Raw genomic sequence first — 72,089 nt, forward strand, 5'->3', positions numbered from 1 at the left:
ATCAGTTGCCATGGGCGACTGCACCACCGTGTTAATGTCTCTTTACTCACAGCTTTACACAGTACACGATATCCTTCAGTTTACAGTCACTAAACACGCCAGTCCTCCTCTGACCATGACCGTGGGTGACTACACCACTGCACACGCTGTGGGTTCCAAGCATCTCAGCTCCCCTGGCTGCTTGGCTCCGTTTGCCTGTGTTGCCTCAAACAAGAGCTCTGCAGAGCCGACTGCTCTGCCCTCTAGCACAAACCAGACTGACACTAAACCTGACCCTGGCACACCCAAAACCCTTTACTGCAGGGATTTTAACTGGTATCTGTGACCTTCAGCCACATGTAAAACTCGGGTCTGGAGTGAAACAGATTGCACGACTACCATCCTACAGTCTGTTTCAAAATACAAAAACCCCAGAGCTGGTTTTCCCTAAATCTGCCTTGGACACTAACATGCCCAAGACTAACACTTATTTTTAGTCTGCATTGCAATCTCAGCTACGTCTGTGACCGCAGTGCACTCTCATGGCCTCCATACCCCTCCATTGACATCATGGGGAGAACACACAGCGACCTCTACCTGTGACATGGTCACTGCCTAACAGTTGCAATCACAGCTATGCCTGCGATTGCAATGCACACCCATGGCCTCAATACACCTCCGTGAGCATCCTGGGGGGAACATACAGTGACCTCTACCTGTGATACCAGTCACTGCTTCACATATCCCCCCACTGTTCAAACCTGTGGGGTTGAACACTTTTCACCCCACATGGGCGCGTGACAGGGCATCTGCATGACCCTGTGAAATCCCCGCCTGACACTGTACTGAGAAACCAAAGTAGGGACCGGAACCATCGGTTGACGCATGCATCCCTCCCCTTTGTCTTTCTCCTCCATACTTCGTTACAGGACCACCCACCACCCCGTTGTCCGTTGCAGACAACACGCCCACTTTCCTGATTAACCATAGATTTGGGACAATTTTGGGTGGTCTCGACCTTGTTTATTTTGGGTTCACTAACCCTGCAGCTCATTCTGTCACCTAAGTATCTGCCTTCGAGCCCTTGGCACCGTTTCCTCTGTACCCTTACCCATGCCTCGGATGACTATGTCATGCTGAAACGCCGCGGTCCGCCCCGGCAACTTCGGGCATACATACGTATTATGTCACACCTGAACCTGAGCCTTCCAACGCTTCTGATTAGCAAGAGCTCTATCCATTTTACCCTGACCCCCAGCCACATCCTTGGCCGGTGCCAGAGGATTCCTCATGGGCACGAACCTAGTCGCTTCTGCGACCACACACTCCCTGTTACTCCAGGCTTTCTAATTGCGCTTTTCTTATACCTGTGTCTCTGTGTGGGAGTCTGAAACTGGGCTGTCCCAAACTTACCTGACCCTGACACACCCAAAACTCTTTACTGCAGGGACTTTAACTGGGATCTGTTGCCTTCAGCCACATGTAAAATCTGGGCCTGGAATGAAATGGACTGCACGACTACCATCCTGCAGTCTGTTTCCAAAAAATACAAAAACCCTAGAGTAGGTTTTCCCTAAATTTGCCTTGGACACTAACATGCCCAAGACTAACATTTATTTTTAGTTTGCATTGCAATCACAGCTACGCCTGTGACCAAAATGCACTCTCAAGGCCTCCATATGCCTCTGTGCACATCCTGGGGCGAACACACAGTGACCTCTACCTGTGACATCTGTCACTGCCTCACAATTGCAATGACAGCTATGCCTGTGACTGCAATGCACCCCCATGGCCTCCATACGCCTCCGTGCACATACTGGGGAGAACATACAGTGACCCCTACGTGTGACACCAGTCACTCCCTCACATCTTGTACATAGGAGTAGTATTATTGTAGTTATATTCTTGTACATAGGAGGCAGTACTATAGTAGATATATTTTTGTACATAGGGGACAGTCTTATAGTAATTCTATTCCAGTACATAGAGGGCAGTATCTACTATATAATTGTCTAAGGGTCACGTCCGTCTTTCTCTCTGTCTGTCCTTCTGTCACGGATATTCATTGGTCGCGGCTTCTGTCTGTCATGGAATCCAAGTTGCTGATTGATCTCGCCAGCTGCCTGTCATGGCTGCCGCGACCAATCAGCGAAGGCCACAGTCCGATTAGTCCCTCCCTACTCACCTGCAGTCAGTGCCCGGCTCCCGCTCCATACTCCCCGCAGTCACCGCTCACACAGGGTTAATGCCAGTGGTAACGGACCACGTTATGCCGTGGGTAACTTACTCCGTTACCGCCGCTATTAACCCTGTGTGACCAAGTTTTTACTATTGACGCTGCCTATGCAGCCTCAATAGTAAAAGGATCTAATGTTAACAATAATAAAAAAAATAAAAAATCATTATATACTCTCCTTCCACCGCCTTTCCCGCTCCTCGCGACGCTCCGGTAACCGCTCCATGCAAGTGGCAGGTTCCGGTGGCAAGGATAGTATGTGACAAGGACCTGCCATGACGTCACGGTCATGTGACCGCGACCTCATCACAGGTCCTGCGCGCCTGCGCAAGAAGGACCTGCCATGACGTCGCGGTCACATGACCGCGACGTCATCACGGGTCCTGCACTACCAATCCTGGGACTGGAAGCTGCCAAGTGCACCGCACACAGGCAACATGACTACAAGGGCTCCCTCGGAAGGTGAGTATATGTTTATTTTTTAAACTGTGACATACGTGGCTGGGCAATATACTACGTAGCTGGGCAATATACTACGTGACTGGCCAATATACTACGTGGCTGGGCAATATACTATGTGGCTCTGTGCTGTATACTACATTGCTGTGCAATATACTACGTAGCTCTGTGCTGTATACTACATTGCTGTGCAATATACTACATGGCTCTGTGCTGTATACTACGTAACTGGGCAATATACTACGTGGCTGGGCAATATACTACCTCACTGGGCAATATACTACGTGACTGGGCAATATAGTACGTGGCTGGGCAATATACTATGTGGCTGGGCAATATACTACGTGGCTGGGCAATATACTACGTCACTGGGCAATATACTACGTGACTGGGCAATATACTTCGTCGCTGTGCAATATACTACGTCGCTGTGCAATATACTACGTCACTGGGCAATATACTACGTGACTGGGCAATATACTATGTGGCTGGGCAATTACTACGTGACTGGGCAATATACTACGTGGCTGGGCAATATACTATGTGGCTAGGCAATATACTACGTGGCTGGGCAATATACTACGTGGCTGGGCAATATACTACGGGGCTGGGCAATATACTATGTGGCTGGGCAATATACTACATGGTTGGGCAATATACTACGTGGCTGGGCAATATACTACGTGGCTGAGCAATATACTACGTGGCTGGGCAATATACTACGTGGCTGGGTAATATACTACGTGGCTGGGCAGTATACTACGTGGCTGGGCAATATACTACGTGGCTGGGCAATATACTACGTGGACATGCATATTCTAGAATACCCGATGCGTTCGAATTGGGCCACCATCTAGTTATAGTATATTTTTGTGCATATGGGCAGTATTATAGTAGCTATATTCTTGAGCATAGGAGCAGTATGATAATAGTCAAATTCTTGTGCATAGGGGCCGTATTATAGTAGTTATACACTTGTAAATAGGAGGATGTTGTCAGTGTTATTACTAATATTCGGTAAGTTGTCAGTGATCTTGCAGGTTAATACAAAATGCTCTATATTTAGGGGAGGTGCTGAATTTGGTCTTTGAGACTTAGTTGATAAACATTAGACTGAAGCACTGGGCACGTTGTGTAATAGCGGTAATAGTATGGGAAGGTAATTACGACTGAGGTGTTCTCCTGGGTGTATTTCCCTTTTAAAGTCCCAGGTTTCGTTAGATGAAGATGAGGCGATGTAGAATTCGGTGTTGTTGAAGCCGAGCACCTGTATTCTGCCATTACTGAGATGTATTGTGAGGAAGTGGCCAAGAAAGAAGGGTTTTTTTTTCTGAAGTCAGTAATTTATTTAGAATCTGTGGCTAATTAATGCAGACTCTTTTTGGATACTAGTCTGATTGCAGCTGTCAAAACATTAATAAAAGGAGCTTGAAAGGTGTTTAATATTGAACAACAGTGAAGGAGAAAATAAGGCTGCCGGGATCTCAGAAAACCATGGAGCTGTATAAATATACAGAAGGATTACAGAACCACAAATATCTACAGTGGCAGAGATGGGAAACAATGTATCATGCCTACACGCAGTGTACATAGATTATAGGATGATGAAGTCATCAAAGCCTCAGCCACAGGGTCCTCTTCTGTATATTTATATATCTATTAATCTATTATTTCTCATCTACTGTATATACTCGAGTACCAGCCGACCCGAGTATAAGCTGACCCCCTAATTTTGCCATAAAAAACTTAATGACTCGAGTATAAGCCTAGGGTAGGAAATGCAGCAGCTACAGGTAAATGTCAAAAATAAAAATAGGTACCAATAAAAGTAAAATTAATTGAGACATGAGTAGGTTAAGTGTTTTTGAATATCCATATTGAATCAGAAGCCCCATATAATGCTCCATAAAGTTTATGATGGGCCCCATAAAATGCTCCATATTAAAATATGCCCCATATAATACTGCATAAAGGTTAATAATTGCCCCATAAGATGCTCCATAGACACATTTGCCCAATATAATGCTGCACAAACCTTGATTATGGCCCCATAAGATGCTCCATACAGACACTTGCCCCATATAATGCTTCATAAACGTTAATTATGGCCCCATAAGATGCTCCATAAGGATATTTGCCCCATATAATGCTGCACAAATGTTATGGCCCCATAAGATACTCCATACAGATATTTGCCCCATATAATGCTGCAAAAACATTAATTATGGCCCCATAAGATTCTCCATAAAGATATTTGCCCCATATAGTGCTGCACAAACGTTTATTATAGCCCCATAAGATGCTCCATACAGACACTTGCCCCATATAGTGCTGCACAAACGTTGATTATGGCCCCATAAGATGCTCCACACAGACACTTGCCCCGTATAGTGCTGCACAAATGTTGATTATGGCCCCATACAGACATTTGCCCCATATAGTACTGCACAAATGTTGATTATGGCCCCATACAGACACTTGCCCTATATAGTGCTGCACAAACGTTGATTATGGCCCCATACAGACACTTGCCCCATATAGTGCTACACAAACGTTATGGCCCATAAGATGCTCCATACAGACACTTGCCCCATTTGCTGTTGATGCGATAAAAAAAATCACATACTCACCTCTCCGTCGCTCAGGCCCCCGGCACTTTCAATATTCACCTGACTTCGTTCCGGCGCCGCTCCATCTTCAGCGTCTTCTGCACTAACGTTCAGTCAGAGGGCACGCATTAACCACGTCACCGCGCCCTCTGACCTGAGCGTCACTGCAGGAGACGCTGAAGACGGAGTGGCGCCAGAACGGGGAGCAGGTGAATATCACGCAGTGCTCCCCCTCCCCATTATACTGACCTGCTCCTGTCGCTGTGCAGTCCCTGCTTCCCCGGCGCCGTAGCTTCTTCCTGTACGGAGCGGTCACCATTACCACTCATTACAGTAATGAATATGCGGCTCCACCCCTATCGGAGGTGGAGCAGCATATTCATTACTGTAATGAGCGGTACCATGTGACCGCTCAGGAAAGGAAAAAGCTGGGGCGCCGGGGAAGCCAGGGATGTGCAGGGACCGCACCAGGAGCAGGTGAGTATAATTAGACAGCCCCCGCTTCCCCTCCCCTGCTGACCCCCGGGTATGACTCGAGTATAAGCCGAGAGGGGGACTTTCAGCCCCAAAAATGGGCTGATAATCTCGGCTTATACTCGAGTATATACGGTATTTATAAATGTATTATATACAGTAGTGTTCAAAAGAATCGCAGTGTGTTCAAAAACATGAGTTAATCACAAAACCTTTATACTAGTTTTTACTTCCAGCATTGGGAACATTGCACACTGTTTTCTAAATCAAAACGTGAAGAGAAATGTAAATAATTTTTAACTACTTTACAGAAAATAACAAAAAAGGAACATTGGGCTGTTCTAATAAATAGCAGTGCCTGCATTTGCCTTTACAAACTCACAATATGTATTTTTTGAGGATTTCTCATTCCTGTGAATCACTGACCTAATATTTAGTTGTTACCCACAGTATTTTACAACTGCTTCACATCTATGTTGCACAGAGTCACCAACTTCTGCCCCAGTCACCTGTTATTCCAGCCCAGGACGCTTGGACGACATCCCACAATTTTTTGGCATTTGTTGGCTTTGCCTCAGAAATGACATTTTTGATGTCAACCCACAAGTGTCTTATCGGATTAAGGTCTGGGGATTGGGCTGGAAACTCCATAACCTCAATTTTGTTGGACTGGAAACCAGATTTTGCTCATTTACTGGTGTGTTTAGGGTCGTTTCAAGGGCATATCCTCTTCAGTGTAAGGCAACATGACCTCTTCCAGTATTGTAATATGTGCAAACTGGTCCACGGTCCCTGGTGTGCGGTAAATAGGTCCGGCACCATAGTAAGAGAAACCTGCCCATCTCACGATGCTGGCACCTCCATGCTTCAGTGTCTGCAGTGTACAGCGGCTGAATGCAGAGTCTGGGGGTCGTCTGATGAACTGTCTGCGGCCCTTGGACCCAAAAAGAACAATTTTACTTCCATCAGTCCATAAAATATTTCTCCATTTATCTTTAGGCCAGTTGATGTGTTCTTTGGCAGATTGTATCCTCTTCAGTACAATTCTTTTTTATAACCGTGGGACTTTGTGGGGACTTCTTCCTAATAGATTAGCATCACACAGACGTGTAACTGTCCCAGTCCTCACAGGTAACATGAGACGGTCTGTGATCACCCTGGAGCCGATCATTGGCTGAGCCTTTGCCATTCTGGCTATTCTTCCATCCATTAGAATGGTCGTCTTCCATTTTCTTCCACGTCTCTCTGGTTTGATTTTCCATTGTAAAGCATTGGAGACTTTAGCTGAACAGCCGATCATTGTCTGCACTTCTTTACAAGTTTTACCCTCTCCAATCAACTTTTTAACCAAAGTGCGCTGCTCTTCTGTACAATGTCTGGAGTGACCCATATTTCTCAGGCTTTCAAGGAGAAATGCATGTACAACATGTCCTGGCTTCACCCTATGATAAGGGCCACCTGATTCACACCTGTATCTTCACAGATTGATTGACCGCACTAATTGATCTCACTGCTATTATTGTGAACACTTTCCCCTTCAATTCATTATTCGAATACACAGACTTAGAAACCTGCAGATCATAAATGTGGAGTCTGGTGGTTTTCTTAGAATCTGCTGCACCAACTGGTAAATTGTGTAACATGTCGGATTATAATTTATACCAAAAGCAACGATTAATCTATTTAGCCATATTGGACAGCTAGTATTTTGAACACTACTGTATCAATTGATCCATCTTGCATCAGGTTTTGTTTCGTCACCTGGTTGTTGAGATCTTAGCTTTCTTTCTACCACTATATTATAAAGATATTGGAACAGATTTACTGATCCTAATTATTTTAGCAAACTTAGACTGGATAGCAAAAAAGAAGAGGTTATCTTTAGCCTGTCTCATGTAAGCTTTCAGCTTAGTTTACTTTTGCGCATTGTTTTACATTTAGCCTGTATTTTGGCAAGCGAAATAAAAGTGCATTATAAATTTGGCACATGGCATGTATACATTTTTTGAGCACAGTATTCCAGAAAAAATCCTGTTTTCTTTCTTAAAGGGAACCTGCCAGCAGGATTGTGTACAGTAACTACACACAGTGTCAGGTCGGCGCCGTTATACTGATTACAATAATACCTGGGTGATGAAATCCGTCTTGTGCTTGTTGTTTAATTTTTATTTTCAGTTTTGAGTTAATGATATGCTTGTGCCCCGGGGCAGCCTGTGGGGGGCTTCATGTGGTCCTCTGTTAGGTATTCATCAGTATGGCTACTGACAGGTCACTGATCCCTCATTGACCTGCCCCCTAGTTTATATAGTGATTATATATATATATATATATATATATATATATATATATATATATATATATATCTTGGAGAGAAAAAAATCCCCTCCTGCAGACAGGCCACAGCCTGCAGCCTAATCGCATATGTAATGTGTATATTATTCATTTGTTTGAGGTTATTCTGAAATTCATAAAAAAAATAAATAAAATCAATTTGAAAATGGTGTTGTCCACGCCTGCGCAGTAGTAGCTATCGGTGATCCGATAGCTGCTACTGTGCAGGCGGCACCATCTTTGTAGAAGATGCAGAAGGTTTTTTTTTTCCAAGATATGTATAAAACATGCATTATTTAAACTAGGGGGCAGGTCAGTGAGAGATCAGTGACCTGTCAGAAATCTGCATTATGAATACCTATCAGAGCACCACATGAAGACCCCCCACAGGCCGCCCCGGAGCACGAACATATCATTAACTCAAAACTGAAAATAAAGATTGCAAAACAACCACAAGATGGATTTCATCACCAGGTATCATTGTAATCCGTATAACAGCACCGACCTGACACTGTCTGTAGTTACTGTGCCCAATCCTGCTGACAGGCTCCCTTTAATATGCTTTTTGCCATTTCTGTCATTCTCCATTGTAGTTTACAGTAAGTTAAGTCTTCTGTTTGTAAACCTAAAGGCACAGAAAGCTATTAAAATAATCCAGTATGCAGTTTAACCCCTTAGTGACGGAGCCAAATTTTTGAAATCTGACCAGTGCCTTTTTATGTGGTAATAACTCTGCAACGCTTCAACAAATCCCAGTGATTTTGAGATTGTTTTTTCGTGACACATTATACTTTATGATAACGGTAAATTTAGGTCAATATGTTTTGTGTTTATTTATAGAAAATATCAAAAATTTGAGAAAAATGTAAAAAAATTGGCAATTTTTAAAGTTTGAATGATTATCCCTTTAACAGATGGTCATACCACAGCAAACCATTAATAAATAATATTTCCCACATGCCTGCTTTACATCAGCACCATTTGTAAAATGTTCTTTTATTTTGTTAGCATTTTTAGGGTATGTTCACACGTTCAGGATTTCCATCCTTTTTTTTCCTGACTGTTATTTAAAAAACTGCAGCTCTTGGCAGAAAACGCAGGTCCTTTTTTTGGTCCTTTTTTGGTCCGTTTTTGATGCGTTTTTTGATGCGTTTTTTTGATGCAGTTTTCTAGCCAGAGTCTGTGTGTTTTCTAGGAATTTTTTTAGGGTTAAAATGGCTGAAAATACCCTAACCCTACCCCTAACCCTAACCCTACCCCTAACCCTACCCCTAACCCTAACCCTAACCCTACCCCTAACCCTAACCCTACCCCTAACCCTACCCCTACCCCTATTCTAACCTTAGTGAAAAAAAAAAAAAAAAATTCTTTATTTTTTTTATTGTCCCTACCTATGGGGGTGACAAAGGGGGGGGGGGGTGTCATTTACTATTTTTTTATTTTGATCACTGAGATAGGTTATATCTCAGTGATCAAAATGCACTTTGGAACGAATCTGCCGGCCGGCAGATTCGGCGGGCGCACTGCGCATGCGCCCGCCATTTTGCAAGATGGCGGCGCCCAGGGAGAAGACGGCCGGACGGACACCGGGACGCCGGGTGAGTATAAGGGGGGGAGATTAGGGCACGGGGGGGGCATCAGAGCACTGGGGGGGGGCATCGGAGCACTGGGGGGGGGCATCGGAGCACGGGGGGGCGGGATCGGAACACGGGGGGGCAGCCACACTCCGCCCACGCACTTCCGCCCGCTCCCCGCACTTCCTGCTGCAGCGGTTCTGCACATCAAACCGCAGTAAAACCCGCAGATATATTTTTGATCTGCGGGTTTTACTGCGGTTTGGACCTCACAATGGAGGTCTATGGGTGCAGAACCGCTGCGGCTCCGGAAAAAGAATTGACATGCTCCTTCTTTTTTCCGGGAGCTATTCAGCGCGTCTTTTTTTTTACAATTTCCGGACCATGTGCACAGTGTGTCCTGTTTTCCATAGGGTACAGTGTACTGTACCCTGCATGGAAAACAGCTGCGGAACCGCAGCGGCAAAACCGCCGCGGTTCCGCGGTAAAAAACGCACTGTGTGAACATGGCCTAAGAGGTTTAAAAATGTAGCAGCAATTTTTCATTTTTTTAAAGGAAATTTACAACATTTATTTTTTTAGGGAACTATCCATGTTTGAATTGACTTTAGGGGTCTCATATATTGGGAAACCCCCAAACGTGATACCATTTTAAAAACAACACCCCCTGACATATTGAAAACTGCTGTCAGGTAGTTTATTAACCCTTCAGGTGCTCTACAGGAATTAATGCAAAGTGGTATGACAGAAATGAAAATGTGTATTTTTACCACCTAAATGCTGGTAACTTCTGAACAGGTTGCAACAGCCGGCAGACTCTAAGGCCGCTATTTGGTCGTGAATTGCCATCGCAAACATCAGGACCATACAATCATGATCTGAGGGCACCAATTGGGATAAAGAGGAAGCCCCCACACTCTGTTAACCATTTATAATGATGTAGTCACTATTGACAGCAGCATCTAAGGGGTTAAACAGATATGTACGGTGCCAACACTGATCATGGCTGATACAGCAAGTTGTCAGCTATAGTGTACAGCCGACAGCTGCTGGATTGTCACCTGTATAGGGAGGCTATTCTCTTATATCTCAGGTCAGTTAAAAGACGTATTGGCGGTCATTAAGGGGTTAATTTATCAGTTCCCCCTAGAGGTGACTGCAGACAGGATCTTGTCATATATTTCTGTATACAGGGAGCTCCCCCTAGAGGTGACTGCAGACAAGATCTTATCATGTATCTCTGTATACAGGGAGCTCCCCCTAGAGGTGACTGCAGACAGGATCTTATCATGTATTTCTGTATACAGGGCACTCCCCTTAGTGGTGACTGCAGACAGAATCTTATCATGTATTTCTGTATACAGGGAGCTCCCCTTAGTGGTGACTGCAGACAGGATCTTTTGATGTATCTGGAGCGCCCACTAGGGCCGTGGGGTACTCGGGCTGGGTCCGACGGTTCTTCAGGGGGTTTTCGTGGCAGCAGTGACCGTGGCCCTGGGCGTCCAAAAAAATTAATGAAATGTAGGGGAAATAAAGTCTTTAGGAAGTTAGTTTGTGACGCCACCTGTGGTGTTCAGCAATGGATGGCCGACGCTGCTTAAGGGGACTGCTGGGGCGCAGCTGTGATGGTTCTGCTCCCTACAGGTGGGGCCAAAGGGCTGCTGGTATAGTTGGTAAGGGATCGTAGACGATGGTGTGCAGGACTGAGGGTGCGGGAAATGACTGGAGGACACAAGGGTTACAGTTTCCTTTACCTTTACTTGTTAGATGCAGGTGCAATCCGGAGCACGGGTAACAGAAGATGATGGGGTCCGGGCAGCCGGGAAGCAACTCAGGATCCACCTAGCCAGGTGGGTTTGGAAGCCATCCTACTGCATTGCGCTCTTAGGTCCTTGCTGCTTTAAGCTCTGCTCAAGTTCCTCTCCTGCATGTTGCTTCTAACCTGTATGGCAGACAGCGTGAGCCTATCACGAGCACTGCCTTTTCACTGGCAGCCCCAGTTCTCGGTCTGCTGTGGTGCCTCCGGGTGTTCAGTGTGGCCAGGGAGGATGCAGTTCCCTGCCCTCCAGATTCGGCTGTCGGGGCGTCCAGCATCCACGCAGTCAAGGACTCTGGCATCCTCTTTGTGAGCGCTGTGTTCTGGGGTGAGATTGGTTACAGCTCCACTCCCCAGGTTCTCCTTGACTTGCCTCCTCTAACTCTCAGACTCTGACTAGACTCACTAACTCCACCTCCAGGCCAGAACTTATAGGGAAGCTCACCTGAAACCGGATGTTAGAGCTTCCCCTTCTGCTCTGGAGTCAGGAAAGGTGTTGGATGCTGGCATTACCTGGTAAGGTGACCCCTGTTGTGAATTCTGCTCTTGGGCTCCCTCCGGTGGTTATGAGTGGTAGTGCTGCTGTCTTTGGATCGCAGCATTTATCAGGTGTGTCCACTTATTGCACTTTGGACTGGGCTATTTAGCCTTGCTTGATCCTTTAGTCAGTGCCAGTTGTCCATTGTTTTTGGAGGATTCACATCCATACCTGGTCTCTACTGTTTTGCTGTTCATTTCTACAAAGATAAGTTCTGGCTTTGTTTTTGCTGTCCACATGCTGTGGACCTTATAGTTCTGTGCATTTTCATGTTTTGTCTTGTCCAGCTTTGTCTGTGAAGGATTTTTTGCAGCCAAGCTGTGTCTCTGGAGATGCAGATATACCCTCCATGTCTTTAGTCAAATGTGGAGATTTGTATTTTCTGTGGTGGATATTTTCTAGTGTTTTAATACTGACCGCATAGTACTCTGTCCTATTCTTTCTTTTTAGCTAGAATAGCCTCCTTTGCTAAATCCTGATTTCAGTCTGCGTATGTCATTTCCCTCTCCTCTCACAGTCAATATTTGTGGGGGACTGTCTATCCTTTGGGGATTTTCTCTGAGGCAAGATAGTTTTCCCGTTTCTATCTTTAGGGGAAGTTAGTTCTTAGGCTGTGTCGAGGTGTCTAGGGAGTGTTAGGTACATCCCACGGCTACTTCTAGTTGCGGTGCTAGTTCAGGGTCTGCGGTCAGTACAGGTGCCACCTTCTCCAGAGTACGTCTCATGTTGCTCCTAGGCCACCAGATCATAACAGACCCCCTCCTTTTTTCCAGGCATGACATCACCACCTGTAAGGGGGCAATGCCACTGTGGCAACCAGACTCCTGGGGTGCCACATATCTCTGTATACAGGGAGCTCCCCCTAGTGGTGGTTGCAGACAGGATCTTATCATGTATCTCTGTATACAGGGAGCTCCCACTAGTGGTGACTGCAGACAGAATCTTACTATGTATCTCTGTATACTGAATAATAAAGTTGTCACAAACATTTTCCATGCACAGACATTAAATTTAATAATACATCAATAGCAAAATCACTGTATGTGTCACCTGCGTGTTGTCAGGACTCTAATCGGGAAAACTGCCAAAACCACATGTAAGAAACATCACAAAAATCAGTCAAATAGTCCCATAAAATGTACAAATTTATTAAATATTCAATAAAACAGTAATCAAACAAAGAATAGATAAATGGACAACAAAGGAGAGAGGTAAAGCACTATGTGGCAGTACAAGTTGCCCAAGGACTCCAAGGCCCCATCACTGCAACAATATCCTTAGTACAATATATGAAAGACCCATGGCCATATGAATAACAGGATCAATATCCCCATGTATTATAACACAATAACACCGCACCAATCATGGCCAAATCGCCTAAGTATACATTATAAATACCTGGTATATGTCACAGTGGGAAGCCAGGAGTCCACCCCGACGCGCGTTTCGGAACGCAAAGCTCCTTCCTCAGGGGGGCGTTAAAAGATAGTGGCACATGTCACTATTTATACCACCATGCCGGAAATGCTCACGATGCGCACCGACCGCTGAGTCCGCCGTGCCCGGCGCTCTCACCGCCAGCCGAGACAGGAAGCACGTGGGACCCCACGTGATCCTTCATCAGGTAGCCAAGGAAACGCCAGACCCAGCAGAACGCAAGCAGCGCGCATGCGCGGCACAGACGCGGCCATATTGGAAGAGGTCAAAAGTAAGGGCAAATCCACTGCCCACAATAACGACTGTATTACAATTGAAAAAACATATATAATCATATACAATCTCTACAGATCAACAGCTAATATTAACACACATAGAAAGATACATACACAAATTATGAATGATTATACACAACAATACAGCCTGCCCATATATGGAAATTTCACTTCTCACAGTAATAACAGAATATAATCATAAACAATTATGTAAATCCAAAAAAGTAATGTGCAAAAAAAAAAGGAAAAAAAGAAAAGGAAATTATAAAACACAAAAATGCAAATAGAAATTACTGTACACAAAAAATAACCAACAAACCCTCAATGAAAAATATATATATCCCTCTCTCTCAATCTATTGAGAACCATAGTCCAGATATGAAAATTCTTGTATGGGCCCAAATGTTCATAGAAGAATGGGTAGTCAGAAATGTTGATAGCTGCCTCCAAACACAACTCCATCATCCGGCCACAACTTCCAGACAACGATATATCTACAAATATCATATAAAAATAGAACTATGAGTAAAAACACATTAAAAACAACATGGACTTGCCACACATGTGCATCACCCTGGTGCACAGCAGAATTCGATCACAGAAAAGGCGCGAACGATATGTTTTCGTTTAGCCCATTGGGATGGATGGTCTGCATTGTCCCGATCCATCTGGTCTCTGCCTGGGCTAAACGTTTAGTAAGGTTACCCCCCTAAAATTGATGTTCAATAAATCAATCCCACGGACTTTAAGTTCTGAGGCATCACATTGATGAAACTCTCTAAAGTGTCGCGACAATGTCTTAAGGATGGTCGTGTCTGTGCATGTTGACGCCGCCTGTATCCACAATACGTGTTCTCTAACACGAACTTTGAGTTGTCGTGTGGTCAACCCAATATAAATTAAACCACACGGACAAGTAGCATAATATATCACGTATCTAGAGATACACGATATATTCTGTTTGATCACATACGATTTCGTACCCCTTGAATCAGAGAAGGAAGTACACCTCTCAATATTGGGGCAGGCGACACATCTACCGCATGGTACACAACCACCCCCTGGCCACAGCTTATCCAAGAAAGTAGAGACTGGCTGACTGACATAATGACTCCGTGTCAGCTGATCACGGAGATTTTTAGCCCGTCGAAATGTAATCGAGGGGTTATTCGGAAGAAATTTCTTAATTATTGGATCTACTTGTAGAATAGGCCATGCCTTTCTGATTGCTGCACGCACTTTTTCATGTTGGGGATAATATGATGTCACAAATCTCGCTATTCCGCCTACTTTCGATTGTTTTGGTGTCTTATTATATAGACGGTTATTGCGGTTAGAGTGCTTAGCGCGATGGTATGCTCGCTTAACACTCCGGCGCCTATATCTCCTTGAAAGAAAGCGTGATTTCAACGCATCCGCCCTCGTCTCAAAGTCCGCATCTGTAGAGCAGATCCGACGAAGGTGGAGGAATTGGCCCACTGGAATTGCTCGAATCATGTGGCGCGGATGGCATGAAGAGGTATGTAACAAAGTATTGGTAGGCGTCTGTTTCCTGAAGATATCAGTCTGTATTAGACCATATCTATCCTTACGGATGGTAACATCGAGGAAGTCAATTCTCTCTGAATCCCACACCGGGGTGAGACTTATATTAAGATCGTTGCTATTCAAGGATGAACTGCGCAAGGTCGACGGCCGTGCCCTGCCAGACAAAGAAGATATCGTCAATGTAGCGTGTCCATAAAAGGACACGATCCATTGACCCCTGTTTGTCAGACAGGAACAGATCCCTCTCCCACAGCCCCAGGAACAGGTTAGCATAGGATGGCATAAAGGCCTCTCCCATGGCTGTACCCTGGAGCTGTAGGTAGAAGGATCCTTTGAAAATGAAAAAATTATGAGTGAGGGTGAACTCTAAAAGCTCCAGGATGAGGTCCCTCATAGATATAGAGAGATTGGACATGCCCAAGAAAAAACTAACTGCCCGAAGGCTGTCAGAATGACGGATGTTTGTATAGAGGGACTCAACATCTACCGAAGCCAGAAGAGTATCACCCTCCAAACACAGACCATCGACCCTGCGCAGCAAATCCCCAGTGTCCTTGAGGAATGAAGGAAGATTACATACCAATAGTGGGAGATAATAATCAATCCACCTGTTGACCTTTTCAAGAAAATTCCCCCTCCCAGACACAATGGGCCTGCCGGGTGGTGACCTTATATCTTTATGGATTTTGGGTAGAAGATATAATGTGGGGATAGTAGGTTCCTTCACTTGCAGTGCCAAAACCAGATCTTTGATGACAACGTCGCAATCTAAGGCCTTTTTCAAAATCATCTCCAATTTAGCATTAAATGCAGAAAGGGGGTTATACGTAAGTTTCTTATAGTATACAGTGTTGTTTAGTTGGCGAAATGCCTCCCCTTCATACATAGATTTCGGCCAGACCACGACATTGCCACCCTTATCAGCTGGCTTCAGCACTACATCAGGGAGATCCTGAAGGACCTTAAGACGGATTCTCTCTTCCCTAGTCAGGTTATCCCCTCTACCAAATTTAGGTATTTTCTGTAATTCCTCCATCACCACCCGTACAAACAGATCGATGCTGGGACAAGAAGTAAAAGGGGGGAATTTAACAGAGCGTGGTCGAATGCACGGAGGGATCTTACTATGTATCTCTGTATACAGGTAGCTCCAGACTGGAGCACCTTGGGCCCACCAGAGAAAATCATTCTTGGGGCCCACTATGTAGCTACATAGAAATAAATGCAAGATCACCAATTGTGTGGTAAAACATGCTAATATCAGGTTATAATATAAGGTAGTACATGTCTTAACTATGTAGCAGGGGTTAGAGTAGCACCTCATAGAATATAAAGTAGCCCCCACATAGGGTACAATGTATCCCCCTCATAGTATTAAAGTAGCCCCCTCACAGAATATAATGCAGCCCTCATATAGAATATAATGTAGCCCCCTCATAGCAAACAATGCAGTCCCCCATAGAATATAATGTAGCCCCCCATAGAATATAATGCAACTAGCCTCAGAGTATAATGCAGCCCCCCGTAGGGTACAATGTAGCCCCCTTGGAGTATAGTGCAACCCCCTCATAAGGTATAATGCAGCCCACCCATAGAATATAATGTAGCCCCTTCATAGGGTATAATGCAGCCCCCTTCAAATAGTATAATACAGCCCCCCACAGAACAGAATGTAGCCCCCTCAGAATGTATAACGCAGCCCCTCCATGGAATATAATGCAGCCCCCCACAGAATATAATGTAGCCCCCTCATAGGGTGTCATGCTGCCCCCCTCATAGGGTATCATGCTGCCTCCCTTCATAGGGTATCATGCTCCCCCCTCTCATAAGGTTTCACGCTGCCCCCCTCTCATAGGGTATCATGCAGCTCCCTGCCTAGGATATCATGCAGCTCCCCCATAGAGAATCATGCAGCTCACCCTCATAGGGTATCATGCAGCTCACCCCCCATAGGGTATCATGCAGCTCACCCTCCCCATAAGGTATCATGCAGCTCACCCCCCAAGGGGATTATGCAGCTCACCCCCCTTAGGGCATCATGCAGCTCACCCTCCCCATAGGGTATCATGCAGCTCACCCTCCCCATAAGGTATCATGCAGCTCACACCCCAAGGGGATTATGCAGCTCACCCCCCATAGGGTATCATGCAGCTCACCCCCCAAGGGGATTATGCAGCTCACCCCCCATAGGGTATCATGCAGCTCACCCTCCCCATAAGGTATCATGCAGCTCACACCCCAAGGGGATTATGCAGCTCACCCCCCTTAGGGCATCATGCAGCTCACCCTCCCCATAGGGTATCATGCAGCTCACCCCCCAAGGGGATTATGCAGCTCACCCCCCCATAGGGCATCATGCAGCTCATCCTCCCCATAGGGTATCATGTAGCTGACTCCCCTTCCAAAGGGTATGAGGCAGCTCACCCCCCCTCCATACAACCAGGACTCACTGATAATAAAAAAACAACACAATACTCACCTCTCCTCCTCGCTCCTAAGCTGATTCCGGCAGCGGCTCTGCTCTGATGTCAGGAGCTGCACTGCAGTCGGCCTCACACAGCAGGTACGCGATGAAGTGACGTCATTGCGCACCCGCTGTGTGTCAGCGGCGAGGGGAATGATGGGAGAGGGAGCGTCATCTGATGCTCTCTCCTCATTAACGAGTGCTGGGGGCGGCTATGGGGACTCCTGAGGGAGCTGGGGCCCTGGTCTGCGGGCTCTGATAGCGGGCAGTGTTTAGCATACAGTTATGTATTGTTACGGATCTGCAACACAGGACTAAGGTAGAAGGGGGTTAACTGACCCTGCGCTATGACTTGGCTGAAACCCTACGATTGAGTGGGCGACTCATTCCTTGTGAATAGACCCACCGACGATCCTAGGTTAATCTCAAACGAAGACCTATAGACAAGGGGAATGGGTTTCCTAAAAGAACTAAGGCATGGGTACAAAAACAGGTCACCTCCTAGTAGAAAACAAAGAGAAGGCTGCAGAAACCAGTAGAAAACAGAAACTAAGCCTAGCAGAACCAGAGGTACCAGCACTGCACAAACAACACACACAGAAGACAAAGCAAAGCACCAAGCTAGAGCTCAAGCAGATAAACACTGTTGTCCAGCAAGGACTGGGAGGCAGGTGCTGGTTAATAAAGAGTAAGACAAACACCTGACCCAAGACAAACCCAGCACCAGAGGACAAAGACCAGCAGCCAGAACTTCACCAGAAAATGGTGGATAAGTCACAAACTAAACAGATTCTAACATGTATCTCTATATACAGGGAGCCCCCCTAGTGGTGGCTGCAGACAGAATCTTATCATGTATCTCTGTATACAGGGAGCTCCCCCTAGTGGTGGCTGCAGACAGGATCGTATCATGTATCTCTGTATACAGGGAGCTCCTCCTAGTGGTGGTTGCAGACAGGATCGTATCATGTATCTCTGTATACAGGAAGCTCCCCCTAGTGGTGGCTGCATGCAGATCGATATCACTTTGTATGTTTAACCCCAGTGTATTATGATGATAAAAGATGGAGACTCTTGTAGATTGCACATAAATTGGAGATTTATTAAACTTTGTTTCCTTGGTCACTTAGACCACAAAGCTCCAGACTCTACGAGAGTTTAACAGCCACTCAGTCAGAGGAATGTATGATCTGTTCACGTAGTAATGATTGCTAAGACGTTGCAGGAGATAATAAGAGCATGACAACAGACGGGCGCTGGCAGATCACGTCTCCTGGAACCTGGGACAATGGCTTATTGTTCCCTTACTGTAAATTTGGAGCAATTCCTGCATTTTCCCTCTCAGTCATGATAATTACATGGTGCACATGACAGATGAGAGTGGCTGGACATGGAGATGTGAGGAGAGCGCAGATCCCCCACATCTATCACTACCTGCTCCTGCGGGCGGGGAGATAATGGTTTGCAGCAGTTACACATCTCGCTGTATACAGAACTCTTACATCTCAGAACTTCTTCTTCGTCTTCCTCTTTAAAAAAGCATTTCCACATTTATATCTCAAGTTCTCCTTATTTTTTAGATCACTGCTTCCTGCCTGTGAATGGAGCATTTTCACTTTAATTCCGACTAGAAGCTTGAAAAGGCCAAATACTTTGCACATCTGAAAGTTTCCTATAGATCCCACGACAAGACATCACACAGCAAAAATCATATATTGTCTTTATAGAAGTGCCACATAACATTAGAAACCACCTTACAGTGCCCAAATAATACTAGTGGTACAGTTCCACCATGCAGTACCTGAAATACCATCATATAATGCCCAAATAACATCACTTTACAGTGTCTGTAATACCATCATATAATGCCCAAATAACATCAGTGTACAGTGCCTAGAATACTATTATATAAAGCCCAAATATTAATAGTGGTACGGTTCCACCATGCAGTACCTGTAATACCATCATATGGTGCACAAATAACATCACTTATACAGTGCCTGTAATACCACCATAGAATGCCCAAATACTACATCCATACAGTGCATATAATACCATCATATAGTGCCCAAATAACATTACTATACAGTGCCTGTAATACCATCATATAATGCACAAATAGCATTACTATACAGTGGCTATAATACCCTCATATAATGCAAAAATAATACTAGTAGTACGTTACCACCAGGCAGTACCTGTAATACCATCATATGGTGCCCAAATAACATCAAACATATGAGTGCCCCCAGGGGCTAGGGGTTACTCGGAGCCGGGCCCTTCTTCTGTTCTCAGTGGGGATGTCACGGGGGCTGACCCGGTCCGTGGCCCTAGGGGAACGTACGTTGAAAATGAGGGAAAGATCTTTAAAGGGATAATGTTCGTGAAGCCACCTGTGGTATTCGGTCAGGGTGACCGACGCTGCTTAGGGGTCCACTGGGGTGATGTTATGGCAGCTAGATGGTATACCTTCCCACAGGTGAAGTATGTCCCCAGGGCTTCCCAGAGTGTAGATGGCGGATGGTAGATGATGTAAGGCGCAGTGAATAACGAAGACACAAGGTTGCAGTCTCTTTACCTTTACTGAAGGCTTCAGCATCCACAGTCCAGAGTAGGGACCACAGGGTAGGCAGAGTCCAGCCGGTCTGAAGGCAAATCCAGAATCCCCTTATCCAGGTGGAATTCAATAGCCTTCCTCTAGCGCCTGAGTGTTGTAGTTCCTCCCTGCTGAGCAACTCGGTGAGGTCCTCACAACTATTGTAGGTGTTAAGTCTCTTTCTTTCTGTCCCCCTGACGGATAGGACAAACCCGTATGACTGATGGCCTGAGGCTTTTTGTAAGGACCCTAGAGACGCCCCGACCTCCACAAGTTGCCACCGTGCCTCCTGGGTATATGGTCGGGCAGCCAACGTGGAATCAACTGTCTTGCCAGTTTCTGAAGTAAAGCATAGAGGTCCTTACTCCCTCGGTGTTCTGGCTACCGGTACTGCGCTTCAGAAGGAGGCAGCCTGCTTCTAGCTGGTCTCCCTCTGATATTCCTCTCCTTTTGCTATGACTTCGTTTCTCGCTCACTGCAACACAATTCCTTTCAATGTCTTTTTCTTGGGATGCTGCCACATGGGATACAGGCGCAGCTCCGTGTACCCTCGCCTCCTGCAGGTTGCAGTCTTTAGCTGGCTGGAACCCACTCCAACCAGCCTCTGACAAACTCGGTCGGGGCTGACTGTCTAACTTCCTAACCAACCCACCAGTTTTACCCAAGTGTGAGGAGTGCCCTAGTAGATAGAAGCATGGCTCCCCATGGCGGACTGGAGTGTGAAGTGTGTTTTGGTGGTTGTCATACCTGGACAGAAGATCTTCTTCATTGCTTTCAGACGTAACATCACTCCCCCTGGTGGAAGAATAACATTACTGCAACAACCAGGACTCTGGGGCGCTGCACATACAGTGCCTATAATGCCATCTTATAATGCCCAAATAATACTAATGGTACAGTATCGCCATACAGTACCTATAATCCAATCATATAATGCTCAAATAACATCACTATACATTGCCTAGAATACTATTATATAATGCCCAAATAATATTAGTGGTACGGCACCAAAATACAGTACCTGTAATACCATCATATGGTTCCCAAATAACATCACTATACAGAGCCTATAATACCATCATATAATGCTTAGAAAGAAGAAAAATAAGCCAGCTCACCCGTGATGCATAAACCAATCTTCAGGAGCACGGACCCGCTGTGTCCAGGCGTATAAAGTCAAAAAAAGAAAAGAATGTCCAGCTTCACCGAATCCATAAAAAAGAGTTTTCTTTATTCACAAACTTTGAACATAAAGGATACAGGCTTCAGCACGAACCATATGGGTAAGAATCTCAATACATTTCTGGAGACTAAGCTCCCTTAATCATGACAATTCACTGGCACAGGGCCCCTCATATTACGACGGTGTGTCTGACGTTGGTTGTGCACCACCACCGTCAGAGACACTTCATTGTACTATGAGGGACCCTGTGCCAGTGCCGTCGCCCAAGAGTGGGCAAACCCACCTGTCCAGGCAAACGGCACTCGCACGGGTGCTTGCGCCAGGTGGTGACCACGGCCCTGTGGGGGGAGTCAGCCCATTTAGGGAGGTATAAAAATGGCCTATGGTGGACATTCAGCAGCTGCTAATGGAGGAATTGGAGAAGTCAGTAAGAGGAGGCCAAAAGCAATACATTTTTCCGGCCAGACGTGTCCTTTTTTCGGTCAGTATTGAACCAGCAGCACTGAAGACTCTTTCTGATAGCACACTAGCAGCAGGGCAAGCGAGCTCCTGTAATGCTTAATCTGCCAATTCTGGCCAGGTGTCTATTTTTGATGCCCAGTAATCAAAGGGGAATGACCTGTGAGGGAGAACATCAATAAGGGAGGAAAAGTAGTTCGTAACCATACTGGACAAATGCTATCTTCTGTCACTTTGAATCGATGCAGCAGTACGTGTTGTGTCAGCGGTCATTGCGAAATCACTGCACAAACTGGTCATAAAACCCCTCTGTCCAACGCCACTTCTGATTTGTGCACATCTAACACCTCTGCCATGTTGCCCCCTACGGCTCGTGTGAGAACCATCACCGCCGCTGTGTGCTGGGAATGCCTGAACCAAACGGTCTACAAGAGTTGCTTGTTTGATAGCCAATATTTGCTCAAGGTTCTCATGTGGCATGATAATTTGTAATTTTCCTTTATATCGTGGATCCAGGAGGCAGGCCAACCAGTAATCGTCATCGGTCATCATTTTGATAATGCGGGGGTCGCTTTTTAGGATACGCAAGGCATACTCAGCCATGTGGGCCAATGTTCCAGGTGTCAATTCACTGCTTGTGCTGGGTTGAGGAGCACTTTCTTGCAAATCAACATCAGTTGTGTCCTGCAAAAACCCTGTACCTGACCTTGCAACGCCACCAGTTTGTATTGCCCCCTGAGAAGCATCCTCCTCCCATAAATATTCATCCCCATCATCATCCTCCTCCTCCTCTTCGTCCGCCACCTCGTCCAGAGTTCCCTGAGCAGACAATGGCTGACTGTCATCAAGGCTTCCTTCCTCCTCGGCTGCAGACGCCAGCTCCTTAATGTGCGTCAAACTTTGCATCAGCAGACGTATTAGTGGGATGCTCATGTCAGTGTTACTGTTGGGCCATGGCACCCCTGTACAGCACTGCCTGCAGGTCTATACAGTATACAGATCCTTATACATGTCCATATACTGGATCATAAACAAGTCTATGCTACAGGTATGTATACAGATCCAAATACAGTCAAGGCCAAAAGTGTTTGTACCCTTGAAATTGTTCCTGAAAGTGAAGTATTTCTTCCAGCAAATTATTGCAGTTCCCCATGGTTTGTTACACATGTTTATTTCCTTTGTGTTTATAAAAAAAACAGAGAATAAAAGGCAAATTGGACCTAATTTCACACAAAACCTCCAAAATGGGCCTAACAAAATTGGCCTCTTTCCAAAATTGTTGGTAAACAACTTTGTTTCAAGTATGTGATGCTCGTTCACACTCACCTGTGGCAAGTAACAGGTGTGAGCAAGATGAAAATCACACTAGAAACCAGATAAAAAGGGGAGAAGTTGACTCAATATTTGCGTTGTGTGTATGTGTGTCACACTAGTTGACTCAATATTTGCATTGTGTCTGTGTGTGTCACACTAAGCATGAAAAACAGAAAGAGGAGAAGAGAACTGTCTGAGGATTGAGAACCAAAATTGTTGTAAAATATTAACAATTTCACTGTTGCAAGTCCATCTCCAGAGATCTTGATGTTCCTTTGTTCGCAGTGCGCAACATAATCAAGAAGTTTACAACCCATGGCACTGCAGCTAATCTCACTGGATGTGGACGACATAATTGAGAAAAGGTTGTAACACAGGATGGTCCGAATGGTAGATAAGCAGCCCCATTCATGTGACAAAAAAATCCAAGCTGTCCTGCCGGCTCAGGGTGCATAGGTGTCAGAGCGAACTATCCATCCACATGTGAATGAAATGGCAGGAGACTTCGGAGGACCCCACTCCTGACAGAGAGACATAAAAAACATAGACTGCGCTTTGCCAAAATGTACTTGAGTAACCAAAATCCTTCTGGGAAAGTGTCTTGTAGATCGAGGAGGCCAAGATAGAGCTTTTTGATAAAGCACATCATTCTACTGTTTACTGAAAATGGAATGAGGCCTAAAAAGAAAAGAACACAGTACCTACAGTCAAATATGGTGGAGGGTCAAAGATGTTTTCGTATTTTGCTGCCTCTGGCAGTGGGTGTCTTGATTGTTTGCAAGGCATCATGAAATCTGAAGATTACCAAAGCATTTTGGGTGGCATTGAAGTGCCCAGTGTCAGTAAGCTGGGTTTGTGCCCTAGGTCATGGATCTTCCAGCAGGACAATGACCCCAAACACACTTCAAGAAGCCCGCAGTAATGGATGGAAACAAAGCGCTGGAGAGTTGTGAAGTGGGATCTAAATCCCATTGATCACCTGTGGAGAGATCTTACAATTGCTGTTGGGAGAAGATGCCTACACATATGAGAACTGGAGCCATCAATTTTTTCCAGCCCATTTTGGAGGTTTTGTGTGAATTTATGTCCATTTTGACTCTTTTCTTTGTTTTTTTTTGTGCTGTTCCAATACACACAAAGGAAATAAACATGTGCAATTACAATAGTTTTCTGAGAGAAATGCTTCACTTTTTGGAACAATTTAAAGGGTGCCATGACTGTAGTGGTCTATATACAAGTCCATTTAGAGATTTAATGACTGTGCTGTTCCATGTATATTCCTCAGTTTCCATGTATGTTGTTATATTTTACTCTGCTGCCACCCAATGGCCTTTTTCTGTATGGCAGCTTGTTTTTCATGTATTTCTTGTGGGCATGTCTTACATCCGGTTCAGGGGTCAAATCTTCTCTTCCTCTGGCAGCCATTTCCAGTTTACTTTCTGTTGTGAGAGGACGTGCTTTTGAACTGGGCTTAGGAAGGCATCAGTCTTTCGACCACTCTCTCATGCTGCTCACACTTGCAGACACACTTGGTGCTACATCTTACTGTACCCTGTCTACCCTGCATTTCTGGAGAAGTTCTGTATTACCAGTTATACACTGTATGTCCAGATCTACAAAATAAACAAGTCTGGATTGCACAATCCCTGGAGTGCATCATCTCTTCAGACGCTGAGCAGCATTGGTCCTGTCTGCCTCACATCGAAGAAATACGGAGGTACGTTTCTCTCTCACAACACTTATTAATCAACCACACCTCCATTCGCCTCATGTGGGGACAGAACAGTCAAAAGACTGCCTTGAAGCCCGGCCAGAATCACCCTTATATCACTATTCACGTGCCCGCTCTCTGCCCGCTCACATACTGCAGCCCCGCTCTGCTAAGAAATCTCCTGCAGCATCACCTCAGACTGCATTGTACATAAAGACTCTCTGTGTATTATACCACACTGCTGCAGATCGTCGGACCGCAGAACCCCACAATTCTCCAACAACACCTTGGGAATCTTATCAGGGGGTCGCAACTAAGCTGCACCGCAATTTCCAGCCCCCAATTCAAAGGTTCAGTTTCTTAAAGGGACAGCGCACCTTAAATCAAAATGGCCGAAAAGGACCTTCCGCAGTTCCCCAATGCTGAAACAGAGCAAATACAACCTGATACTGTCCATTATGAAGACCAGGAAGCAGAGCCCGCTTCCACAGCAGACCCAGATGCACGACCAGTACGTTCCATCAAGCCAACATTAAAGGTCCTCGAGAATTACTGTTCCACAAGGGATGAGTTCAATGACAACTTGGACGACCTATGGGAACGAGTCGCCTCCCTTATGTCAAGCGTCCAACGCCATAAAAATGATGCAGCGGGTTTACAGGACACTATAAGACAGCTAGACGTGGCCCACGGCAGATACAAGAGACTGTCCGCGAAGTATGCTGCCTTCCTAAAAGAATCTAAAATCGACGAAGCCCTATCAGAGTTAAGCAAGGCAGATTCCACAGACAGAGAAAGGGACGCCGCCGTGCAAGACGCCAAAGATAAAGCAGAGCTTCGTATCACCCATCTGCAAGAAACTAGATCGCACAGGTCAGCCTCGTCTAAACACTCTGCTCGGTCATACAAATCATCCTGCTCAAGAACTTCAGCCCTCAGCGACAGAATCCTAGAGGCCCGTTTAAATGCAGAGCGGTCCAAACTAAGACGTTCATACACCGAAAAGAAAGCAGAAGCAGAGGCTCGAGCAAAGATTCTTCAAACAGAAGCAGAAGCGAAGAGAGCAGAAGCAGAGGCTCGAGCAAAGATTCTTCAAACAGAAGCAGAGGCTCAAGCAAGGATTCTTCAAACAGAAGCAGAGGCTAGAGCAAAGATTCTTCAAACAGAAATGGAGGAAGAAATTGCATTAGCCGAAGTAAAAATACTCGAGCAAGCATTGAAGCAAAACCTCGACCCGATTTGCCTGCCACCACAGGAAGAAGACGACCCAGCTGTTCGTACCAGAGACTATGTGCAGAAACAGATACCTGCAGCGCACACCTTCTCCAGTGACGTTCAACCCAACATTGCGGAAACGTCCAAGTCAGCCCAACCTATGGTGCCAGTATCGCCCACAGCCCCTACAGAGACCCAAGACCAACGCCGTGATGTACCCCCTCAGGAACAATCATCATCGCAAGACGACCACAAGGCACACTCCAGCCCGCCTCCACAGTTCAAGCAGCAGTCATCGGAATCTCTAGAGGTTAAACCACAGCTCAACCCTGCAGCGACATCATTCTACCCGGGAACAATTCACCCTTCCACGCCACACGGCTTATACGCCCGAGGGGCACGACAAGCTAATATGGTAACAAGGAGTGAAGGATCAGACATGTCCGAGTTTGCCAGGTTCATGGTGAGCAGGGAGCTAATCAGCACTAGCCTCTCAAAATTCGACGACTGTGCAGAGAACTACAGAGCCTGGAAAGCAACCTTCAAGGCCGCCATTGCTGATCTCAACCTATCCGTGGAGCAGGAGCTCGACCTCATGGTAAAATGGTTGGGTCCTGAATCCACAAACCGTATCAAGAGTCTTAGGACCGTCTATGTGGGGCAAGCTGAAGCAGGTCTCGCTGCGGCCTGGCAGAGACTTGAAAGAACCTACGGCAGCGCTGAAGCCATAGAAAAGTCCCTATTCAAGAGACTGCAGAACGTTCCAAGGATCAACCTTAAGGAAGCCCACAAGCTTCTGGATTTAAGTGACCTGCTTATGGAGCTGGAACTTGCTAAAAGAGACCCTCGTCTGTCTGGACTGTGCTACCTGGACACTGCCCACGGGGTGAACCCGATCATCTCAAAGCTGCCACACAGTCTGCAAGAGAAGTGGGCAGTGTGCGTCTCCAGGTATAAAAGGTCACATGACGTCACCTTTCCTCCGTTCATTCAGTTCTACAAGTTCATTGACGAACAAGCCCAAATGAGGAACGACCCTAGCCTCGACTTCCTGGAGTCTAACACTGCAGCTCCAGCAACACCTTCATCAAGGTATGAAAGCGTCGCACATAGACGCAAGGACTCAAGGAACAGTGTAAGCGTCAGAAAGACTAACCTGCCATCACCTGCAGTACCTGCCGACAAGCAGTACACTATTCCGTTGAGGGATAAGTCTTTCAATCGTAAGTGTCCCATTCACAAAAAACCACACTCACTGAACAAATGTAGAGGCTTCAGGTCCAAAACCATGCAGGAGCGCAAGAAAATCCTCAGCGAACTTGGGGTATGTTTCAAGTGCTGCGCTTCATCAGAACACATGGCCAAGGACTGTAAATCTGCCATTAAGTGTGAAGAGTGTCATAGCGACAGACACCCATCAGCCTTGCACCCAGGCTCAGCCACCAGCGATCCAGCAGTCGCAGTTACCTCTGGTCCCGCTACAAACCATGGCGGGGAGCCACAGAATCACGCCAAGTCCACCACAGCTGTGTCCTGCTCATGCTCAGAGGTATGTGGGGAGAATCAAAGTGCTAAATGCTGTGCCAGGATATGCCTAATCAGAGTCTATCCAGAAGGGCAACCAGAGAAGGCTGTAAAAATGTATGCCATCATTGACGATCAGAGCAATCGATCCCTAGCTGGACCTAAGTTCTTTGAAGCCTTTAGAATCAAGGGACCAGCAACGCCCTACACTCTGGATACTTGCTCGGGGCGCATAGAGACTAGCGGCAGAAGAGCACAAGGTTTCATCGCTTCTCCTGTCAATGAAGACGTAGAAATACCCCTACCTATGCTAATTGAATACGATCAAATACCAGACCAAAGGGATGAGATCCCTACCCCGGAAGCTGCTTTCCACCAACCACACTTAAGGCACCTAGCCAGCGTTATCCCACCTTTGGACACAGATGCTGAAATCCTACTTCTGCTCGGCAGAGACAATTTGAGGATACATAAGGTCCGCCAACAGTGTAATGGTCCTGACTACGCCCCCTACGCCCAGAGACTTGACTTGGGGTGGGTAGTCATAGGAAATGTATGCTTGGACCAAACAGGAGTCCATTCCTTTAAGACGTACGTACGCCGAGACGGGCGCACTACCTTCTGCAAACCATGTCCTCATCATTATGAGGTGAAGGAAAAGCTTCCAGATTCTGTACAGCTGCCTGATGTTATCCCTTCTCCCTATGCAGACGACTTGGGAAAATTGGTGTTTCATACCACTAAGGATGACAACAAGGTAGCCCCATCTATGGAAGACAAGGAATTTGTCAGGATAATGGACAATGAGTTCCTTAAGGACGAAACCAATCACTGGGTTTTCCCCTTACCCTTCCGGGCTACCAGGGTAAGGCTCCCGAACAATCGTGAACAAGCCTTGTCCAGATTTAACTCTCTCCAGCGCACGCTAAGCAATAAACCGGAGATGAAAGAACACATTGTCACCTTTATGGGCAAAATATTCCATAACAACCATGCGGAGCCAGCGTCTCCCTTAAAGGAAAACGAGGAGTGCTGGTACCTACCCTCATTTGGAGTATATCACCCGAAGAAACCTACACAAATTAGAGTTGTCTTTGATTCAAGCGCCAAACATCAAGGCGTATCTCTCAATGATGTCCTCCTCACAGGTCCTAATCTGACAAACAACTTAGTAGGAGTGTTGATGAGGTTCAGGAAAGAGCCCATTGCCATCACCGCCGACATTGAACAGATGTTCCACTGTTTCATAGTCCGAGAGGACCACAGGAATTTCCTCAGGTTCCTGTGGTACAAGGACAATGACCCCAGCAAAGAGATGGTGGAGTATCGCATGCGGGTGCACGTATTCGGGAACAGCCCTTCACCCGCTGTGGCAACATATGGCCGGCGGAGAACCGCACAAGAAGGAGAGTCCGAGTACGGAACAGACGCCAGAGACTTTGTAGAGAAAGACTTCTACGTAGATGATGGACTAAAATCTCTACCCACAGAAGAAGCGGCAATCGACCTACTTAAAAGGACCCAACATATGCTGTACCGAGCTAAGCTTAGACTGCACAAAATTGCCTCAAACAGCCCAGCTGTCATGAGAGCCTTTGAGTCAAGCGACCACGCACCTGGATTCAAGGACATAGACCTGGGACCAGACCGTCCGCCTGTGCAGAGAAGCTTAGGCCTGAGGTGGAACCTGTCAGCCGACACCTTCGGATTCCAAATCAACTGTGCAGACAAACCATTCACTAAACGTGGTGTCCTGTCAGTGGTAAATAGCCTGTATGACCCACTGGGATTCGTAGCACCAATTACCATACAAGGTAAATCCCTTCTGAGACAGTTGTCCGAAACTGTCAAGGACTGGGATACCCCTCTACCTCCTGATAAGGAACCAAAATGGGAAACCTGGAAGCAGTCTTTGTGTGCCTTGGATAAAATCCATATACCGAGATGCTACGCTGGAATCTCACTTGCTGCTAGCACCAGGACGGAACTCCATGTGTTCTCGGATGCATCCACGGAGGCCATTGCAGCTGTTGTCTACCTGAAGGTAACGGGATCTGACAATCAAGATCATGTTGGGTTCGTTTTCGGCAAAGCTAAGTTGGCTCCCAAGCCTGACCACACTATTCCCAGGCTGGAACTCTGTGGGACTGTGCTTGCAGTAGAACTCGCAGACTTTATTCAGCATGAGCTGGACACTCACATAGATGACGTACAATACTACAGTGACAGTAAAGTTGTCTTAGGTTACATCTACAACCAAACAAGGCGCTTCTACATGTACGTCAGTAACCGCATTGAGAGAATAAGAAGGTCTTCCAAACCTGAACAATGGCACTATATCCCATCTGAACTTAATCCAGCCGACCATGCCACTAGACCTATGTCTATAAATTCCTTTGCTAACTCTTCTTGGCTTTCAGGTCCAAAGTTTCTGCTGGAAAAGAAGGGAAGTGAATGTGTTCAGGAAGTCTTCAGCATCCAGGATCCGGACGATGATCCAGAAGTCCGCTCCGAGGTCAGTGCTCTGGCCACGAACGCTAAACGAACCTCCACCCTCGGTTGTCAGCGCTTTGAACGCTTCTCCAATTGGATGAAACTCGTCAAGACTATTGCAAGGTTAGTCCACATTGCGAGATCTTATCACAATTCACATGGAGACAAAGACTGTCATGGTTGGCACGTCTGCCAAAAACCACTCTCTGCTGAGGACATTTCTCACTGTGAGTCTCTTATAATACTTTATGTCCAGCAGAGTGTATTCAGTACCGAATGGGAATGCTTATACCACAAACAGCAGATCCCTCCGAAAAGCCCCATTGCCCATTTGAATCCACTAATGGACAGCTTCGGTTTGCTGAGAGTCGGAGGTCGATTAAGTCGAGCCAAGCTAGAGTTTTCAGAGCAACATCCTTGCATCATTCCCAGTAGACATCACATCACCGATCTACTGATTCGGCACTTTCATGAAAAAACTGAACACCAAGGCAGGCAGATCACAGAGGGCAAGATACGGTCTGCGGGACTTTGGATCATAGGCATGAAAAGACGTGTAGCGGGATCAATACATCGCTGTGTGCAATGTCGCAAAACTAGAGGAAAACAGGTACATCAACAAATGGCTGACCTACCCTTCGACAGACTGAGCACCGAACCGCCTTTTACCTACGTTGGCCTAGACGTCTTTGGGCCATGGATGGTATCTGCACGCAGGACTCGTGGAGGTCATGCCAACAGTAAACGTTGGGCCGTACTATTCACTTGCATGAGTGTCCGTGCCGTTCACATAGAAGTGATAGAATCTATGGACACATCCAGCCTGATTAACGCTCTTCGGCGGTTTCTAGCGATCAGAGGACCAGTGAAACAGTTAAGGTCCGACCGCGGAAGCAACTTCATCGGTGCATGTCGAGAGCTGGATATTGACATCAAGCCAATTCAGGATCAACTGGCAGAAAGAGGTTGCACCTGGATCTTCAATCCTCCGCATAGTTCTCACATGGGAGGTTCCTGGGAAAGGATGATCGGGATCTCACGCAACATCTTGAACTCTATGCTTATGGACATAAACTCTTCAAGACTTACGCATGAGACCTTGGTTACTCTTCTGGCTGAAGTTACATAGTTACATAGTTATTATTAAGGTTGAAGGAAGACTATATGTCCATCTAGTTCAACCCATAGCCTAACCTAACATGCCCTAACATGTTGATCCAGAGGAAGGCAAAAAAAACCCATGTGCAAAGAGTAAGCTCCACATTGGGGAAAAAAATTCCTTCCCGACTCCACATACGGCAATCAGACTAGTTCCCTGGATCAACGCCCTATCAAGGAATCTAGTGTATATACCCTGTAACATTATACTTTTCCAGAAAGGTATCCAGTCCCCTCTTAAATTTAAGTAATGAATCACTCATTACAATATCACACGGCAGAGAGTTCCATAGTCTCACTGCTCTTACAGTAAAGAATCCGTGTCTGTTATTATGCTTAAACCTTTTTTCCTCCAACCGCAGAGGATGCCCCCTTGTCCCTGTTTCAGGTCTATGATTAAAAAGATCATCAGAAAGGTCTTTGTACTGTCCCCTCATATATTTATACATTAAAATGAGATCACCCCTTAGTCTTCGTTTTTCCAAACTAAATAGCCCCAAGTGTAATAACCTATCTTGGTATTGCAGACCCCCCAGTCCTCTAATAACCTTGGTCGCTCTTCTCTGCACCCGCTCCAGTTCAGCTATGTCTTTCTTATACACCGGAGACCAGAACTGTGCACAGTATTCTAAGTGTGGTCGAACTAGTGACTTGTATAGAGGTAAAATTATATTCTCCTCATGAGCATCTATGCCTCTTTTAATGCATCCCATTATTTTATTTGCCTTTGTAGCAGCTGCCTGACACTGGCCACTGAATTTAAGTTTGTCATCCACCCATACACCCAGGTCTTTTTCATTGACGGTTTTGCCCAGAGTTTTAGAATTAAGCACATAATTATACATCTTATTACTTCTACCCAAGTGCATGACCTTACATTTATCCCCATTAAAGCTCATTTGCCATTTATCAGCCCAAGCTTCTAGTTTACATAAATCATCCTGTAATATAAAATTGTCCTCCTCTGTATTGATTACCCTGCAGAGTTTAGTGTCATCTGCAAATATTGAAATTCTACTCTGAATGCCCCCTACAAGGTCATTAATAAATATGTTAAAAAGAAGAGGGCCCAATACTGACCCCTGTGGTACCCCACTGCTAACCGCTACCCAGTCCGAGTGTGCTCCATTAATAACCACCCTTTGTTTCCTATCCCTGAGCCAGCTCTCAACCCACTTGCACATATTTTCCCCTATCCCCATTATTCTCATTTTATGTATCAACCTTTTGTGTGGCACCGTATCAAAAGCTTTTGAAAAGTCCATATACACTACATCCACTGGGTTCCCTTGGTCCAATCCGGAACTTACCTCTTCATAGAAACTGATCAAATTAGTCTGACATGAACGGTCCCTAGTAAACCCGTGCTGATACTGGGTCATGAGGTTATTCCTCTTCAGATACTCCAGTATAGCGTCCCTTAGAATGCCCTCCAGGATTTTACCCACAGTAGAGGTTAAGCTTACTGGCCTATAGTTTCCGAGTTCAGTTTTTGTTCCCTTTTTGAATATTGGCACCACATTTGCTATACGCCAGTCCTGTGGCACAGACCCTGTTATTATGGAGTCTTTAAAGATTAAAAATAATGGTCTATCAATGACTGTACTTAATTCCTGCAGTACTCGAGGGTGTATCCCATCCGGGCCCGGAGATTTGTCAATTTTAGTGATTTTTAGACGCCGCCGCACTTCCTGCTGGGTTAAGCAGGTGACATTTAATTGGGAATTTTTATCACTTAAAACCATCCCTCGACCAAAACTGTGCCGCTAATTATAGACCTGTCTCTAATCTTCCCTTCATCTCTAAACTCCTCGAACGCCTGGTCCACTCCCGTCTTACCCGCTATCTCTCAGATAACTCTCTTCTCGACCCTCTTCAATCTGGTTTCCGCTCTTTACACTCTACTGAAACTGCCCTCACTAAAGTCTCTAATGACCTACTAACAGCTAAATCTAATGGTCACTACTCCATGCTAATTCTCTTGGATCTCTCTGCAGCATTTGATACTGTGGATCATCAGCTCCTCCTCACTATGCTCCGCTCCATCGGCCTCAAGGACACCGTTCTCTCCTGGTTCTCCTCCTATCTCTCTGACCGATTCTTCACTGTATGTTTCGCTGGTTCCTCCTCCTCTCACCTTCCCCTTACTGTTGGGGTTCCTCAAGGATCAGTCCTAGGCCCCCTCCTCTTCTCTTTGTATACTGCCCCTATTGGACAAACAATCAGTAGATTTGGCTTCCAGTACCATCTCTATGCTGACGACACCCAACTATACACTTCTTCTCCTGATCTCACGCCTGCCTTATTAGAAAACACCAGTGATTGTCTTACCGCTGTCTCTAGCATCATGTCCTCCCTCTATCTGAAACTAAACCTGTCAAAAACTGAACTCCTCGTGTTTTCTCCCTCTACTAACCTACCTTTGCCTGACATTGCCATCTCCGTTTGCGGTTCCACCATTACTCCAAAGCAACATGCCCGCTGCCTTGGGGTCATCCTTGATTCTGACCTTTCATTCACCCCCCACATCCGATCACTGGCTCACTCTTCTTACCTGCATCTCAAAAACATTTCTAGAATTCGCCCTTTTCTTACTTTCGACTCTGCAAAAACTCTTACTGTTTCACTTATTCATTCTCGTCTGGACTATTGTAACTCTCTACTAATCGGCCTCCCTCTTACCAAACTCTCCCCGCTCCAATCTGTCCTGAATGCTGCTGCCAGGATCATATTCCTCACCAACCGTTACACCGATGCCTCTACCTTGTGCCAGTCATTACACTGGTTACCCATCCACTCAAGAATCCAGTACAAAACTACTACCTTCATCCACAAAGCACTCCATGGCTCAGCACCACCCTACATCTCCTCTCTGGTCTCAGTCTACCACCCTACCCGTGCCCTCCGCTCCGCTGATGACCTCAGGTTAGCATCCTCAATAATCAGAACCTCCCACTCCCGTCTCCAAGACTTTACACGTGCTGCGCCGATTCTTTGGAATGCACTACCTAGGATAATACGATTAATCCCCAATCCCCACAGTTTTAAGCGTGCCCTAAAAACTCATTTGTTCAGACTGGCCTACCGCCTCAATGCATTAACCTAACGATCCCTGTGTGGCCTATATTTAAAAAAAAAAAAAAAATTAATTAACTGGTTCATGCAGCTTTACATGAACACCCAAGCCTTACACTATGGCTGGTCCGAATAACTATAGCAATTGTTACCATCCACCTCTCGTGTCTCCCCTTTTCCTCATAGTTTGTAAGCTTACGAGCAGGGCCCTCACTCCTCTTGGTATCTGTTTTGAACTGTATTTCTGTTATGCTGTAATGTCTATTGTATGTACAAGTCCCCTCTATAATTTGTAAAGCGCTGCGGAATATGTTGGCGCTATATAAATAAAAATTATTATTATTATTATTATTTTGTCTGCCATGGGATTTTCTTGTGTAAATACTGATGAAAAAAAGTCATTTAGCATATTGGCTTTTTCCTCATCCTCATCCACCATCTCACCCAGACTATTTTTAAGGGGGCCAACACTATCATTTTTTAGTTTCTTACTATTTATGTAGTTAAAGAATATTTTAGGATTATTTTTACTCTCTCTGGCAATGAGTCTCTCTGTCTCAATCTTTGCTGCCTTGATTTGCTTTTTACAGAATTTATTTAATTTTCTGTATTTATTTAATGCCTCCTCACTACCTACTTCCTTTAATTCTCTAAATGCTTTCTTTTTGTCCCTTATTGCGCCCCTTACAGCTCTATTTAGCCATATTGGTTTCCTCCTATTTCTAATATGTTTATTCCCATACGGTATATACTGTGCACAGGTCCTATCCAGGATGCTAATAAACGTCTCCCATTTTCTCTGTGTATTTTTGTGTCTCAGGATATCGTCCCAGTTAATTGCACCAAGATCCTCTCTCATCCGTTGGAAATTTGCCCTCCTGAAGTTTAGTGTCCTTGTAACCCCTCTACTACACATCTTTTTAAAGGATACATGAAAACTTATTATTTTGTGATCGCTATTTCCCAAGTAACCCCCAACCCTTATATTTGATATGCGGTCTGGCCTGTTGGTTAATATTAGGTCTAGCAGTGCCCCCCTTCTTGTTGGGTCCTGAACCAGTTGTGAAAGGTAATTGTCTCTCATAATTGTCAAAAACCGATTACCTTTGCTGGAACTGCAGGTTTCTGTTCCCCAATCTATTTCAGGGTAGTTGAAGTCCCCCATAATAATGACTTCTCCTTGAGTCGCAGCTTCATCTATTTGCTTTACGAGGATATTCTCCATTGCTTCCATTATTTTTGGAGATTTATAACAAACCCCTATCAGTAATTTATTATTTTTTCCCCCTCCCCTTATCTCCACCCACAGGGATTCTACATTTTCATTAAATTCACCTATATTATCGCGCAGGATGGGTTTTAAGGATGATTTTACATATAGACACACCCCTCCCCCTCGCTTATCTGTACGGTCATTTCTGAACAGGCTATAGCCCTGCAAGTTAACAGCCCAGTCATGGCTCTCATCCAGCCACGTTTCAGATATCCCCACCATGTCATAATTATGCTCCAACAACATTAGTTCTAATTCGTCCATTTTGTTGGCGAGGCTTCTGGCATTAGTATACATGCACTTTATGTTCCTCTCTGTACTTCTATTTCTTAAATTATTAACTGTTCTGACCCCACCCCCCATGCCACCGCCACCCCCAACTTCCTTATTTGTGCCCAGGACTCTGTCTGCACTATCTTCCCCTCCTATAAAATGAATACCCTCCCCCCCAATTCCTAGTTTAACCACTCCTCCAACCTTCTAGCCATTCTCTCCCCCAGCACAGCTGCACCCTCCCCATTGAGGTGCAGCCCGTCCCTAGCGTAGAGCCTGTAGCCAACTGAGAAGTCGGCCCAGTTCTGCAGGAACCCAAACCCCTCTTTCCTACACCAATTCTTGAGCCACTTATTAACCTCCCTAATCTCCCGTTGCCTCTCTGGCGTGGCACGTGGTACCGGCAGTATTTCGGAAAATACCACGTTGGAGGTCCTTGCTTTCAGCTTGCAGCCTAATTCCCTGAAATCATCTTTAAGGACCTTCCACCTACCTCTAACTTTGTCATTAGTGCCAATGTGCACCATGACCGCTGGGTCCTCACCAGCCCCTCCCAATAATCTGTCCACCCGATCAGCGATGTGTCGGACTCGAACGCCAGGTAGGCAGCACACCGTTCGACGATCCCTGTCTTTGTGACAGATTGCCCTATCTGTTCCCCTAATAATTGAGTCGCCCACTACCAGCACCTGTCTGGCCTGCCCTGCTCTCCTATTTCCCTCCTTACTGGAGCAGTCACTCCTCCGGCTTTCAGAGGACATGCCTGGCTGCAGCAGTGCTACCCCTGTACTGGCACCCCCCTCATCTGCCAACTTAGCAAACTTATTGGGGTGTTCCAGATCAGGACTAGCCTCCCTGGCACTCTTCCCTCTACCCCGCTTCCTAACTGTCACCCAGCTTGCTACTTCATTGTCCTGCAGCTCCATCCCACCATCCCCCCCCTCATCTGTCCCATTGAGCGTCTGCTCCGTGAGCAGAAGACTCCTCTCCATGTTGTCTATGGATCTCAGTGTTGCCAGCTGCACATTTAGAGTCAGAATCTGGGTTTCCAAATGCACAACGTGCTCACATCTCGCACAGCAGTATGCACCCTCGACCGGCTGGTCAAGGACTGCATACATGTGGCAAGACGTACACTGGATGGCATTAACAATCGTGGAGCACATTTCCTAATGGGAATTGCACCAGACAGAACAGTTCAATAAAAAAAAAAAATAAATACAAAGTATTAATAAAAATCAGACAGCAATTCAGTAATTCCTCCCCTGAAAACTCCCTGACTCCAAAGTCACTGAATCACAAGTCACACTTACCGCCGTCCACACTTACACTCAGGCCACACTCAGCTCGCTCACACTCGCTCTGCTGAAGATTTATAGAGATTTTTTTTTTTTTTTTCCTAGTTCCCCTCAACAGCAATCAACCTTGCTGTTCAAATGCACTTCCAAAAAGGACTTGAGCCCCAAACAGCTGCCCCTTATAAACCCTTAACTATGAGCCCCCACCCTAAGTTAACCCTTATGAATATAGCTACCCCCAATTCAGCAACTCACACCAATTCACACAGGTATTTGTTAAAGGCTTTCCAAATACCTCTTCACTGAATCACAAGTCACACTTACCGCCGTCCACAATTACGCTCTGGTCACACTCAGCTCGCTCACATTCGCTCTGCTGAAGATTTATAGAGATTTTTTTTTTTTTTTTTCCTAGTTCCCCTCAACAGCAATCAACCTTGCTGTTCAAATGCACTTCCAAAAAGGACTTGAGCCCCAAACAGCTGCCCCTTATAAACCCTTAACTATGAGCCCCCACCCTAAGTTAACCCTTATGAATATAGCTACCCCCAATTCAGCAACTCACACCAATTCACACAGGTATTTGTTAAAGGCTTTCCAAATACCTCTTCACTGAATCACAAGTCACACTTACCGCCGTCCACACTTACGCTCTGGTCACACTCAGCTCGCTCACACTCGCTCTGCTGAAGATTTATAGAGATTTTTTTTTTTTTTTCCTAGTTCCCCTCAACAGCAATCAACCTTGCTGTTCAAATGCACTTCCAAAAAGGACTTGAGCCCCAAACAGCTGCCCCTTATAAACCCTTAACTATGAGCCCCCACCCTAAGTTAACCCTTATGAATATAGCTACCCCCAATTCAGCAACTCACACCAATTCACACAGGTATTTGTTAAAGGCTTTCCAAATACCTCTTCACTGAATCACAAGTCACACTTACCGCCGTCCACACTTACGCTCTGGTCACACTCAGCTCGCTCACACTCGCTCTGCTGAAGATTTATAGAGATTTTTATTTATTTTTTTCCTAGTTCCCCTCAACAGCAATCAACCTTGTTGTTCAAATGCACTTCCAAAAAGGACTTGAGCCCCAAACAGCTGCCCCTTATAAACCCTTAACTATGAGCCCCCACCCTAAGTTAACCCTTATGAATATAGCTACCCCCAATTCAGCAACTCACACCAATTCACACAGGTATTTGTTAAAGGCTTTCCAAATACCTCTTCACTGAATCACAAGTCACACTTACCGCCGTCCACACTTACGCTCTGGTCACACTCAGCTCGCTCACACTCGCTCTGCTGAAGATTTATAGAGATTTTTATTTTTTTTTTCCTAGTTCCTCTCAACAGCAATCAACCTTGCTGTTCAAATGCACTTCCAAAAAGGACTTGAGCCCCAAACAGCTGCCCCTTATAAACCCTTAACTATGAGCCCCCACCCTAAGTTAACCCTTATGAATATAGCTACCCCCAATTCAGCAACTCACACCAATTCACACAGGTATTTGTTAAAGGCTTTCCAAATACCTCTTCACTGAATCACAAGTCACACTTACTGCCGTCCACACTTACGCTCTGGTCACACTCAGCTCGCTCACACTCGCTCTGCTGAAGATTTATAGAGATTTTTTTTTTTTTTCCTAGTTCCCCTCAACAGCAATCAACCTTGCTGTTCAAATGCACTTCCAAAAAGGACTTGAGCCCCAAACAGCTGCCCCTTATAAACCCTTAACTATGAGCCCCCACCCTAAGTTAACCCTTATGAATATAGCTACCCCCAATTCAGCAACTCACACCAATTCACACAGGTATTTGTTAAAGGCTTTCCAAATACCTCTTCACTGAATCACAAGTCACACTTACCGCCGTCCACACTTACGCTCTGGTCACACTCAGCTCGCTCACACTCGCTCTGCTGAAGATTTATAGAGATTTTTTTTTTTTTTCCTAGTTCCCCTCAACAGCAATCAACCTTGCTGTTCAAATGCACTTCCAAAAAGGACTTGAGCCCCAAACAGCTGCCCCTTATAAACCCTTAACTATGAGCCCCCACCCTAAGTTAACCCTTATGAATATAGCTACCCCCAATTCAGCAACTCACACCAATTCACACAGGTATTTGTTAAAGGCTTTCCAAATACCTCTTCACTGAATCACAAGTCACACTTACCGCCGTCCACACTTACGCTCTGGTCACACTCAGCTCGCTCACACTCGCTCTGCTGAAGATTTATAGAGATTTTTTTTTTTTTTTCCTAGTTCCCCTCAACAGCAATCAACCTTGCTGTTCAAATGCACTTCCAAAAAAAAAGTTTCTGCCATAATCAACTCAAGACCCCTTGTCCCAGTGTCAATGGATCCTGAAACGCCAACTATTCTTACGCCGGCTACTCTTCTTACCCAAAAGATCGGGAACCCGCTAATAGTCAGTGAAGAGTTTACTCACGCAAACTCCTACCAGAAGCAGTGGAAACGCGTACAGTACCTCGCCAATTACTTCTGGAACCGATGGAGAAAGGAGTATCTTGTGGTTCTGCAAGGAAGAAGAAAATGGCAACAGAGTAAACCGAACTTGAAGGAAGGAGATATTGTGTTAATGAAGGAACAACAAGCTCAAAGGATTGACTGGCCTATGGGAATCATTACAAAGACTTTCCCTAGTGAAGACGGCAAGGTCCGTAAGGTGGAGCTGAAAGTCCTTAGGAAAGGTGAACCTAAGTCATTTCAGAGGCCTATCCACGAGCTCGTACTGGTACTACCAATCGAGGACATTCCGGTAGGATAAACTATGAACAGAACACTGCACTAGTACTTTACCCATTGGATTACAGTGGGTCAGAGATAGTTTGGCCTAGTGCGGCTTCTCTGATCCGAAGATGGGTTTTCCATTGGATTATCTCAGGAACTGGCTTAATGTTTATCTTGTTTAAAGTTGTTGCATTGCATGCATGTTTGGTTTCATTTTCTAGGTTGTTGGACTTTATTTCACGGACATTAATATAGTGAAATCCCTTTCGGAATTTCAGACGGGGAGTGTGCTGTTCCATGTATATTCCTCAGTTTCCATGTATGTTGTTATATTTTACTCTGCTGCCACCCAATGGCCTTTTTCTGTATGGCAGCTTGTTTTTCATGTATTTCTTGTGGGCATGTCTTACATCCGGTTCAGGGGTCAAATCTTCTCTTCCTCTGGCAGCCATTTCCAGTTTACTTTCTGTTGTGAGAGGACATGCTTTTGAACTGGGCTTAGGAAGGCATCAGTCTTTCGACCACTCTCTCATGCTGCTCACACTTGCAGACACACTTGGTGCTACATCTTACTGTACCCTGTCTACCCTGCATTTCTGGAGAAGTTCTGTATTACCAGTTATACACTGTATGTCCAGATCTACAAAATAAACAAGTCTGGATTTCACAATCCCTGGAGTGCATCATCACTTCAGACGCTGAGCAGCATTGGTCCTGTCTGCCTCACATCGAAGAAATACGGAGGTACGTTTCTCTCTCACAACACTTATTAATCAACCACACCTCCATTCGCCTCATGTGGGGACAGAACAATGACAGATTTGTATATAGGTCCATATATAAGTCCAAATAAAGGTCGATGTACAGGTCCATATACAGGTACAGTACATATACAGGTCCATGCACAGAGCCACATATGGTCCATATACAGGCACAGTACACATACAGGTCCATATACAGGTACAGTACTGTTGGCCTAATGCATATTGATCTGTATGTATTGCAACAACTATTGTTTGTTTAATATGATGTGATTTATATATATCTGCATGCATATTGTTCACATGTCAACAAAGTTAAAAAAAAAAAAAAAAGAGTCCTCATTTACAGACAGGATGTTCCTCCTCTCCTTATTTCTTTGTGAGCACATTCTCTTGTGTGTGCAGCTGAAGCTGAAGGTCACAGCAGCTCTCTCTCGCTCAGAAACCAGATTGATCCTGTTCTCATGTTGTAAGCTGGATGTTCTTGATTCTTAATAAATGAACATTCTCTGTTGCTCGTTGTGCACATCACACTGATTAACCCGCTGCTAACAAGTACATATACAGGTCCATGTACAGAGCCACGTATGGTCCAAATACAGGTACAGTACATATACAGGTCCATATACAGGTACATATACAGGTGCATGTACAGGGCTACATATGGTCCATGTACAGATACAGTACATATACAAGTCCATATATAGGTACAGTACATATACAGGTGCATGTACAGGGCTACATATGCTCCATATACAGGTACAGCACATATATAGGTCCATATAGTCCATATACAGGTGCAGTACATATACCGGTCTATGTACAGGGCTACATTTGGTCCATATACAAGTACAGTACATATATAGGTCCATGTACAGGGCTACATATGGTCCATACACAGGTACAGCACATATACAGGTCCATATATGGTCCATATACAGATGCAGTACATATACAGGTCCATGTACAGGGCTACATATGGTCCATATACAGGTACAGCACATATACAGGCTCATGTACAGGGCTATATATGGTCCATATATAGATACAGCACGTATACAGGTCCATGCACAGGGCCACATATGGACCATATACAGGTACAGCACATATACAGGTCCATGTACTGGGTCATATATGGTCCATATACAAGTGCAGTACATATACAGGTCCATGTACAGGGCCACATATGGTCCATATACAGGTACAGTAGGTATACAGGCCCATGCACAGGGCTACATATGGTCCATATACAAGTAGAGTACATATACAGGCCCAAGTACAGAGCTACATATGGTCCATGTACAGGTACAGCACATATACAGGTCCATGTACAGGGCCACATGTGGTCCATATACAGGTACAGCACATATACAGGTCCATGTACAGGGCCACATATGGTTCATATACAGGTACAGCACATATACAGGTCCATGTACAGGGCCACATATGGTCCATATACAGGTACAGTAGGTATACAGGTCCATGTACAGGGCTACATATGGTCCATATACAAGTAGAGTACATATACAGGCCCAAGTACAGGGCTACATATGGTCCATGTACAGGTACAGCACATATACAGGTCCATGTACAGGGCCACATGTGGTCCATATACAGGTACAGCACATATACAGGTCCATGTACAGGGCCACATATGGTTCATATACAGGTACAGCACATATACAGGTCCATGTACAGGGCCACATATGGTCCATATACAGGTACAGTAGGTATACAGGTCCATGTACAGGGCTACATATGGTCCATATACAAGTGCAGTACATATACAAGTCCATGTACAGGGCCACATATGGTCCATATATAGATACAGCACATATACAGGTCCAAGTACAGGGCCACATGTGATCCATACATATACAGGTACAGTACACATACAGGTCTATGTACAGGGCTACATATGATCCATATACAGGTACAGCACATATACAGGTCCATGTACAGGGCCACATGTGGTCCATATACAAGTACAGTACATATACAGGTCCATGCACAGGGCCACATATGGTCCATATACAGGTACAGCACATATACAGGTCCATGTACAGGGCCACATGTGGTCCATATACAGGTACAGTACATATGCAGGTCCATATACAGGTACAGTACACATACAGGTGCATGTACAGGGCTACATATGGTCCATATACAGGTACAGGACATATACAGGTCCATATATGGTCCATGTACAGGTGCAGTACATATACCGGTCTATGTACAGGGCTACATTTGGTCCATATACAAGTACAGTACATTTACAGGTCCATGTACAGGGCTACATATGGTCCATATACAGGTACAGTACATATACAGGTCCATATACAGAGCCACATATGGTCCATATACAGGTACAACACATATACAGGTCCATGTACAGGGCCACATAAGGTCCATATACAGGTACAGTACACATGCAGGTGCATGTACAGGGCTAAATATGGTCCATACACTGGTACAGCACATATACAGGTCCATATATGGTCCATATACAGATGCAGTACCTATACAGGTCCATGTACAGGGCTACATATGGTCCATATACAGGTACAGCACATATACAGGCTCATGTACAGGGCTATATATGGTCCATATATAGATACAGCACGTATACAGGCCCATGTACAGGGCTACATATGGTCCATATATAGATACAGCACATATACAGGTCCAAGTACAGGGCCACATGTGGTCCATACATATGCAGGTCTATGTACAGGGCCACATATGGTCCATATACAGGTACAGCATACACAGGTCTATGTACATGGCCATATGTGGTCCATATACAAGTACAGTACATATACAGGGCCATGTACAGGGCCACATATGGTCCATATACAGGTACAGTACATATACAGGTCCATGTACAGGGCCACATATGGTCCATATACAGGTACAGTACATATACAGGGCCATGTACAGGGCCACATATGGTCCATATACAGGTACAGTACATATACAGGGCAATGTACAGGGCCACATGTGGTCCATATACAAGTACAGTACATATACAGGGCAATGTACAGGGCCACATGTGGTCCATATACAAGTACAGTACATATACAGGGCCATGTACAGGGCCACATGTGGTCCATATACAGGTACATTACATGTACAGGTCCATGTACAGGGCCACATGTGGTCCATATACAGGTACAGTACATATACAGGGCCATGTACAGGGCCACATGTGGTCCACATACAGGTACAGTACATATACAGGTCCATGTACAGGGCCACATGTGGTCCATATACAGGTACAGTACATATACAGGTCCATGTACAGGGCCACATATGGTCCATATACAGGTACAGTACATATACAGGTCCATGTACAGGGCCACATGTGGTCCATATACAGGTACAGTACATATACAGGTCCATGTACAGGGCCACATATGGTCCATATACAGGTACAGTACATATACAGGTCTATGTACACTATAAGTCCATGTACAGGTCATACACAAGTCTCTATACATATAGTCATGTCCCCAGACCCTCCTGAACTTTCGCACGTTGTTACATTGTATCACGGCCATCGATGGAAGATACAATGTAAAAATTAATTACGTCTGGGAACTTATTTTCTGTAAAGTTCAGATTTAATTGCATTTTGCAGGAATCTTGTTCTGATTTTCCACAATTACCGTCTATTAATAAAATCCTTGACACTTTCCATTAAGTTCAAGGTAATATCTTGGTCTGGGTATTACTAGTGCCACGCTGTATGTGATGCTGTGTCTTTAAAGGGGTTGTCTCATGGGGAAACCACAGTTGTATTGACCTGGGCCTATCGTCATAGCTGAGAGTTTGTTACAATGTATCACTGCAGACAATCCTCTGTGAGCAGCTAAACACATCTGCAGAACAAAGTTCCCTCCTGAACATTTTGAGACTTAGGGTACCGTCACACTATACGATTTACCAACGATCACGACCAGCAATACAACCTGGCCGTGATCGTTGGTAAGTTGTAGTGTGGTCGCTGGAGATCTGTCACACAGACAGCTCTCCAGCGACCAACGATGCCGAGGTCCCCGGGTAACCAGGGTAAACATCGGGTTACTAAGCGCAGGACCGCGCTTAGTAACCCGATGTTTACCCTGGTTACCAGCGTAAAAAAAAAAAAACAGTACATACTTACATTCCGGTGTCTGTCCCTTGCCGTCTGCTTCCCGCACTCACTGACTGCCGGCCGTAAAGTGAAAGCACAGCACAGCGGTGACGTCACCGCTGTGCTCTGCTTTCACTTAACGGCCGGCAGTCAGTGAGTGCGGGAAGCAGACGGCAAGGGACCTGACAGACACCGGAATGTAAGTATGTACTGTTTTTTTTTTTTTACATTTACGCTGGTAACCAGGGTAAACATCGGGTTACTAAGCGCGGCCCTGCGCTTAGTAACCCGATGTTTACCCTGGTTACAAGCGAACGCATCGCTAGATAGCAGCGCTAGATCGGTGTCACACACACCGATCTAGCGATGACAGCGGGAGATCCAGCGATGAAAGAATGTTCCAAACGATCTGCTACGACGTACGATTCTCAGCAGGATCCCTGATCGCTGCTGCGTGTCAGACACAGCGATATCGTATGGATATCGCTGGAACGTCACGAATCGTACCGTCGTAGCGATCAAAATGGCACGGTACCCTTACACCTTCACTAATACATTGCACCAAACTGCAGCTGTGTGCGCAGGACTAGGTCAAGTGTTTCTGCTCCTGCTTTAGGGTATGTGCACACGATGCGGATTTTGCTCCGGATCTGCAGCTTTTCCGCAGCTGCTGATCCGCAGCAGTTTCCCCTGAGTTTACAGTACAATGTAAACCTATGGGAAACAAGAAATGCTGTGCACATGCTGCAGAAAAAAACGCGTGGAAACGCAGCGGTTTACATTCCGCAGCATGTCACTTCTTTCTGCGGATTCCGCAGCGGTTTTACAGCTGCTCCTATAGAAAAGTGCAGTTATAAAACCGCAGTGAAATCCGCAGAAAAACCGCGGTAAATCCGCGATAAATCTGCAGCAGTTTTCCACTGCGGATTTATCAAATCTACTGCGGAAAAATCCGCAGTTGACCGGAATACGTGTGCACATAGCCTTAGAGCTCTGCGCTTTGCGGAGTGCTACCTGCAGTAATAATACTCTGCTGTGTAACTACAAGTCCCAGCATGCAATTAAAGCTGCAGTGCACTTGCTGAGACCTGTAGTGGCGCAGCAGCCGCAGGTTGTAGATCCCTATGTTTTTGCGGCATTGCATATTCTAACCTCTTCCATCCTGCAGCTGTTATTAGACTCTCGTGAAGCTCTGCTGCTTCTCCAAATTATATGTATTCAGTGCAAGCGACTCTGGAGAGATTCCTGGTGACATCGGCGGATTCGGGGGCTTATAATGGAGCACATCTGCTCGGAAAAACAAAACACAATCGCAGCTGAAAACCCAATGTCGCCAGTTACGGCAGCGCCCTGATCTCTTAAAGGGATAGCCCGGATTTATCTTCCGATATTACATCAGATCGCAGCGGTCTGAGAGCCGGGGGCTTAGAGGAGTCATAACAGATCAGAAAAACATGACTGACTTTTCCAGAACAGCCCCAGTCCTGTCCGTGGGGATGAACCCTGGGTTATGGGGCTCATTTGCCAGCCCAGTCCCTGCAAGTATGTCACGAGGGTAGGGTTATACCGTCCGTACCATCCACTATTGTGGATTTATGAGTTATAGATGGAGCTCGAGATAATCCCAGACCTGCTGCCCGTACACCTGGACCCGAAATCAGCCGCGTACAATAATATTGGGGTCTAACAAGTGAAAAAACGCTTATTAGTAAAAGACAAATCCTTTAATGGGCACGTTCAATACAAGGTGTGAAAAGAGAAAAAGAAAAAAATACATATGAAAAAATAATAACAATGCAATAAGGGTAAAAAAGAGGGGAATGTGGCAGAATTACCCCAACAGAGTCCCTGAGAGGCCCTAATGACCACGACCATCTGCGAAGGGTGGCAATTTAATAGACAATGCATGTGAAGGTGCCCCCACTCCTCCTCCTTGTCTGCCCTGAGACCCCCCTATGACAACCCCAGATAGAGTACAGATTCTACGGCCAGAAACACAGACATAAGACACAAAAGAACAGTCACCTCCTCATGTGGCAAGAGGAGTGTCATATGGGGCAAGTAACAATGTCACATGCTCGGCGCCAACAATCAGCACATCCAGTGTCCCAGTGTCTATCGGACATGCATGGCACTAGTGATCCACAGGTGGCCGCACCGAGAAAAAAAATAGCGACCATAATAGAGTCAGCCAATATAGATACCCCCATCACAGGGACGATACCCCTGTCACAGGGACGATACCTCCATCATGGAGAATATAGCTCCATCACGTGGAATATAGCTCCTTTACGAGGAATATAGCACCACCACAGGGAAGATCAAATGGATGATACCCCCATCACGGGGACGATACCCCCATCGTGGGGAAGATAACTCCATCATGTTAACGATACCCCCATCACAGGGAAGATAGCTCCATCACTGGGACGATACCCCCATCAAGTGGAAGATACTTCCGTCAAAGGGACAATAGCCCCATCACAGGGACGATACCCCCATCGCGGGGACGATAACTCCATCACTGGAACAATTCCCCCATAATGGGGAAGATATCCTCATCACAGGGATGATACCCCCATCACAGGGACGATACCCCCATCGCACCCGCATACTGTGGTGATATCTGACAGTTATAGGGGGTACCAGGGCTGTGGAGTCGGAGTCTGAGCCCATTTTGGTGGAGTTGGAGTCAGTATAAAATGGACCGACTCCTAAAATATATAATAAATTGGGTACAGTAGCTCAATGCAGTTTGTGGGGAATATTTTTTTCATAAGAATTTGGTAACGTTATGAAATGTTCTATAAATGTCTTTCCTATTCCTGATCTAAGGTCTAGACTTTTAGCTGAGATGAATCTGTGCTGCAGTTTACATTCATGACAAGTAGTGAGGCTCCTCCTCTACAGATAAGGGGGAAAAATAACAAACACACATGGAAGGAAAGCCTACATTCATCTCAGAATTTCTGGAAGATTAAGCAAGGTAAGTACTAAAGCATATCTAAACTTTCAATAAACTGTGCATAAATCAATAATCCAGTATATGTTTTCTCTGTATGCTTGATGTTTTAGTTTGTTTTTCCTCTTAGCTCATGTTTGGAGAAATTAGCTACTCTGATGACTTATATACACTATACATAGACTATAAGGGGAAAAAATCTTTTCTAACATCTCAAATTCAGAAATACAGTAACAGGATCGATGAGGACATATATTAGTGTGTGTTCTGGAATATGATTCAGCACAAACATGCTCCCTCCCTCCTCCCCTCTTCATAGACTGTGAAGAAATATGAGTGAAGCAATTGTGGATCAAGCCACTCGGTGGGGCAGCACCTATTTAATGATTGATTGCTTGGGCTGAAACCCTTCCTTGTAGATATAGCCAACCCTCAGGTAACACTACATGAAGGTCAATGGACACAGGTGGCTGAATTGAAGGAATTTCTTCATCACCCATTTACAGTGACTAAAAAGTTACAAGCTGAGGATTTAACTCCTGGCATTTGTATAAAGGAGTGGAAGAACTTGTTGTTTTGCATGTCCCAAAGAGGAGGTTTAATTGCAGATGGCATTGCTGCTTCAATGACAAGGAAAACAAATTTCTTCTGGCAGCTGTTTATGTGGACCCGAGTCATCGTATATTGCTGGATGATCAACAGCTTACTAAAGGAAAAGAAGCTTTGATTGAGGTAGCAGTTAGGATGAGTGGGCTATAGGATGAGCAAGAGGTCTCGGATCCTGCCAGTGCTGCTGCTGCCTTTCCTTCATCCTCATCAGATGAGGAGTTTGATTTCGACAAGTATTTGGACGACATGGAGCAGGCAAAATGTTGCTGCAGGGAAAAAGATTCCACTCCCATAGAAAACAGATTGACCATATTTTAGCAACGTTTTTCACTTGCTCTCAAAGAAGTAGAAGAGTTCAATCGTTCATCAAAATGACTGTGCACAAGGCAATTCCTTTATACCCTGAAATTGTTAGAGATGCTGTCCATGTGGTTACTGTTTTCCCACCAACCCAAGTTAGTGTAGAGAGGTTGTTTTCTAGCCTTAAAATAATTAGGTCAGATGTGAGGTCATCTATGAAGAAGGATCTTATGGAGGCGATACTATTTCTCATAACAAATTCATAGACTGCACAAATGCTATTCAGTACGTTTTTGTTGAAAACTTTTTTTCCCACTTACTGCAGAGTGTATAATAAATTGTAAATATGCAAAAGTTTTTTGTTCTAAAGTTGTATTCCAATAAATATGTTTTATGTTCCATGATCTAAATGGCTTGATTATTGTATCATAATAAAGATTAAAAGCCTGATGTTACTATTTTACTACAGTAAATTTATCACTTAAGCTTAAACATGAGCCATGTATGAGGGAGTCGGAGTTGGAGTCGGTGTCATAGAAATTGACGAGTCGGAGTCAGAGTTGGAGTCGGAGATTTAGCCTACCAACTCCACAGCCCTGGGGGGCACAGTTGTGGAGGTCGCACCCAGTCCCCAGTGCCTGTTCCTAGAGGTGAGGGGATCTTCTCTGCCACCTCAGCACTCCCTATAAATAAAGTAGGTAGAGGTATGTACAGATTTTGCTTTGTGACCCAGGAGCATTCTGTTACCCCATGGTGGTGGTCCCAATAAGTAAGGATACAGCAGTAATAATTGCAAATGTGAAAAAATGTCTGAATACTGACAGAGCATGCAGAACGTGTGTGCAGAACGAGAGTGCAGACTGAGTGTGCAGAACGAGCATGCAGAACTTGGGATTCATATATATTTTTGCAGCTGCTGTTGCGCCTATAGTGACCCTGTACTCATCATTAGCCATTTACTGCTACACCGCAGACCCCGGAGAGCGTACCCCACTACAATGAGGCACCAGATGTCTTCCATTCAAGCTCTCCATCAAAGACGAGACTGAAATGCAGCAACATATTCTCCAATGCACAGAACCACACGGAGGGGACGCTTTCTTCTCTGTATTAAAGGACTGTGTTAAATATTCCTGCATCTTTTTGGAAACATTAACCCCCTCCTGCCCTGTGCCGGCTCGGTGTCCTGTATCCCTTTCAAGTGCAGATAAACAGGAGAAATCAGGAGATAATTGCACATACAGTAATTCGAAAAAATAAGACTTTTTGGTATAGAAAGCGGTGTATATCTGCTGCCACCTAGAGGCCGAGAGGTCAATGACAGCAGCACAACTGCTGGAGGAATAAAGCAGGGCCATTATCTAAAAATCATCATTCTTATAAAATAGGCAGCTAAGGACATAATGTTCAGCCGGGGCCCACGCTGGGCCTGTACCGGCCTGCAGACAGCTGTTCTGTGCTCTGCTCGCAGCAGTAAATACCCTCACAACGTAGCAGTAAGTGCTGCAGGTGAGTGGGCTGCACACAGCATTGAACCGCAAAAGCGCTGATTGTTCTGAGCGCCGTTAATAATTCCACCATGACAGACGCTCACATTAAAGTATAGTCTATTTATCCCTTGCAGCGGGTTTTTATACAATTAGAAGAAAAATGTAAAATAGAAGGAAACTGATTTCCTGCCGCCGCCACCAAGGTCTCGTGTACCTCGGCTACGACGAAGGTGCCCCATGGGCTTATGGGTAATGAGAAAAATGTAAAAAAAAATGTTCACCTGACAATGGCGTCAGACTAAAACGGTCGGATCCTCTGTATCCGTATCCTCATTAGAAGCGGATTTGGATCTGACGGCGGTGATGCAAATTAGGGCTGACGGGATCACGGCGCTGTCACCGGAGGCAGCGGATATCTTGGTGGGGGGATCAGGATGACATTATACCCAACACAAGTTCTCCATGTTTCCATTAAAAAGCTGTCACATCCACGTCGAGGAAGCAGAAATCAGGGCAGACATTATCAGAACACCGGGAAAATAATTGCAAAGTTTAGGCCCTTGTTTTGAGGGAGCATTCCCCGACGCGTCATCCAAAATACTGTCCAATAACGCCATCGCTGTACATAAGCTGACCGCTGAGAGAGGCGGAGTCTAATGCCTCCCGCGCACTGACTCCTCCCTCCATCGCCATCCTTGCCTGTCTATAAATGATACATTGTTTACAAATAGAATGTCAGCGGTAACTGCCTCCGATGCGGGTACTTGTCACATTATCAGCGGTCTGTACCCTCCGACATTCCAGCTTTATTGAAGATGATGTTTCACTTTGATTAATTGCCAGGAACTGACAAGGGGACGAAAATAATTAACTAAAAAAAACATGAAAATGTTATCACTTTACCCAGACATCATTTGACTGACAGAACAAAGGAGAAGCTTGAGACGCTGAAAAAAAAAAAAAGTAGATTGACATTTATTAACCAGTTTACGTCAGTTTTAGGCATAAGCCGCATCTTACAAATCGCACGTCATCGTGTACGGCACAATTGTGCAGAAATCTTTCATTTTTTTCAGCACTGGACAAATTTTAAAGGAGCAATGAAAAGCAGATGTGCTCTTAGTCCAGTTCCTGCGATGAGCTTTCTGCGAGTTCTTGATGTTGCTGATTTTCTGCACCTGTAAAGTAGCATGGGTTACTTGCATTTTTTTTTGAAAATGCACAGCATAAAAAAATGACCAAAAACTCATCTTGGGAACCTAGCCTTAAAGTTTCCAATTTTTAGACAGACTGACTGACTTAAAGCGGGTCAGAAAGGCTACGATCACACTAGCAGTATTTGGTCAGTATTTTACATCAGTATTTGTAGCCAAAACCAGGAGTGGAACAATTAGAGGAAAACTATGATAGAAACATATGCCCCACTTCTGTATTATCACCCACTCCTGGTTTTGGCTACAAATACTGAGGTCAAATACTGACCAAATACTGAACGTGTGAACGTGGCCTAAGAGTATGTATTTATTAGGCCAATACAGGGGGTTCTGTACATTTATGGCATCAGGCTTTATATTGGAGTGGAACTTTTTTTCATGATTTCTCCTCTTTTCTGCTATTTTAATGATTTTTCTCCATTCTGCTGGCGCTTGAATCCACGGAGCTCTGAGATTGATGAGTGTTTCTCTCGGCTTCACATGCTCTACAAAGTAACAAAGCTTCTGCGATGGGACCCAGGGGGACCTGCATCTTGTGTTTTTTTCCTTGTGATTTTTTTTCGTGTCTATTTTTTTGTTTCCATGAAGAAATCATCTTAATTAGAGTCGCCTGAAAGCGGCCATATTGCGAGGAATGAGGTGCGGGAAGAGATAATTCTGCAGTCAACAGAACAAAACCAATCAGATTATGAGGAGCAGGATTTCAAAGCAAAGTAATAATTACAAAGATCCCCGGAGAATTTCCGTAAAACTAATGAAAACATAACCCATCAGCGACGTCGTGTGGATGGCAGAGATCATTTGCTCTTCATTTATCAAAGCTGGTTACTGCTGGCGCAGAGTTGGCGGGGAGACGGGATGGAGATGAGGGTTGTGGCATCTATGCCAAGAACTGAAATAGGACATGTGCCAATGGGATGTGACTGAGTGCAGCTGACATACAGCAAGAGGCGCCATTGCCACAGAGCGCAAGGTCTGTACTTACAGGATTCTTCCATTGCCTATTGGGTAATCATCATCTTATGTGAACGGCTGTTATATTCTAAGGTGCTAATACAAGATAACCCCACTGAGAAAGTGACGATTAGTCAGAGGCAACAAGTGGAAATGGCAACATGGTGTATACTGAAGGGGGGAAATTTAACTCCTCCTGAACCCTCTGTCCCCTCCTGACATCTCAGGGCCTCTTCCAAATCCTTCTGGACTTCTTCCAGATCCCTCTGGACCTCTTTCTAGATCCCTTTGGATCTCTTCTAGACCCATCTGGACATCTTCTATACTTCTCTCGACCTCTTCTAGACCCTCCTGGACTTCTTCTAGACCCCTCTGGACCTCTTCCAGACCCCTGTGGACCTCTTCTAGAACCCACTGGGTATCCTCCAGACCCATTTGAACCCTTCTTGACCACTCTGGAAGTTTTTCAGACTGTCTCTATCTCATATGAAAACAAAAGATTAAGCATGTTGAAATCCAACAACGTCTTATCCTTCTCTACCCTGAAATGTTCATGTTACTCACCTGTACCGGTTCCAACACCAGGCCTTGCTCCTTTCTCCTATAGCCATCTCTTTTTCTACTAGTTTGCACGAGGTTATTCTGGTAATCTCGCAGGCATCACTGATGTCATTATCCAAGTTCTTTTAAGGCCGGCTCTCTCATCCTTGTGCTGCCTGAGTATTCAGGAAAATAAAGCACCTAGCTACTAAGTGCTTTGGTAGTAGTTGACCTTATCTTCCACAAGTCTTTGCCCCATCCAAGTGGCCAATTATTTTAGCTTCAACGCTTATTTGCTATCCAACAACCAACTGCAACTTCCTAGCTCAGACCAGTAAATTCTGCTGCTATTACTCTCTCAGCTCTGCTTCATCAAATTATCAGTTACAAACTCATTTCTGCTATCAAGATACCGGTTTAAAAATGTGTTTCTGCTATCTTGCTGGTATCTTACACTACTACTACCATTCTGCTGTTCCTGCGGTTAACTGCATCCCTGCTGGAAGTTATCAGATTGCATATACATCTCTGCTATACCTTTTCACAACCGCATTCCAACTACATTTAGTGCATTATCCTCGCTGCTCCATCTACATCCTGCATACCCTGTTGTTTGGGATTTTATTAATCTACGTAGTTTAGATCCACTGTATCATCGTCTCTGGTCCGTGATGCTCACCCTGACCTATGTCTTAGAGAATCCACCTCATGTGGAGTGGCCATAACATACTGATGGGAGAAAGTCTGGATACTAATAAACACATTAGATAGTTAGGCGGTGCTACTGGAATTGGTGACGTCCGATGCCATAAATCTAAAGTGTCTGTACAGATTAAGTATTTGAGCAACGCCTAAAGTGTACAGATCCTCAAATAGCCCCTTCATTTACTTCAAAGATTTAAAAAGATGAAACATGAGAATTCACGACAGCCCTGTAACCTGATAGTGACAACGTAAGATGGACCACGCTAACACATAAGGTGGGCCTCACTAACACGTAAGGTGGGCCTCACTAACACGTAAGGTGGGCTGCACTAACACGTAAAGTGGGCTGCACTAACACGTAAAGTGGGCTGCACTAACACGTAAGGTGGGTCACACTAACACGTAAGATGGGCTGCACTAACACAGAAGGTGGGCCGCACTAATACGTAAGGTGGGCCGCACTAACATGTAAGGTGGGCCGCATATCACATAAGGTGGGCCGCAATAACACAGAAGGTGGGCCGTACTAACATGTAAGGTGTGCCGCATTATCACATAAGGTGGGCCTCACTAACACATAAGGTGGGTTGCACTAACACGTAACGTGGGCCCCACTAACACAGAAGGTGTGTGGCACTAACACATAAGGTGGGTTGCACTAACACGTAACGTGGGCCCCACTAACACAGAAGGTGTGTGGCACTAACACATAAGGTGGGCCGCACTAACATAGAAGGTGGGTTGCACTAACACATAAGGTGTGCCGCATTATCACATAAGGTGTGTGGCACTAACACAGAAGGTGGGCCGCACTAACACAGAAGGTGGGTTGCACTAACACATAAGGTGTGCCGCATTATCACATAAGGTGGGCCTCACTAACACAGAAGATGTGTGGCACTAACACAGAAGGTGGGCCGCACTAACACAGCAGGTGTGTGGCAATAACACAGAAGGTGGGCCGCACTAACACAGAAGGTGGGTTGCACTAACACAGTAGGTGTGTGACACTAACACAGAAGGTGGGCCGCACTAACACAGAAGGTGTGTGGCACTAACACAGAAGGTGGGCCGCCCTAACACAGTAGGTGTGTGACAATAACACAGAAGGTGGGCCGCACTAACACAGAAGGTGGGTTGCACTAACACAGAAGGTGGGCCGCACTAACACAGAAGGTGGGTTGCACTAACACATGCTGCTGGAGTGAATCGATTCTTCGGAAGTCAAGAAATCATGTAATCACACGACTGAGTTTAGTGATTGTCACAGTTGGTGGTCGTATATTTAGGTTCTTGCTATTTTTGCGGTTCCCACAGTTCTCTAGAAGTTTCCTAAACTTTGTACTGTGACAGTTCTGAGTCTGCAAATGACCGGTCCATAATAAAAATGACAGATCCCCAAGCAGAAGTGAAGTCATCAGCCCCGCAGTACAGTAGACGTCTTGTTCCCAGGATCATCGAGCACAGAGACTTCTTATTGCCACATCCCCCCGGGCGGAAGATTGTAATAAAGTGTTTGACATGTTCTTCTGCAGGTGAGCAGGAGAATCTGAGAGAGAAATGTCATCCTGCCACTACTAAAATATATTCCTCATCTCATGGTGGTCACCAGAGGACGGTCCCGTCTCCACCACTTGCAAGATGGCGTCAGGGACTGGAGTAATATTTCTGGAGTGAGGAACGCCCAGCTCTGCCCAATTTACATCTTTTTTTATCCCAGAAATCTGATGTATAACACTTTAAACACTTTATGTCGGCCTCACTGTGATAAGCTATGTGAGAACATTGCCACAATTTAAATTTTGACACATTTATCGACTGAGACAGGAAAATAAAAGTGCAAATTAGCCGCACAAACATGGAGTTGTTCATAGCAGGGGTAAAATATTCTGCTTCAGATAATTTTTTCTATTTTGACTTTACTTTCCATTTTGTTAGAACAATATATGATAGTTCTCAATGCATGAGCCGAGCAGTCCGCAAAGTGACCCAAGGCTCCCAGATGCCTGGGGGATTGTCCTGTCTGAATACAGTTTGAGGTATTACATCTGCTGGAGTCTTAAAAAGACATTCACTGACAGCAAGCAGAGATCCTGAAAGTGTCAAAGTCTTTTCCAACGCAGCTTCGATAAATACGGTATAAATGATGGCGATGGATGGACTCTATGGACTTGTACCTTTCTTATAAGAATATCACTTTGTAACAAAAGTTTAATACAAAGTTGTAGAACTTTATTTTATAAACAGATAAAACTTTATTTACATAAAGGAGAAATATAAAATATATGCTTGATATAAACTGGAGATTTCCTGATCACTGATCACTGCGGATCCCTGAATCCAGACTTTAGACATGATTATTCCCAGACATCATACGCTATAGAAAGTCTCAGACTCTTCTGTTATTCACTTTATTATTGTGTTAAGGGATGGGTCTGGTGTTTACTGACGGCCCGGCTCTCATCATTCTGACGGCTTTTTGCCTTGCGGACCAGAGAAGTGTCAATCATAACAGTTTGGTGGTAGAATATTAAATTCCCGGCTTCTTTTTATGAAAAATAAATCACCTTTCAGTCCTGGCGGAGGCGCCCGGCTTCTGAGCACAATGCAGAACTATCAGCGGGAATAATCACACTCCGGGTCATTTAAATAAAGGACGTTCCCAGGGCTCCGACAAACACAAGCGCTACTGCTGATGGACTACAGCCGGCTCCCTCAGGGGGAACCTTAAGGAAGGGGCCACTAGTTTAACTCCAAATCTCTAGAAAAAGTAGAAATGTTTACATGTGACTCTGAAATCTTAAGAAAACTGCAAAGATAAAACTGGTGGAGTGGAAATGTTCTAATCTCGAGAGAAACCTCACTACAATCTACAGTGTACATCGACATAAACAGCAGCGTCACTCTGTACATACAATGCAGAATAGTGAGTGCAGCTCTGGAGTATAATACAGGATGTAACTCAGAATCAGTAATGTAATGTATGTACACAGTGACTGCACAAGCAGAATATTGAGTGCAGCTCTGGAGTATAATACAGGATGTAACTTAGGATCAGTAATGTAATGTATGTACACAGTGACTGCCCCAGCAGAATAGTGAGTGCAGCTCTGGAGTATAATACAGGATGTAACTCAGGATCAGTAATGTATGTACACAGTGAGTGCACCAGCAGAATAGTGAGTGCAGCTCTGGAGTATAATACAGGATGTAACTCAGGATCAGTAATGTAATGTATGTACACAGTGACTGCACCAGCAGAATAGTGAGTGTAGCTCTGGAGTATAATGCAGGATGTAACTCAGGATCAGTAATGTATGTACACAGTGAGTGCACCAGCAGAATAGTGAGTGCAGCTCTGGAGTATAATACAGGATGTAGCTCAGGATCAGTAATGTAATGTATGTACACAGTGACTGCACCAGCAGAATAGTGAGTGCAGCTCTGCAGTATAATACAGGATGTAACTCAGAATCAGTAATGTAATGTATGTACACAGTGACTGGTGACTGCACCAGCAGAATAGTGAGTGAAGCTCTGGGGTATAATACAGGATGTAACTCAGGATCAGTAATGTATGTATGTGGCGCCTCAGGGTCCTGGTCATCACAGTAGCATTGCTTTCCTCACGGGGGGAGTGATGTTACGTTTGGAGGCAAGAAAGGATAACTGTCACCAGGTAAACACAAGCATGCAACATATTCACACTCCAGGCCACAAGGGGGAGCTTTTGATCCTATTTGCTGGGTGACTCCCCTATCTATATTGTGGTTTGGAAGGAAGGTCAGGACAGTTAGTGCCAGGAAGCAGACTGGAGCAGTCTGAGGCAGAACGTGTACGGAGCTGTGTAGCCGCAGTGCTGCAGCTCCTGGGAAGAGATTATACGAAAGCCGAATATATTGCAGTGAGCGTGTAGGAGAGAGGAGCACAGGCGAGGAGACCTGTGGGAGACTAGTCACAAGCAGGCTGTCTCCTTCTGAGGTACAGACATCGGTAGCCGGAACACCGAGGTTGTAAGGGACTCCACGACTTACATCACAGACCGGCAGGACAGCTGACCTGCAAGTTACCTGTCCGCCACACACACCTGAGACACAGTAACACATAGAGCCCAGGGCGTGCTAGAGTCCCTATAAAAGGAGGACCTTACCTGAAGTTATTGGCAGTAATGGACTACAACACCACCGCGCTTTAATCTCCACCTGGATAAGGGGACTCCCAACTTGCCTCCCTCGCTACAGCCGACGAGGGAGGCCCCAGACGAACACGGGGAATGGGTGACCTTCTGGTTGTAGCACTCCAGCACCGACCTAATTGGGTTCCCCGGGAAGGCCCAAGCTGAAGGAGAGCAGTTAGTAATCAGCCAGGACAAGTATTGTCGGCAGCAGGCACTCCAGCGAGAACAGGAGGACAGGGAGCAAGACCTCCGATGCCAGGCCGCGAAAGAAAAAGATTTGCAGACTAAGGCTCGGGCCAGGAAAGGAAGTTATGAGGATAGGGGCCCGCGGAAATATGGGACTGTGGTGGCGTTCAGCATTAAATCTGGCTGGGGATTTATCAAAGAGTCCGACCTATATCCAGAGGTGTTTGTCATCTGACTTGATGTAGAGGCTCACCTGCAGGAGGGACACCCCGGTGACCGGGTCACCTACACCAGGCACTGGAGAGATAAAGGATGGTATGCCCTGCATGTGCATAAATGTGTGCCGAAAGTCACTAAACAACCAGCTCGTGACCTCGAGCCATCACAAGCAGCCCCGCTGTACTCACCAGCGCTCCCATCTGGCAAAGTGACACCTGAACCCACTTCTGGCAGAACACCCGTCACCATGTGCTCACAGTCCAAACAGACTGTAATTGGACAAAGGTTCATAAGCACCCAGACTCCTATCCAGAGTATTGACGCACTTTATATAGTGCCAGGCAACTGCCCAGATCCACAGGTACTAAGTTGGAAGAAAAACTTCTAAATGTGAGTTGACAATAGACTGTTACTAAAGTTAAATCGACCCTGTTGGGTTACATCTTGTTATCCAAGTTAAAATTTCCCCCTTGATCTGGCCAGATCACCGTTAACCGCTTAGGTATTTGTTCAAGAACTGTGAATCATGAACTGTGTATGATCAAAAACTTTCCCTTGTAAATAATTTGCACCTTTTAAGGTGTTTTCTACTGGTTTTACATACAAGCTCTTAAAGGAACTGTGGATTAACGTTTGCCTTAGAAGTTAATTTGTTTTACAGAGGCTTGAAGCAAAACCCATTTGGCGCGGCAGGATTCCAAGTCTGGTTTCACGCCTTGTAGCCCGCCTAAGACCTATGTTGGGGGTTCATGACGGGTCCCTCACATCGTTGCTGCTGTTACTAAGTTGTTGATTGACTTGAATATTAATGTAACTGATACACTTGCACTACCTCTGTGTTGAAAAACTTTAAAGTTGTTTGCACCCTTAAAGGGAATGTTAATTTGTTGCGCTTAAAGCAAATAATGTTCATAGTGTTAAGGTACCGTCACACTAAGCGACGCTGCAGCGATACCGACAACGATCCGGATCGCTGCAGCGTCGCTGTTTGGTCGCTGGAGAGCTGTCACACAGACCGCTCTCCAGCGACCAACGATGCCGGTAACCAGGGTAAACATCGGGTAACTAAGCGCAGGGCCGCGCTTAGTAACCCGATGTTTACCCTGGTTACCATCCTAAAAGTAAAAAAAACAAACAGTACATACTTACCTACAGCCGTCTGTCCTCCAGCGCTGTGCTCTGCACTCCTCCTGTACTGTCTGTGTGAGCACAGCGGCCGGAAAGCAGAGCGGTGACGTCACCGCTCTGCTTTCCGGCTGACCGACGCTCACAGCCAGTACAGGAGGAGTGCAGAGCACAGCGCTGGAGGACAGACGGCTGTAGGTAAGTATGTACTGTTTGTTTTTTTTACTTTTAGGATGGTAACCAGGGTAAACATCGGGTTACTAAGCGCGGCCCTGCGCTTAGTTACCCGATGTTTACCCTGGTTACCAGTGAAGACATCGCTGAATCGGTGTCACACACGCCGATTCAGCGATGTCTGCGGGGAGTCCAGCGACCAAATAAAGTTCTGGACTTTCTTCCCCGACCAGCGACAGCACAGCAGGGGCCTGATCGCTGCTGCCTGTCACACTGGACGATATCGCTAGCGAGGACGCTGCAACGTCACGGATCGCTAGCGATATCGTCTAGTGTGACGGTACCATTAGAGAAGTTGGATAGAATTGTATTTTTATAGCAGTTAGTATATATATATTAGTAAGTTAGTATGGTGAACCAGAATAAGCCGAAACTCTGATAGTGATATGTGCAGATAGTTCAGTGTACCCGTAGGGGTAGACCCCATTTGTAGGAAAACTCTGCACTTTGAAGGCAGTAAAGATAAAATGTTTGTTTTTGCACTTAAAAGCCTTAAAGATAGTATACACTCAGAGGGTAATTGCATTTCATAGTTAGTTATCATACTGTTTTTCTATTTAAAAAGTACGTGTACTATGTAAATAAGTTTTCTAACGTTCAAATATTAATTCCTCCCATAAAGGGAAGCTTCAGTTTGTACTATTAACTTGTTTTACATGTTTTATAGCATTTCAAAATCTGTCTTATTTGCTGACAAATATTGTTGTTCTTCTTTTCCCAGTCCGGGAGTACTGGATTTAAAGGGGGGAGTGTGGCACCCCAGGGTCCTGGTCGTTACAGTAGCATTGCTTTCCTCACGGGGGGAGTGATATTACGTTTGGAGGATAACTGTTGTGAATTCTGCTTTTGGGCTCCCTCTGGTGGTTGTAGGTGGTAATGCAGTTGTCTCTGGGCTGCAGTCCTGGACAGGTGTATCTGCTGATTGCAGTTCTGACTGGGGTATTTAGGTTTGCAGGACTCATTAGCCCTTGCCAGTTGTCAATGTTTCTTGGGAAGTGTTGGATCTCTGTCTGGCTTCTCCTGCTTAGCTGCCAATTCAGCAAAGATAAGTGTCTGTTTCTTTTTCTATGGCACACAAGCTGTGTGCTTGTTTTTTGATTGTATTCCTGCTCTGAGTTTAGTTGTCTCTGGAGTTGCAGATATACGTTCCACGTCTTTAGTTAGATGGAGGAATTTTTTGTATAATCTGCTGTGGATATTTTTGGAAGGGTTTTAATACTGACCGCACAGAACTCTGTCCTATCCTTTCCTATTTTAGCTAGAGTGGCCTCTTGTGCTAAATCCTGTTTTCTTACTGTGTGTGTCTTTCCTCTCCTACTCACAGCCAATATTTGTGGGGGGCTGCCTATCCTTTGGGGGTCTGCTCTGAGGCAAGGTAGTATTCCTATTTCCATCTTTAGGGGTATTTAGTCCTCCGGCTGTGACGAGGTGTCTAGGGCTTGTTAGGTGCACACCACGGCTACTTCTAGTTGCGGTGTTAAGATCAGGATTTGCGGTCAGTATAGTTACCACCTACTCCAGTGAAAGTTTTCATGCTGCTCCAAGGTCACCGGATCATAACAGTACAACTGGCCAATAATGAGTTAAATGCATCTTAGAAGAAGGGAAGAAATGTGTTGAGCCATTTTTTTTTCTTTAGTCTGCTTTATCTTCTCTTCCCTCTTTATCTCTGGGTGGCTGAGGAGCCTTGTGCAAGCATGGATGCTCAGGAATTAGTTTCTCGTGTAGACCAGCTTGCTGCTATGATACAGGGTATTTCTGATTATATTGTTCAAACTCCTGTTTTAGAGCCGAAGATTCCTACTCCTGATTTGTTTTTTGGAGACAGGTCCAAATTTTTGAGTTTTAAAAACAACTGTAAACTATTTTTTGCTCTGAGACCTCGATCCTCTGGTGATTCCATTCAGCGGGTTAAAATCATCATCTCCCTGCTGCGTGGCGACCCGCAGGATTGGGCGTTTTCCCTGGAACCTAATTCTGTGAATCAAGCTGAGAAGACCTTGTTGGCTATGTCTCAGGGTCAAGAGGCGGCAGAATTGTATTGTCAGAAATTCAGAAAATGGTCTGTGTTGACTAAATGGAATAATGATGCTTTGGCGGCAATTTTCAGAAAGGGTCTTTCTGAATCTGTTAAAGATGTTATGGCAGGGTTTCCCACGCCTTCAGGTCTGAGTGATTCTATGTCTGGCCATTCAGATTGACCGGCGCTTACGGGAGCACAGAACGCTGTGGCGTTGTTCTCAGAGCAGACTCCTGAGCCAATGCAGTGTGATAGGATTCTGTCTAAAATGGAACGACAAGGATTCAGACGTCAGAATAGGTTGTGTTATTACTGTGGCGACGCTTCTCATGTCATTTCAGTCTGCCCTAAGCGGACAAAGAGGATCGCTAATCATTTACCATCAGTACTTTACAACCTAAATTTCTGTTATCTGTGTCTTTGATCTGCTCATTGTCATCATTTTCTGTCATGGCGTTTGTGGATTCAGGCGCCGCCTTGAACTTAATGGACTTTGAGTTTGCCAGGCGTTGTGGCTTTCCCTTGCAGCCTTTGCAGAACCTTATTCCTTTAAGGGGCATTGATGCTACACCCTTGGCTAAAAATAAGCCCCAGTTTTGGACACAGGTGACCATGCGCATGGCGCCAGCCCATCAGGAAGATTGTCGATTTCTGGTGTTGCATAATTTGCATGATGCTATCGTGCTGGGTTTTCCGTGGTTGCAGGTACATAATCCTGTGTTGGATTGGAAGTCCATGTCTGTGACTAGTTGGGGTTGTCAGGGGGTTCATAATGATGTTCCTTTGATGTTAATCTCCTCTTCTTCCTCTTCTGAAATTCCAAAGTTTTTGTCTGATTTTCAGGATGTATTCGATGAGCCCAAGTCCAGTTTCCTTCCACCGCACAGGGACTGCGATTATGCTATTGACTTGATTCCAGGCTGTAAGTTTCCTAAGGGTCGACTTTTCAACCTGTCTGTGCCTGAACATACCGCCATGCGGAGCTATATTAAGGAGTCTTTGGAGAAAGGGCATATTCGGCCATCTTCTTCACCATTGGGAACGGGGTTCTTTTTTGTTGCTAAAAAAGATGGTTCCTTGAGACCCTGTATTGATTATCGCCTCTTGAATAAAATCACGGTCAAGTTTCAATACCCTTTACCTTTGCTTACCGATTTGTTTGCTAGGATTAAGGGAGCTAGTTGGTTTACGAAGATTGACCTTCGGGGGGCATATAATCTTGTTCGTATTAAGCAGGGTGATGAATGGAAAACTGCGTTTAACACGCCCGAAGGCCATTTTGAATACCTTGTGATGCCATTCGGGCTCACTAATGCTCCATCTGTTTTTCAGTCCTTCATGCATGATATCTTCCGGGATTATCTTGATAAATTCTTGATTGTATATTTGGACGATATTTTGATTTTTTCCGATGATTGGGAGTCTCATGTGGAACAGGTCAGGATGGTATTTAAGATCCTTCGTGACAATGCCCTGTTTGTGAAAGGGTCTAAGTGTCTCTTTGGGGTGCAGAAGGTTTCTTTTTTGTGCTTTATTTTTTCTCCCTGATCTATAGAGATGGATCCGGTTAAGGTTCAGGCCATTCATGATTGGATTCAGCCCACATCCGTGAAGAGCCTTCAGAAAGTTTTGGGTTTTGCAAATTTTTATTGCCGTTTCATTGCTAATTTTTCCAGCGTGGTTAAACCCTTGACCGATTTGACGAAGAAAGGCGCTGATGTGGCGAATTGGTCCTCTGCGGCTGTCTCTGCCTTTCAGGAGCTTAAACGTCGATTTACTTCTGCTCCGGTGTTGCGCCAACCGGATGTTTCTCTTCCGTTTCAGGTTGAGGTTGATGCTTCTGAGATTGGGGCAGGGGCCGTTTTGTCTCAGAGGGATCCTGTTGGTTCCTTAATGAAACCATGTGCCTTCTTTTCCCGTAAGTTTTCGCCTGCTGAATGCAATTATGATGTCGGCAATCGGGAGTTGTTGGCTATGAACTGGGCGTTTGAGGAGTGTTGACATTGGCTTGAGGGAGCTAAGCACCGTATTGTGGTCTTGACCGATCATAAGAATTTGATTTACCTCGAGTCTGCCAAACGGCTGAATCCTAGACAGGCTCGATGGTCTTTGTTTTTTTCCCGTTTTGATTTCGTGGTCTCGTACCTTCCGGGTTCTAAGAACATTAAGGCTGATGCCCTCTCTAGGAGTTTTTCGCCTGATTCTCCTGAGATCTTACAACCGGTCGGTATTCTGAAAGAAGGGGTGGTCCTTTCTGCCATTTCCCCTGATTTACGACGGGTTCTTCAGGAATTTCAGGCTGACAAACCTGACCGCTGTCCTGTGGCGAAACTGTTTGTACCTGACAGATGGACTAGTAGAGTGATTTCTGAGGTTCACTGTTGCGTGTTGGCTGGTCATCCTGGCATTTTTGGTACCAGACACTTGGTTAGTAGGTCCTTTTGGTGGCCTTCTTTGTCGCGTGATGTGCGTTCTTTTGTGCAGTCATGTGGGACTTGTGCGCGGGCCAAGCCTTGTTGTTCCCGTGCTAGTGGGTTGCTTTTGCCATTGCCGGTCCCTGAGAGGCCCTGGACGCATATTTCTATGGATTTTATTTCCAATCTTCCGGTTTCCCGGAGGATGTCGGTTATCTGGGTTTTTTGTGACCGGTTCTCTAAGATGGTTCATTTGGTGTCTTTGCCTAAATTGCCTTCCTCTTCGGATTTGGCTCCGTTGTTTTTTCAGCATGTGGTCCGTTTGCATGGTATTCCGGAGAATATTGTGTTCGACAGAGGTTCCCAGTTTGTTTCTAGATTTTGGCAGGCCTTTTGTGCTAGGCTGGGCATTGATTTGTCTTTTTCTCCTGCGTTTCATCCTCAGACAAATGGTCAGACCGAGCAAACTAATCAGACTTTGGAGACTTATTTGAGATGCTTTGTGTCTGCTGATCAGGATGATTGGGTGGCTTTCTTGCCATTGGCCGAGTTTGCCCTTAATAATCGGGCTAGTTCGGCTACTTTGGTTTCGCCTTTCTTTTGTAATTTTGGTTTTCATCCTCGTTTTCATTCTGGGCAGGTTGAGCCTTCTGACTGTCCTGGTGTGGATTCTGTGGTTGACAGGTTGCAGCAGATTTGGGCTCATGTGGTGGACAATTTGGTGTTATCTCAGGAGGAGGCTCAACGTTTTGCTAACCGTCGTCAGTGTGTTGGTTCCCGGCTTCGGATTGGGGATCTGGTCTGGTTGTCTTCCCGTCATGTTCCTATGAAGGTTTCTTCTCCTAAGTTTAAGCCTCGGTTTATTGGTCCTTATAGGATTTCTGAGATTATTAATCCGGTGTCTTTTCGACTGGCGCTTCCGGCCTCTTTTGCTATCCATAATGTCTTCCATAGATCTTTATTGCGGAAATATGTGGAGCCCGTTGTTCCCTCTGTTGATCCTCCGGCCCCTGTGTTGGTTGATGTGGAGTTGGAATATGTTGTTGAGAAGATTTTGGATTCCCGTTTTTCGAGGCGGAAGCTTCAGTACCTTGTCAAATGGAAGGGTTATGGCCAGGAGTATAATTCTTGGGTTTTTGCCTCTGATGTCCATGCCGCTGATTTGGTTCGTGCCTTTCATCTGGCTCATCCTGATCGGCCTGGGGGCTCTAGTGAGGGTTCGGTGACCCCTCCTCAAGGGGGGGGGGTACTGTTGTGAATTCTGCTTGTGGGCTCCCTCCGGTGGTTGTAGGTGGTAATGCAGTTGTCTCTGGGCTGCAGTCCTGGACAGATGTATCTGCTGATTGCAGTTCTGACTGGGGTATTTAGGTTTGCAGGACTCATTAGTCCTTGCCAGTTGTCAATGTTTCTTGGGAAGTGTTGGATCTCTGTCTGGCTTCTCCTGCTTAGCTGCCAATTCAGCAAAGATAAGGGTATGTTTCTTTTTCTATGGCACACAAGCTGTGTGCTTGTTTTTTGATTGTATTCCTGCTCTGAGTTTAGTTGTCTCTGGAGTTGCAGATATACGTTCCACGTCTTTAGTTAGATGGAGGAATTTTTTGTATAATCTGCTGTGGATATTTTTGGAAGGGTTTTAATACTGACCGCACAGAACTATGTCCTATCCTTTCCTATTTTAGCTAGAGTGGCCTCTTGTGCTAAATCCTATTTTCTTACTGTGTGTGTCTTTCCTCTCCTACTCACAGCCAATATTTGTGGGGGGCTGCCTATCCTTTGGGGGTCTGCTCTGAGGCAAGGTAGTATTCCTATTTCCATCTTTAGGGGTATTTAGTCCTCCGGCTGTGACAAGGTGTCTAGGGCTTGTTAGGTACACACCACGGCTACTTCTAGTTGCGATGTTAGGATCAGGATTTGCGGTCAGTATAGTTACCACCTACTCCAGTGAAAGTTTTCATGCTGCTCCAAGGTCACCGGATCATAACAGTACAACTGGCCAATAATGAGTTAAATGCATCTCAGAAGAAGGGAAGAAAGGTGTTGAGCCATTTTTTTTTCTTTAGTCTGCTTTATCTTCTCTTCCCTCTTTATCTCTGGGTGGCTGAGGAGCCTTGTGCAAGCATGGATGTTCAGGAATTAGTTTCTCGTGTAGACCAGCTTGCTGCTAGGATACAGGGTATTTCTGATTATATTGTTCAAACTCCTGTTTTAGAGCCGAAGATTCCTACTCCTGATTTGGTACACACCACGGCTACTTCTAGTTGCGGTGTTAAGATCAGGATTTGCGGTCAGTATAGTTACCACCTACTCCAGTGAAAGTTTTCATGCTGCTCCAAGGTCACCGGATCATAACAGATAACTGTCATCAGGTAAACACAAGCATGCAACATATTCACACCCCAGGCCACAAGGGGGAGCTTTTGATCCTATTTACTAGGTAACTCCCCTATATATATTGTGGTTTGGAGGGAAGGTCAGGACCGTTAGTGCCAGGAAGCAGACTGGAGCAGTCTGACGCAGAGGAAGGTGTACGCAGTGCTGCAGCTCCTAGGAAGAGATTATACGGAAGCCGGATATATTGCAGTGAGCATGTAGGAGACAGGAGCAAAGGCGAGAAGACCAGCCATGAGCAGGCTGCCTCCTTCTGAGGCACATACATTGGTAGCCAGAACACAGAGATTGTAAGGGGCTTCCCAACTTACATCAGAGACCGGCAGGACAGCTGAACTGCAAGTTACCTGTCTACCACACACACCTGAAACACAGTAACACATAGAGCCCAGGGCGTGCTAGAGTCCCTGTAAAAAGGCTCAAGTTACCTGTCATGCAGGTATTGTCCTATCCTATATGGGGGATAGAGACGAACTGTAAGGAACTTATCTGAAGCCACTACAACACCACCGTGCTAGATGAAGGCTTTAATCTCCACCTGGATAAGGGGATTGCCAACTTGCCTCCAAGCCGGCCGGACCCTGCCTGCCCTGTGATCTGGTGCCCTGGACTGTGGCTGCCTGAAGTCTTCAGAAAACAAGGTAAAGAGACTGCAAACCTGCGTCCTCTTTCTTTACTGCACCATTCACCATCTTCCATCTACACACTGGGAGCCCTGGGGATATACTTCACCTGTGGGAAGTTATACTATCTAGCTGCCATAACATCACCCCAGAGGACCCCTTAAAGCAGCGTCGGTCCCCACTTACCGAATACCACAAGTGGCGTCACGAACATAAACTCTATTCACTAAACCCCTTTAAAAAAACTTTCCCCTTTTACATGGGCGCCCAGGGCAATGGACCGGGTCGCCGCCGTTACATCGTCCTGTGAACACCACCGGACCCGGTACCGGGTACCCCACGGCCCTGGGAGCGACTCATGTACACAGTGACTGCACCAGCAGAATAGTGAGTGCAGCTCTGGAGTATAATACAGGATGTAACACAGGATCAGTAATGTAATGTATGTACACAGTGATTGCACCAGCAGATTAGTGAGTGCAGCTCTGGAGTATAATACAGGATGTAACACAGGATCAGTAATGTAATGTATGTACACAGTGACTGCACCAGCAGAATAGTGAGTGAAGATCTGGGGTATAATACAGGATGTAACTCAGGGTCAGTATAGGATCAGTAATGTAATGTATGTACACAGTGACTGCACCAGCAGAATAGTGAATGCAGCTCTGGAGGATAATACAGGATGTAACTCAGGATCAGTAATGTAATGTATGTACACAGTGACTGCACCAGCAGAATAGTGAATGCAGCTCTGGAGTATAATACAGGATGTAACCCAGGATCAGTAATGTAATGTATGTACACAGTGACTGCACCAGCAGAATAGTGAGTGCAGCTCTGGAGCATAATACAGGATGTAACCCAGGATCAGTAATGTAATGTACAGTATGTACACCGTGACTGCACCAGCAGAACAGTGAGTGCAGCTCTGGAGCATAATACAGGATGTGGCTCCATAATGGCTATCAATAAGAGTTGGCCACTGGTCTGAAATTTACATAAACTTTCCATCTATGAACCTGCACTGATTTATATTTAATTCTGTAAGAGGCCCCCAAAATCTGTCATGAGTTACTTTGTGAATTCTTCTTCCATATAAAGCGTTAAAGCCCCCGTCTCTAGGTCGATATTCTGCAGCATTGTTCAGATATTCATCATTTTTATGGTAAATAGGTCACTTTAAAGAAAACCAAAATAACAGTAGCAAAGTCTTATTATTATTAAAGGAAAAAAAACCAGAGAACTGACAAAAGACCTAAAACAATGAATTTTAATATAATAATTAAAAATATATAGAAAATATCAAATAGACCAGAAAGGGGGATCCTATGGAAAAACAGGGTCTCTGGTCTATATAGCCAGAAAAAATATATATATATATGCACAGGAAGAGACTAGGGAAGATAGATGTGCCTATCCCTAGGAAAATTCCCTTCCTGACAGCGGAGGTTGGCACCCTGGGAAACGATATGGCGCCCCCGCTCAACGTCGACTGACCCTGAAGTCCCTAAAAAAGGAATCCCTAAGAAAAAGCCACCACCAACAATAACACCACAAAAAACCAAACTAGTGTAGAAATGAAAAATTAAAATTAGAATACCTGTGCTGTTATAGGCTGATTATAGGCTGATTATAAGAGTAACAATATCTCGATGAGACTGATATATATTGTGTGCTAGAGATGTACTCTGAGAGGGAAAAAAAAAAAAAAAAAAAAAACACCTCTCACAAAATATATATTTGTGATACTGAAAAAATAACAATAGTACAGGGAGATACTAAATAGATACCTCCATAAGTAGTGGGTACACAAACAGGAGATCCCTGCTATGTAATAAGACAGTATCACTCGAGTACCGGACACCACAAAAAGAGGATCCCAACAGATGGCCACAGATAGATGGTCACAAACACTAGCCACTGAAGGTATAAATCTTAATGACGTATCTTCAACATTCCTTTAAGACATGCTATATGATACAGAGTCTTTTATTGACTTAATTTAGTCATAATGAGCGTCACCATCAAGCAGAGCTCTGCGCATAGAGTGTTAGATATGCTCTAGTAGCTCATTGAGGAACGCACCTGATAGTGAATTGTCTCTTATCAACCTATGATCAATAGTGCTGTAATAAGAACAACCGTAGAGAATTATAGATGTAATTCTGATAACCTCATGACATAACTGCTAGAGAGAGCAGGTTGATATTATTCTTGTGTCTCTAAACATCAATAAGACACGTCTTATAATACAATAACTCTCATCAAACTTAATTCAGTGGTGTCACGTATTTAGATGGATAAAGAGAGTAGATATGCCTGTACATATTCAGTGACCTAATGGTATCGCCGCCGAACAGGGCATAGGCATATGAAAAAATATAATAACCATACTCTCAAAGCTCATTTTAGAACGTCCTTTAGTAAGTAGTGACAATTATTAAATCAAGGCAAATCCCTGAGATAGACAGTTCCAGGTTACTTAATGACCACATAAGCATGTCACTACAAAGGAAGCCGTTCTTGTCAGAATACAAAATATAGCAAAGGAATAAAAAAAACGCCAGAAATACATTAAGCGTTGTACTCATGTGCAATATAAGTAAACAGGAGTAAACACTCCATCAGCCTCGCAGCATACAGGTATTGATGAAGAATCACTTATCTCATAGAGACAGATGTCTCATCCCTACGCGTTTCGCCCCACATGGTAATCCAAGGGGGCTCATCAGGGGAAATGCCATTAATGGGCGCGGAAGCAGCAGGTAATAGGAGCGCCGCACGCGGTCCGGAGAAAGCCATACAGGAGTCGGCGTTCCCGCAGTATATATGCCAAAGGGCCGGAAGTGATAACATCACATCCGGGATAACAAGAAGCGCACTAGTGCGCATGTACAAAGAGTTCTCGGGCCGGCTAATAGATGAGAGCCGAATTGCCGTGCACATCCCGATAGTGGGCGGGAGTAATAAAGACACAGCGCTTTGGCGTATAAAGCACTGCGCCAGCGCACAATGAATCCTGACAGGAGGAGTTATCCAATGACTATATAAAGGTTTGTGCGGAAAATATAATATATTTACATTTACAGGAGCCCATATATATATAATGGGCACCCAGAAACACAATAGCACAGATGAAAAACAAATGTGCAGGTAGCTGGTATATCCACTCATATACCCAAATTGGCTCGACATACCATTCATAGAGCAGCCACAAAATGTACGGGTACTAAATCAAAGTGGGTAGCAGTGTATCAAGAGGAGCCCTTATACGTATAACAAGATTTATACAATATATCAATCCACAGCCATTATACGGTAGACAACAGCGGCAGGAAGTAACAGCGCTTCTCTAGCATATATCCGAGAAAAAAAATATAGGGCATATATAGGACATTATACTCGCGTATAGGCACTAGACTATCTGGTCTAGGGATATTTAAAGAAATAGAGAAAAGATAATTCATGACAGTCACCAAAGGTGACAAATAATACAGGACGACATGGTCTGTGAGGACCAATGTGGCGTCGGCAAGAAAACGCAATAACAATTATACCTGGCGAGACCAAGCTTAGATTTAAATAAAGCTGCCAAAATTTAACTGCTCATTGAGTCCCCCCGGACTAACAGATTCCATCAGGAAGATCCATCGGGTTTCCCTCTGGATGATCTTCCTGTCCCAGTTACCCTTTCTCTCTGATTGGGAGACCGTCTCGATAGTTTTAAAAGAAATAGACCCTACGTTACCCGCATGAATTTCATTAACATGGCGTGCTACTGGGGTATCCCGTTGATGTAGAATATCCCCAATATGTTCTCCTATCCTCATTTTAAAGGGTCTCTTTGTTTTGCCTATGTAGTTCAGCGGGCATGTACACGTACATAAGTAGACGACCCCTGCCGTTTTGCAATTAGCAAAAGACCTGTTGTAAAAGGTTCTACCCGTGACGGCACTCGTAAAGGTATTGCTTACTGTTATAAACTTACAAAATTTACATGAGCCACATCTGAAAGTACCTTGCTCACGGCGATCAAGCCAGGTACCCACTGGTTTTGGTATACTCAGATGACTATGAGACACAAACTCCCGTACAGATCTCCCCTTTCTGAATGTAACAGAGGGATGTGGCGAAATGATGCCGTTTAGATCAGGGTCCGCATTCAAAATGCCCCAAAATCGTTTCAAGATCCCCATGACCTTTTGGTTTTGATCGTCAAAGGTTCCAATAAGCCGTGTCATCTGATTTGTATCATCTCGAGGCTTTGGTATGAGGAGTTCAGTACGGTTACAGGCAGCTGCCTGCCTACAGCCCTCATTAATTACCTGTGGAGGATAGCCTCGCTCACTAAATCTTTTTTTCAGATTGTTAGCTTTTGACTCAAAATCCCCCAGAGATGAACAATTTCTCTTTAACCTTAAAAATTGTCCCTTAGGGATACCCTTTCTAAGGCTGAGGGGATGGTAGCTCTCCCAGCGTAGCAGACTGTTTGACGCTGTAGGTTTTCGGAAGATCGAGGTGCCCAGATGTCCATCCGGGCATCTAGAGATGAACAGATCGAGAAATGAAATCTTATCGCCCCCCACCTCACAGGTAAATCTAAGACCCAAGTCGTTAATATTCAGGTGTGCAACGAAACTCTCAAAAGAGGGGCCGTCCCCGGACCACAGGACGAGGATGTCATCAATGTAGCGCCCCCAGAAAACAATCCTGGGGCACCATGTGACATCCTCGTCCTGAAAAACAACGGTATCCTCCCACCAGCCCAGGAGCAGATTAGCATAAGTGGGGGCACAAGGGCTCCCCATAGCCGTGCCCCTGAGCTGGTGGTAGAACTTACCGCTGAACAGAAAATAATTATGTTCAAGAGTAAACTGTAATAAATCAATAATTAGTCTGTTGTGGGCCCGAAGATGGGTACCCCTAGTCTTCAAAAAATGCTCAGTAGCCTGAATGCCTCTATTG

Source organism: Ranitomeya imitator, chromosome 1 (assembly GCF_032444005.1).
Source record: "Ranitomeya imitator isolate aRanImi1 chromosome 1, aRanImi1.pri, whole genome shotgun sequence".
In the NCBI taxonomy this organism is placed as follows: Eukaryota; Metazoa; Chordata; class Amphibia; order Anura; family Dendrobatidae; genus Ranitomeya; species Ranitomeya imitator.